At 41.6% G+C, this 72089-nt stretch overlaps 1 protein-coding gene across 4 annotated transcripts; it reads left to right on the top strand.

The window, feature by feature from the left end:
• The first annotated feature begins 15870 nt into the window (after nucleotides 1-15870).
• On the top strand, nucleotides 15871-70006 carry COG2 (component of oligomeric golgi complex 2). Of its 4 annotated transcripts, XM_038396859.2 has the most exons (19): nucleotides 15919-16037; nucleotides 19962-20199; nucleotides 21629-21790; nucleotides 22675-22740; nucleotides 25044-25124; nucleotides 27113-27216; nucleotides 28623-28731; nucleotides 31074-31253; nucleotides 41555-41679; nucleotides 43995-44121; nucleotides 51272-51411; nucleotides 52920-52981; nucleotides 54376-54527; nucleotides 58503-58700; nucleotides 59634-59706; nucleotides 60402-60544; nucleotides 64158-64297; nucleotides 64970-65150; nucleotides 69564-70006. In XM_038396859.2, the coding sequence occupies exons 3-19, from the start codon at nucleotides 21734-21736 to the stop codon at nucleotides 69663-69665; spliced, it is 2040 nt and encodes a 679-aa protein (XP_038252787.1). In that variant the 5' UTR covers nucleotides 15919-16037; nucleotides 19962-20199; nucleotides 21629-21733; the 3' UTR covers nucleotides 69666-70006. The 4 variants fall into 4 exon arrangements, with proteins under 4 accessions (XP_038252786.2, XP_043367279.1, XP_043367280.1 ...); XM_038396858.2 differs by lacking the exon at nucleotides 19962-20199 and having other exon boundaries at nucleotides 15871-16037; XM_043511344.1 differs by lacking the exons at nucleotides 19962-20199; nucleotides 31074-31253 and having other exon boundaries at nucleotides 15871-16037.
• Nucleotides 70007-72089: the final 2083 nt, after the last annotated feature.

Here is a 72089-nt window from a genome sequence, read left to right as displayed (position 1 = left end):
CTTCTAAGACAATGAAGTAAGGGGGCAGTGAATCATATTGTAGGAAGATGACTCAAAGTTTATTCACAGCTGATGTTACAATCCTTGCAAAGCTGTTACAGTTTAGTGCCTGTGAGCAGTTCAAAACCTTGAGCATCTCCAGCATTACAACTGTCCATCCTCCTTCTCTTCTGACTATCCCTTCCCTGCCGTATATACCACTTATGATGTTCCCCAATGATGTTCCCCATTTGTGATTGGGAAATATCAAAAGGTTTGCTCTAGATAAGCTCCAGAAAGTTTCTATCTACCCCAAATTTACCTGAGCTTTTGAAAGTCTCCCTACTTCTATGTTCTTCTTTCTTTTCTTTTAATTATTATTATTGTTGTTTGTTTGTGTACAGTAGGGCCTGGAGTCCCTAATCAGGGATGAGATACCCATTGTGGTAGGTACTGTACTCACACATAATGAAAAGACAGTCACTGCCCAAAAGTGCTTATAATCTAACTATGAGAAGCTTCAGGTGGAGTTTGGGGAGGGGATGGAGCACATGGTAATGAGGAGCCAAGTTATGAATAGTGTAATAAGCAGCAGTCACAGAACACCAAATGACTCAGCATTGTCAAGCAATTTGTGGGCATCATTGGCACAGGCTTTAAGGGGAGGTTTGAAGGAGGATAATAATACCTGTGGATTTTTAGCTCTTCCTATGAATAAGGGACAGTGTGGAGGCCTTTCCTTTCTTTGAACGCCATCCCTCGCTTCAGTCTTCACAACTGCCCCATAATCTTTCCAGCTTCCTCTCTATGACCTCCTAACAGATCCTAGACTTCAAGATCCCACACCCAACCCTACCAGTATCTTTAGTGCTATTCCATTGGAGCTGACCTCAGAGCTTGCTAGCTCACTCTCTCTCTGTTGGCTCTAGCTGGATGTTCTATGCTTCTGGGTTCCCCACCCTTATTGGAAAGTCCTTTGGAATTTAAAAGTAATTAACCCCAATAGGGTTCTATAGAAATTATTCTGAAAACCTAAAGAACTAGATTCTCTGCTGTACCCAGTATCCATTGGGGTATGGCACAGAGGGAACTGATTGTGGCTCCCTGATTCTGGAATCAGTAGTATGGGGGTTTGGGCTCCATAGTTCTCTAAAGTACATCTACTCTACAGTATGTCTTCTGGCTATAATGCCTGAGGAGCCATCTGTTGCTGGGGAGTAGCCATACACACTCCCACCACCACCATTTCCCTTTGCTGGGGCAAAGTGAAACCAACCCTGGTATAGGTGGTTCTAGGCCAGGGGACTCCCCAGTGTTAGAGGAATCCAAATCCAAGGAGGTCTGGTGGCTTTCTGGCAACTTTGGGCAACTAGAGCAACACAAAGGGGCCAAAATAAATAAGATAATCTTACACATAGAATTTACTAGAGAATACAAATCTTTCTATGGGTCTGTTGAGCCATCTCATAGAATCCTGTAGCAGGGATATCATTTTCTGTTATGCTCTATCTGACATTTCCATAAGGAGACAAGAGGGTCCTCTCAGTATACACTGCCCTGTCTAACTCTGGGAAAGTTCTGGAACTTATGAGACTTGTAAAATCATCTCACTTATACAGGGATGCTAGAGGTGCTGCTGAGAGAGATTTCAGCAAGATGATTGCAGTATAGCAGGAGATCTGACACTGAGAGAGTTTTCAAACACTGAAAGGCTCATTTGATTTCATTTGAAATGTGGGTTATAAATTCAACCATCTCTAGATGCTACGGGCCTGATCTTCAGCTATGGCCAACATAAGTGTCTTGATAAAATCCATTAATTACATGTAGATTGAAGAAGACAAGCAGAAAAAGATGGAATAGACAGAAAATGTGAGTTTGTGTCTGACCATTTATTATCACAGTGTAAATTAACTGGTAGACCTGATTGAAAACCTGACAAAGCTGGTACACTGACAGAATGGGGACTGCAAATCATAACCTCGTACATTCTCTTTCAGCTTCTAGAATACTGTGTTAGGTGATGAATGCCATGCACAGCATGCATACGATAAGCACCAAAGCCACCAATTTGCTGGATTAACCACTAAACCCTTAACTCAGTCCCTGTGGCATGGTGGTGGTTTGAAGTTTACAAGAGGAGAGGCAGCTTGCTGTGTCCAGTAAATGCAGCAGGTCAACAGAGATAACACTGAACACACTGATGTGCATTTCCTTCTTGTTTTCATGTGCTGGCAAGCCCCAGGGACACAGTTAAGTTTATGTGGTTGTGCTGTGTATGAAGCAGCAATCTGTGCATTTTCAGAACTTTGAATGCAGGGATTTATGTGTGTTTATGTGGAGGAAGGATCATCTTAATTGTGTATTTCCTGAGTTTTGTACATTTGTTGGGCGTTTGTTTTTTTTGTTTGTTTTTTTACCCTAACTTATTTTCTGAAGGTCTAACATTTCAGTTTGTGGTTTGTTTGCTTGGATTTTTCAAGTCCAACATTCTGGAAGGGCATAAGTACAAAAAGAATGTGTTTTGTGCTCACAACCTTAACTGCCTGTTAACAAATTTATTGCAAGTGACTGATGTTTTATTTAGAACATAAGAAAAGGAATGTTGTAAGTAGCATAAATGCTGTACAGTAATCCTAAAGGATATATCAGTCAGTCACTAGTCTAACAAATGTGAGGTACTGGCTTTTCAAAATACTCCAGCTTCATCTGTTTCTTTCTATGTAAGTGAAGAAAGCATCCTCCATGGTTTACACTCTTCCAGCATTAGACCACCTCTTTCCCCAGGGTACCATGGCAGATGTGATCAGCTGACATAAGCATGGATAGTTAATGAATTGCTCTCCACAACTATTGGCATTTCACAATTTGTGGAGTGTGATTGATCACATGGTATTGTTTCTGCTCCCTGACTGGATTCATTTAGTGGATGCAGTAGAGAGCCACTAAAATCATCTGATCACATAAGAACTTTGTTTTCCCATTATTGATCATGCCAGGGCACTGACTGGAAACTTTTTAAACAGGAGAATGACAAATGGGAAATGGGGAATGCAAATAAAGTACTTCCAATAGGAATTCTTGAAACTTTCAAGATTTGTGATTATTTTCATGAATGCTGACTATTTTGAGTAAAGAATAGTATGACACTTCCTATGGCAATGGATCAAATCCAAGTCCTTTGTTTACATTTTAAAAAAGAAAAGGAGCATTTGTGGCACCTTAGAGACTAACAAATTTATTAGAGCATAAGCTTTCGTGAGCTACAGCTCACTTCATCAGATGCATTTAAGCATAAGCTTTCGTAAGCTACAGCTCACTTCATTGGATGCATTCAGTGGAAAATACAGTGGGGAGATGTATATACACAGAGAACATGAAACAATGTGTGTTACCATACACACTGTAACGAGTGATCAGGTAAGGTGAGCTATTACCAGCAGGAGAGCTGGGGGGGAAAACCTTTTGTAGTGATAATCAAGATGGGCCATTTCCAGCAGTTGACAAGAATGTCTGAGGAACAGCTGGGGGTGGGGGCAATAAACATGGGGAAATAGTTTTACTTTGTGTAATGACCCATCCACTCCCAGTCTTTATTCAAGCCTAAGTTAATTGTATCCAGTTTGCAAAATAATTCCAATTCAGCAGTCTCTCCTTGGAGTCTGTTTTTGAAGTTTTTTTGTTGAAGAATTGCCACTTTTAGGTCTGTAATCGAGTGATATATTTTTATATGTAATATATTTTAATGTTTTCAGGGCAGAGATCATGTCTTTCTACGTTTATATAGTACCTAGCACAATGGTTATTCGATCATGATCAGGACACTTGGACATTACTGCAATAGAAATAATAATTAATGATCCACCAGCTCTACTTTTGGCCCTTTACACAAATAGAGGAAATATACCTGTTTCTTCTGGAATATCACCTTGCCTTTGTCCAGCAGTCAAAGCTTTGCATTAGAAGATTCTATACTGTGTCTGTTCAGACGCCTGCTGCTCTAAACTATTTGACACATTGTAATCATCAGGCAATAATGAAACATGAAGGAAAAAGTCGGTAGCTGGCTGGTGAAGAAAATTGCACCCACAGGGAAGCTGCACAAGCTGGAATATTCACTGCTGAGGGAGATCAGGTAGTGAATGGAGTGCAATGCTGCTCTGCCACAAAGGTTCTGTTAGGGGCAGACAATTTTAATTTACAGCTCATCTTACGTTGACATCTCTCCTGCTGATTATACTTCCTCTCTGGGCTGGCTCCCAGCACCTCCCAGCAGAGAATGGTTGCAAGCACTTTGGGATGTTGCTCTTGTCCCTCTGAGATGACTTTGTGCCATGGGGCCTGCAATTCAGATGCACCAGCAGAATTTGAGTGCTGAATATAACCTATTGTTTGGCTGAATATAACCTATTGTTTGCTGCTATTTTTGGCAATGGGAAGAGTAAAAAGATTTCAGAACCTTTATGCTGGTCTCAAGACTGTGGTCACTGCAACACTACCAATCCCTGAGCTAACAGAAATTGCTCTCAGCACATTTCTCTCTTCCACTTCATTTCTGATCACTCACTCTGTTGTGGACTGAGCTGCCAGTGGGTACGGGTTGAACAGTAGCCTGATCTAACAGGTTGCTAAGAGAGTAACCTAATTTACAACAGATGGTGTTTGTTATTACTTTCCATCCATATCAGAAGGAAAAACTCTTCTTGGAAGAAAACTGCATGCAACCTTTCAGTTTTCTTGTAGGCAGAATTTATTCAGATAAAATATGATTATACACAAAATAAGAACTGCCCCAAAAGTCCAGACACAGCTTTAACCAAACCTATGTTGAGTTTGAATAATTCTTTTTCCCCACATCTTTTTACACTTTTGGCTATGCCAATCTGTATTACTGGGTCCAGATAGGTTTCAGAGTAGCAGCCGTGTTAGTCTGTATTCGCAAAAAGAAAAGGAGGACTTGTGGCACCTTAGAGACTAACAAATTTATTTGAGCATAAACTTGCATCCGATGAAGTGAGCTGTAATTCACGAAAGCTTATGCTAAAATAAATTTGTTAGTCTCTAAGGTGCCACAAGTCCTCCTTTTCTTTTTGGGTCCAGATAGAAACAGAAGTGGGTGTGATAAAATACCACTAAAAAATTGGCATGCCCATGAGCTTTAGTCTAGTTTCAAAGACTCCAAAAGTGGGTTAGTTTGGGGTTCTTATCCAAACTAACTAAATAATAATAATCCTTTGTAACTTATTTAAAACTTTCAATCTTCATTTATTATTACCATAGCCCCTAGGAGCCCTAGTCATGGGACGGGACCCCATTGTGATAGGTAGTGTACAAACACAGAACAAAAAGTCAGTCCCTGGCCCAAAGACCTTGCAACCTAATCTTCAAAGTGTTTATAATCTTTGCAATTCACAAGAAATGTTTGAGATTGGTAAATTTCATTATTGCCATTTTATAGATGGGGAAACAGAGACAGGTAGACGTTAAGTAAATTGCCTCAGGCCACAGCCATAGAGGAAATTAGTGTCAGAGTTGGGATTAAAGCTTCAGAACTCCAAGTTCCTAGGCCTGTACTCAAACCACTATGGAGTTCCCTGGTAGTTGTGACATCATCAGCATAGCACATGCTTGGTGATTGCTTGAAGCAAGAGCCAACAATCTGCAATGGTCAAGAACCTGAAAAAGAAACAAATGGCAACACTAATATTCCCAGTGTGGCCAATGACTCCTCTTTGTCATGCTGTGTTGCCAACTCTGGAGATATTATCATGAATATCACAATATATGTTGTGTTTCTTGACGCACCAGTTCCTGGAGTCATGTGATTTAAATGAGAATCTCAAGTATTTTTTGTAAGTTTCTTACCCTCATGATTTTGAAGAAAAAAATGAAAAAGGCTCGTAAAGCAGAAGGCAAATAAAAATAACCCAAAATGTATTATTTTAAAATCTCATGATTTTTAAGCCAAGGTCATGATTTTTTGGAGCTTAACTCAAGATTGTTCAGTGGTTGGTGCTGGCAATACTGCATTCAGCATATTTTGCAATGGTTTTGTTTTTTTATATTTCGTATTTGCAGATCTCTTTAATATATAAGTCTCACTGTGCTCAGAGGATAACAGATCTCATACACGTATTTGCTTTTTAGCCTAAATACTGAATAACATAAAATTATAGTATGATGCCTGCCAATGTTTAGGTCTTTAAATCTAAAAATATTTCTCTCTCCACTTGGATACCTTTGATTCAGTTGTTACCCATTATATTCAAGGAGTACTTGTGGCACCTTAGAGACTAACAAATTTATTTGAGCATAAGCTTTCGTGAACTACAGCTCACTGAGTTGTAGCTCACGAAAGCTTATACTCAAATAAATTTGTTAGTCTCTAAGGTGCCACAAGTACTCCTTTTTCTTTTTGCGAATACAGACTAACACGGCTGCTACTCTGAAACCTTTCCCCAATTCTTTATTTGTCTTTTGTTATAGATTATAATGTCTTTGGAGCAGACTCTCTCTTTCTTTATGCCTATAGAACTCTTACCACATTTTGAGTGCTACTGTAACAGAAATAGATAATAATTAATATAGATCACACATTACCATTTACTAGTAATATCGCCTTGAACCTTACCTCACAGACATAAAGACAGTTCATTATACTCCCTCCCAGGAATAGTTTGATGAGTACATTGCCCTTTTATGCTACAACCATTGTTAAAAGCCCAAAGTGTGCATTTCTCCTTTGAACCAGTTTACACGATGGCACATTTGAGTCATTTCCATAACTTCCTCATGTGCTGATGGTATATATATAGATTTATGTGATGTATATATTATGCATACAACTCAACTAGTGGTTATTGTTATCAAATGCATTCATTTATTCACACCCTGCACACTACTGTAATAATCTTTGTACAAAATATGTTTTGTGAGGTATCATATATCACGATACAGTGTGTGTAGCAACATTATCTGTAAAGTTATGAACATACGCTGAAATCATGATTGAAGTGTGTTTGCAAGATAAGTGTGGGGAGTGGGTCAACCTGTTTCTCAAAGACAAATCACAAGCTGACACCTTTAGCCAAGTGTCGTCAAAGTTGATGAGCAATCACCTATTAAGTGACCATTTTTGGCAAATAGGGAGGCAGGAACAAACAGATTGACATCTTAGCAAACAATAGCATGAAACCTCTTTCACCATGAAACTGCATAACTCCTCCCTCACAGACAGAATCAACTTTATCTAGGGATAATCCTCAGGAAAGGGCATTTCAAAGGGGGACTGGACTATAAAGTGCGTGGCAAAACCACCCCAAGCTCTCTCTCCCTATCCATCTCTCTCTTTCATCTAAGAAGGCTGAAGAAACAGCCCTTGGACTTTGGGAACAGCCTCAGAGTTTGGTCAACAATATTACTGAAAACATGTGATAAGGGACTTCACCTTGAACCAAGTCTAGTTTGTTAAGTTTTAGTACTAGGAAGTGTGTTATCTTTATTTCTCTTGTAAACATTTCTGACTTTAATGCCTCATTACTTCTATTCACTTAAAACTTATCTCCTTGTAGCTAAATACATTTGTTTTATTCTTTAGCCAAAACTAATCCAGTGCTGTAAACTGTGTGGGTATCTCCATTTAGGGTAGTAAGCTGTTGTATATTGATCCCCTTATGGGGGGCAATGGACCTAATATATCTGGACTGTCTAGGAGAAGGCGGGACTGTGCAGAACTCACGTTTTGAGGGGAAATCTGGGGCTGGGCATATGTTGGGGACACCCGGAAAATGGTAACCAAAGCTGGTGGAAACCAGAGTGTGACTGATGTGTGGCTGGCATGCTGCAGCTATACACAGACACTCTGGGTGTTACCTGCCTGCTGGCAGGCTATTTGTGAACGTCCCAGCTGGGATCTACAGCAGCAAGACATTGTGAGGCACCCAAGGTTGCAGGCCAGGGGTGACACAACCCCTCACTGGTCTGGATTGCACTCCGGAATGAGATAGTTATTAAATCCCATAGGAAGTTTATCTTTCAGCTTGGTTATGTACATGCCTTGTGACCTTCTGAAATTCCACAAGGGATAATTGCAGGCTTAGCACTAGGAAGAGCCCCCCTTACCTGTTTAATGGAGTGCCTGTTCTCCTCTCCTCGTGTATCAGAATTCAAAATAACTCACTGGTCCCAATTTGGTCCATGTTTACATTGCTATTACCTGCTCCTCTTGGAGTCATACTAAACACATAACTACTTCTCTTTTAGACCTGTTCTTGAGTCACATTATTTACAGCCACAAAAATGTGCATGTTTCAGAGTAGCAGCTGTGTTAGTCTGTATTTGCAAAAAGAAAAGGAGTACTTGTGGCACCTTAGAGACTAACAAATTTATTTGAGCATAAGCTTTCGTGAGCATCCAATGAAGTGAGCTGTAGCTCATGAGAGCTTATGCTCAAATAAATTTGTTAGTCTCTAAGGTGCCACAAGTACTTCTTTCCTTGATGAAAAGAGGCCCAATTTTGCAACATTTTAATGTGTTTTACACATAAAACATATTTTAAAAATTGCAAAACTTTTACATAAATCAAATATGTAATAAATTATTAAAAAAAACAAAAATGAAAACCAGCCACCACCACCACCACCAAAACAACAGACCAAACCAATGTCAGTGCAATTCTATGGTCCAGATTTAAATTGCACATCAGTTGGGGAATTCAGCAACCTTAATTCTTCATCTGGCTCATATGGGCCCTGATTCATCAAGATGCTAAAGCACATACTAACTTTAAGCATGAGTGGAATCTCACTGGCCCCAGTGGAACTGCTCATGTGTCTAAAGTTAGGTACGGATGCTTAAGATTCTTGCTGAACCAGGGTCTTGGGCCTTATCCTGCTGTAACTGAAGTCAGTGGAAAAATCCCCATTGACCTCAATGTGCAGGATTGGACTCACAGAACTAACTCCTGCTCACTTTACTCACATGAGTAGTCCCACTGCCTTGCGCTTTGCAGTCAACAGAAAACAATGGATGCAAGTGACGTATTAGTCAGAAACATCTTCCTTTGCTTTGAACTTCAGTTTCTTAATTAGAGTTCAGTCTGAAACATCTACAGGAAGTAGCCAAAATAGAATTTGTCTTTAACAATGTGGGCAGACAGCCAAGTATTGCAGTGGCAGAAATGCCATTTTATTAAAGGAATGCGCTCAAAGCAATGCATCAGCACCAAGTACATCATTTTGTTTAATGTTATCTACATTTCCTGGAGGTTCTTGGTAGCCCGCGCATCTCCCGTGAATTAATTTTAGTAGCTCTATCTCTGCATGCAGCATGCTGTTGTACTTCTACCCTTTATCCTAAATTGTATGCAATGTCCCTGGCAAGCAATGCTTTTTAGTAAAAATAACACCCAGAGAAACCTTAAGACTGAGACAGGAGGTTACATGGTTTCTTTACTTCCTCATTTAACTAATGTACACTGGAAGGGAAACATTTCCAAGATAGCAGATTAGTCATTGGCAGCCCTCAGGAAAGTGATGATTCAGTTATACTAAACATTATTTATCATATCAATGTGCGTCCCTTTAAGTGTCCTCTGCTCAGGGATGTGAAGTGACACTGGGATCTTTAAAAGCTATCAGCCTCCATGCAGTCTGTAAGTACCTCTTTTTCCCCCCCAATCTTCCTACTTTGGCAACTGTGTTACCCGCACAAAATTCTGTTACTTTCACACTCTAGGGGCATTCCTAAGGCTCAGGCGTAACCCTGCGAGTGTGCAGGACCTTTTACTAGTGAAAGTGCCTAACACAGTAATATCCTTATCCTCTATTTATTAACAATTACCAAAAACAGAGTGCACACGTTACATGTACAGTGCTCACCACTCCCACTAAAACAGATTAACTTTTCCCTGCTGGCCAGTCAGGATCAGGTCCACCTGGGGGACTCCAGTTTCTGCACGGTGTCATTGACAGATTGTTGAGGTCTGGCAGCTCTGATCTTTGGGCCTGTGTCCTGGATTTGGTTCCCAAAGAACTTCCTTTTGGACCCCAGTTTATATAGTGAAATTTGAGTCCTTTTTAGCTCTACCTTAACCAATCATTATACTAAAATTTTACTAACCAATCCTAACACATTGTAACAAAATTCTCTAGCCAATCCTACCCCACCACCTTAATTTACACCTAGCAAAATTAATTATGTAACAGATAGAAACAATTAAAGAACCAGAGACCATACAGATAAACAATAGGGAAGTGAGGACCATAATGACAAAACAATAAAGAAATGAGGATTTCACAACTACAACTATTGATAAGTGATTTCTTGACAGACAGAATGCTACTAAATTAAATTTTCTTTAACCATCTTAAGATCTTTTTCTTTATCTGGTGATAGAGTGGGTGCCATTAGGACAAGGTCTCCTTCTAAACAGCCTGATATTACATTGTTTTAATGTAATTTAGATGGAATGTGACTTCCTGCTTCTCAGCTAATGGCTACTGTTCGGCTGTTCTTTTAATCTGGCTGCAGATGAAGGCCTTAGGCTTTACAATATGGCTGCAGACAAAGGTCTTATCCTTGCAACTGTGCTGATTCTGAAGTGTTATTTAAATGACTTTCAGATGCCTTATCTTCAGTCTCTCCAACGGTCCCGTGAAAGAGAGGCATATATATATCCTTTGTCACCAAGGCCTGCAGATTAAACAGAGTTGAAAGGTTCCCACAGGAGTTTATTAAAAGCACCATTTCCCTACTATTTGGAATGGGTGGTGTGAAATGGCATTTTAAAAAAAGCCCAGCATGCCTGCAGCTGATTGAAAATCAAAGAATGAGAACAGCAACACAAGTAAAGGAAGGGAAAAAGGAAGAGGGATGGACCAGAGGCTTATAACAGAAATGTACTGTAGTCGTGGTTAAAAAATTCGTGGCAGAAAAGATACCTTTAGACAACTCATTGTAATGTCTGATTCACCCACCTCTATGGTAGGACTGTCTATCCTCACCATTTTTCTACATTTTTGTAATACCTCCACTCCATCGCACCACTCCCATTGACTAGCATCACTTTGGGTGTCTATTGTCTAGTTTAGTGGACTAGGGCAGAATCAGCATCAGTACTTATGAGTTCTGAAATCAGCTCACTATGACTCTCTTAACTATTTTACCTCAGTTCTCATCGGTAAATTGTGAGGTTCCCATGGAGTGTTTATTATTGTATATTTATATTATACTAGCACCCAGAGACCTCAGTCAGGATCAAGGCCCTCGCCAATGTACAAACACACACAAAAAAATACATTTCTTATCCACATAGCATTTTAATGAGAAATGAGGATGCAAATACAGAACACATCTTTTGGTTTGAATTCCAATCTGGTAAAGCCACTGTATAATTGGACTGTGCCTTGAGTATGTTACACAGACTGAATAGTCTGGAATTAGACCCAATTTTTATGGGAGATAGGTATCCAGAGTCATATGTTAAAGGCTAAACAGATGGCTCCTGTAATAAGGAGCAGGTTCCAGTGAACTTGGACTAATTATCTGCTGCCCAATTGGTCTTGAGGGAAGGCACCTGTGTTTTTATAAAGGAACAAGCATCAGCCAACAACCAGCTGCAGCGGTCTCCATCTTTATAAGGCTCAGGTGCCTTTCCTAGGGGCCCGTTGGGCAGTGAACCTGCTCTCTCTTAAAGCGGCCAATCTAACACCAACCTTAGAGCCCCCTATATAACAGAAATGCACATATACCTTTAACATATGACTCTAGATACCCATCTCCTATGAAAGTTGGGTCTAACTGGGATGCATGGAAACCTTGTGCCTCTTAAAGGGACCAGTCACCCTCTGACACTTAGAAAATCTTGTCACATTCAGAAGCTGAGGCAAAGCCTGTCTATCTTTGCCCTAGTAGAATATGGTCAAAATCTCTGCCCTAAATTGTCTAGGACCAGAAACCTCATGTACGTTAGAGAATTGAACCCGAGTCAGGGCACCAGGCTAAATACCAGGGGTGGGCAGTGCTTAATTTGTGCCAGGGCTGAACCCTGGCACCTCTAGGCTTGGCAGTCCATAGCCCTGGCACCTCTGGGCTTGCTGCATCAGTTATTAAAGTAAAAAAAAATTATTGAGCCCCAGTCACCTCTTTCATAGAATCATAGAATATCAGGGTTGGAAGGGACCTCAGGAGGTCATCTAGTCCAACCCCCTGCTCAAAGCAGGACCAATCCCCACTAAATTATCCCAGCCAGGGCTTTGTCAAGCCTGACCTTAAAAACTTCGAAGGAAGGAGATTCCACCACCTCCCTAGGTAACACATTCCAGTGTTTCACCACCCTCCTTGTGAAAAAGTTTTTCCTAATATCCAGCCTAAACCTCTCCCACTGCAACTTGAGACCATTACTCCTTGTTCTGTCATGGGCTACCACTGAGAACATTCTACATCCATCCTCTTTGGAACCCCCTTTCAGGTAGTTGAAAGCAGCTATCAAATCCCCCCCCATTCTTCTCTTCCGCAGACTAAACAATCCCAGTTCCCTCAGCCTCTCCTCATAAGTCATGTGTTCCAGTCCCCTAATCATTTCTGTTGCCCTCCGCTGGATTCTTTCCAATTTTTCCACATCCTTCTTGTAGTGTGGGACCCAAAACTGGACACAGTACTCCAGATGAGGACTCACCAATATCGAATAGAGGGGAACAATCACGTCCCTCGATCTGCTGGCAATGCCCCTACTTATACATCCCAAAATGCCATTGGCCTTCTTGGCAACAAGGGCATACTGTTGACTCATGTCCAGCTTCTCGTCCACTGTAACTCCTAGCTCCTTTTCCGCAGAACTGCTGCCGAGCCATTTGGTCCCTAGTCTGTAGCGGTGCATGGGATTCTTCCGTCCTAAGTGCAGGACTCTGCCCTTGTCCTCGTTGAACCTCATCAGATTTCTTTTGGCCCAATCCTCTAATTTGTCTAGGTCCCTCTGTATCCTATCCCTACCCTCCAGCGTATCTACCTCTCCTCCCAGTTTAGTGTCATCTGCAAACTTGCTGAGGGTGCAATCCACCCCATCCTCCAGATCATTTATGAAGATATTGAACAAAACTGGCCCGAGGACCGACCCTTGGGGCACTCCACTTGATACCGGCTGCCAACTAGACATGGAGCCATTGATCACTACCCGTTGAGCCCGACAATCTAGCCAACTTTCTATCCACCTTATAGTCCATTCATCCAGCCCATACTTCTTTAACTTGCTGGCAAGAACAGTGTGGGAGACCGTGTCAAAAGCTTTGCAAAAGTCAAGGAACAACACATCCACGGCTTTCCCCTCATCCACAGAGCCAGTTATCTCGTCATAGAAGGCAATTAGATTAGTCAGGCATGACTTGCCTTTAGTGAATCCATGCTGACTGTTCCGGATCACTTTCCTCTCCTCTAAGTGCTTCAGAATTGATTCCTTGAGGACCTGCTCCATGATCTTTCCCAGGGACTGAGGTGAGGCTGACTGGCCTGTAGTTCTCAGGATCCTCCTTCTTCCCTTTTTTAAAGATGGGCAATACATTAGCCTTTTTCCAGTTGTCCGGGACTTTCCCCCGATCACCATGACTTGGGGATCCTGCCCATCAGTTCCCTGAGGGAGTCAAAGTCTGCTTTTCTGAAGTCCAGGGTCCGTATTCTGCTGCTCTTGCCTCCCATCCACTTTTGCTTCCCCTACTAATTCTTCCCAGTTTGTAAGCAGCAGGTCAAGAAGAGCTCTGCCCTAGTTGGTTCCTCCAGCACTTGCACCAGGAAATTGTCCCCTACACTTTCCAAAAACTTCTTGCATTGTCTGTGCACCGATGTATTGCTCTCCCTGCAGATATCAGAGTGATTGAAGTCTCCCATGAGAACCAGGGCCTGTGATCTAGTAACTTCCGTGAGTTGCCGGAAGAAAGCCTCGTCCACCTCATCCCCCTGGTCCAGTGGTCTATAGCAGACTCTCACCACGACATCACCCTCGTTGCTCACACTTCTAAACTTAATCCAGAGACTCTCAGGTTTTTCTGCAGTTTCATACTTGAGCTCTGAGCAGTCATACTGCTCCCTTACATACAATGCAACTCCCCCACCTTTTCTGCCCTGCCTGTCCTTCCTGAACAGTTTATATCCATCCATGACAGTACTCCAGTCATGTGAGTTATCCCACCAAGTCTCTGTTATTCCAACCACATCATAATTCCTTGGCTGTGCCAGGACTTCCAGTTCTCCCAGCTTGTTTCCCAGGCTTCTTGCATTGGTGTACAGGCACTTGAGATAACTTGCTGATCGTCCCTCTTTCTCAGGATGAGGCAGGAGCCCTCTCCTCTCATGTCCTCCTGCTTGTGCTTCCTCCCGGTATCCCACTTCTCTACTTACCTCAGGGCTTTGGTCTCCTTCCCCCGGTGAACCTAGTTTAAAGTCCTCCTCACTAGGTTAGCCAGCCTGCTTGCAAAGGTGCTCTTCCCTCTCTTTGTTAGGTGGAGCCCATCTCTGCCTAGCACTCCTCCTTCTTGGAACACCATCCCATGGTCAAAGAATCCAAAGCCTTCTCTCCAACACCACTTGCGTAGCCATTCATTGACTTCCACGGCTCGACGGTCTCTACCCAGGGCTTTTCCTTCCACGGGGAGGATGGACGAGAAGACCATTTGCACCTCAGACTCCTTTATCCTTCTTCCCAGAGCCACGTAGTCTGCAGCGATCCTCTCAAGGTCATTCTTGGCAGTATCATTGGTGCCCACGTGGAGAAGCAGGAAAGGGTAGCGAGCCGAGGGCTTGATGAGTCTCGGCAGTCTCTCCGTCACATCGTGAATCCTAGCTCCTGGCAAGCAGCAGACTTCTCGGCTTTCCCGGTCAGGGCGGCAGAGAGATGACTCAGTCCCCCTGAGGAGAGAGTCCCCGACCACCACCACGCGCCTCCTTCTCTTGGGAGCGGTGGTCGTGGAGCCCCCATCCCTAGGACAGTGCGTCTCATGCCTTCCAATCGGCAGAGTGGCCTTCTGTTCCCTTCCCTCAGATGTATCATCTAGTCCACTCCCCCCATTAGTACCGGTGGAGAGAACATGAAAACGGTTACTTTACCTCTTAAGCACGGCAGGCGTGGGTGTGGGGCGGGGAGGGGGATGTTCACACCAGCCACGCTATTCTGAGTTCAGATGTGTTGCAGTTTCGCCCTGTCATGTCTGCACTAGCGCTGCCCTCACACGTCTCATTAGCATCTGCCCCGCCGCGCTCACTGCAACTCCCTGAGGCAGTAGCTCCTGGGGGGAGCGTTTGAACGGCACAGCAGCCGCCCCAGCACCGCCGAGGAGGAGACGGGTGTGGGGCAGGGCCGCAGGGTGGTTAATCTGCCGTGTGTGGAGGAAGCCTGGCTGCCACATCCCAGCTCGGGGCTCCTCCTGGGGCCTCTTGACTGTATGGACACGTAGCTTCTGCTTGCAAAGGGAAAACAAGATGCAGTAAATGTGAGGGAGTGTCCCTCTGAAAATTGTACAGAAGTAACAGAGGTCAAATGTAGTTCTGACCTTCAAATGATGATATCAGCAAAAAAAGAAAAGCCAAAGAAGGAAATAAAACAAAATGTTATAACTGTAAGATCACTAGTCAAAGTAACATGATTAAGTGATGTTAACCCTATGAAAATAACAGACTGGATTAAAAAAGCATAGGGGAATATAGTAAGAGCCATGAAGCAGGCCTTCAGGGAACGGTGCAGGATGCTCCTCGGTTTCCTCAAGTTTCGCCGAATTCGGATTACGAACGTGTAGACGCAGCGGTGGGGGCGGTGCAGTGACGCCTGGAGCCGCTAGGGGCCGCGTTCGCCGCTGGCGGCTGCTCCCGGCTCGGCGGCGGCGACTCGTCGGTGTCGCGCCCGCCGCGTTGCCATGTTGGCGGAAGAGCCGCCGCCTGCCGCTCGGGGAGCCGGGAGCCGGCGCGGAGAGGAGGGGCCCGGGGCCGGCCCGCGCGCGGGGATGGAGGCGAGGGGGGGCATGTGCCTGCCTCGCGGGCCCGAAAACCTCTGCTTCGACAAGGACGAGTTCATGAAGGTGCGGGGGGCGACCGGACCGGACCGGACCGGACGGGACGGGACGGGGGGGAGGCGCTGGACCAGGCGGAGTAGGGATTGGGGGAGGCGCTGTCTGTCCCTGCGCGTTCCGGGCTTGAGCGGCGGCTGCTGCTCGACTCCCCAGCGGAGCAGGGACGACGTGTGGGGCGGGTTCATCTCGGCTGGGGCCCTTGGGGCAGTTGGCAGAGGGGACAGGGCCACACTCCTTTCCTCGGGCCGAGCGGGGGACGCTTGTTATTAAGGCGCGGATTGCCATCCCTTTGGGCTATGCACTAGCTCACCAGGCTCGAACTGTAGCCTGGCTTCGGTGTCCTTGCCTTGGGTGCCCTTCTGTAACCCGCCATGGGGCAAGGCCTGCTTCAAACCCTGATCATCATAGCAGCCCAAACTGCATGGTGGCTTTGAGCACCCCCAACTGAGCGATAAGCTGGGGGTATGGTGATGGTGGTGGCTCAGTTAGGTAGACAGTGGAAGCCTAGAGCACTAACCCCAAAAGCTGAAGTCTGAGTACTGAGATAGGCATCGGGTGTCCTTCTATTCTGATTAGGTTTTTGTACCATCACCTGAGTGCTTTTCATTAGTCCCTTAAGCAGCAGGACTAATGTTTGTCACATGTTTGTTCTCTCATCCTCTCCCCTGGGGCGGAAATGTGTGTTTTGAAATTCATGTTTACATATATATGCACACTGACAACACCCATGTTGCTATATGTTTATATTAGAGAATGCACGTTAAAATAAGTACACTTTGCACATGGAGCAGAAGCTGGAAATGGGTGATGGGGAGGGATCTTTTGATGATTTCTTGTTCTGTTCATTCCCTCTGGGGCGCCTGGCATTGGCCACTGTTGGAAGACAGGATACTGGGCTAGAGGGACCATTGGCATGACTCAGTATGGACATTTTTATGTTACGTTAAAGTGGTGAGGTTTATGGTGATCCTTAGTTCCTGTGGGAGTTCATGCCACAGTCTTGGGCTGGCCCCTGGGAAAGCTTTGTCTCCTGGACACAAACTTCCCCTTTATCATAGAAGGTTCCACTGTTCAGAGGAGCGAAGTTGCTGACCACGATCTTGTTGATAGTGGACCAAGCCCATTGAGTGTTTTGAAGATAAAGATTGAGCCCTTGATTTTGTATTATTTGGGAGGTTAGAAACGATTGTTTTTCTCAATAGTTGCGGCTTGGTTTTCTTTGGGACAACTTATTCTTCACCTTTGCTGTGGCGATGGGCGGTGGGGGGACACGCGTTGTTGAGAGGTGATAGGTAGCAGAACTTTTGAAAATCTTGAAATTGGTTTTCAGGATAACTTGGATAACTGAGATGTCCTCTCTGGGCTTTGCTCTCTGAATACAGGCCCCTGGAATCACCCATGATGATAGAATCATAGAATATCAGAGTTGGAAGGGACCTCAGGAGATCATCTAGTCCAACCGCCTGCTCAAAGCAGGCACAATCCCCAGTTTTTTTTGCCCCAGATCTCTAAATGGCCCCCTCAAGGATTGAACTCACAACCCTGGGTTTAGCAGGCCAATGCTCAAACCACCGAGCTATCCCTCCCCCCAAACACTGAAACACTGATAGCTGAAACACTTTTTGTTGGGGGGCTTGTTTGCGGTGTTGCCAGTGTTTGCAATTGTATTTCCAGTCTTTCAGTATTTGATGGTTTTTATTAAAAACTCCAGCTCTGGGGGGCACATGATTATGTGAGAATCTTAGCTTCCATTTAAAAAACTGAAAGGAAGTTTCTAGCCCTAATTTTTGCAGAGACAAACTTGAAAATGTGAACTTGGGTGTACCTTAATGACACAGAAGACAAATTAAAAGAACCCAAAATTTATAATTTATTTTCACATCTTTGGCTTAAAAGTATATCAAATGATTTTTGAATCCTTGAGGTTGGCAATATTGTTAAGTTTAAAAAAAAAAAAAAAGCTATCTGTATTAATTATAGTATAGATCACTGGTGGTTTTCTGCTTCTGTGTTGACTAAAGGCCTTGGGTAGTCCAAAAATATTAACATGTTGAGCCCCAAGAAATGAATGGTCAATGAGATTGGTGTGTGTAGGGCTCTTCTCTGAAGTGGTGTGCAGAATGAAAAAGCTTGTAAGCCACTAGAACAAGTAGATTTGAAATATATAAATTATTGACAATTTTTGTCTAACCTGTTTTAAAATGAGTGTGTCAAGGAAAGACTAAGCTGAATCTACTATTTTGTTTGGTAAGCTTTGACTATATTAGGGACTTTTACAACAAAACTTCTAGAGTGCTACCACCATTTCAGCTCTGTTCGTTTTAGAGTGACAGTAACAGACTTTCACTTTGGGAAGAGGGAGTTTTGGTTGGCTTTTCTATCAGATTTGATGATGGAACTTAACTGCTATTGAAAAATTAATAAAAAGAGAGGAAATTGAGTTTCTAGGGCTTAAATGAAAGTGATTGTTATAATGGATGGCTTAGTCTGGTCAAAAGAAGCGAAACATGGGTTTAACAGCCCACTGTCTCAGGTGATAAATTCATTATTTTATTGTAATAATTAGGAGAGAGTAAAGCACCAGTCTGCTTTGTATATATTGACTTTTGTCCTGAAAGACACTTCTAGCATAGCTCTGTTCAGATCTGAAGTCTCTAGATTAGATGCAATTTTTTTCTTTTGATTTCTATTTATGTATTGTTTTCTGTTTCCAATTGTGCCTGTCAGTTGTCTAGGAGTGGCTGAAAGACTTTGCAGTAAACACACAGGCACAGCACTTAATTGCTTAGGGTGGAAGGGAGGGAGGATGGTGCAGTACATGATTGTTGGAAAGTATGCAAAAAATTTAATAGGGCTAGTCTCTGAGCAGATTTTTCTGTTTCTGTGACTGAGGTAGGCCTGTGTATTAGAGTCATGGCTCATTACAGTTCCTTATATCCATCTCAGATGGGTACATCGGCCAGAGTGTTTGCAGCTGTGCAACTGAATGTCAGAAAATCCTTTTACTCTTTACACTGTGATGGTTTGGAATATGTGCACTACTCCTGACTGCTTGTATTTGGTTATTCTTTGGATAAAGGTATGTAAGGTATTAATATCCTTCTTAGGATGACTGCAAAATGACACTTAGAAATATACTTCTAGGAGAAATACATGGGAAGATGAGAAGAAATCACAGATTTTCAGGTAGATGTTAGATTTGGGGTTGTTACTGTAAATAAATAGCGTAGTGTAAGAAATACAAACTAGGGTTTAAGAAAAAGCTTTAACTTTTCATCTGTAATAGAGGAAACTTGAAACATAAATCTGTTTTAATGATTTTCCTTTTCTTGTCCATCTGATTGTTGTCTGTTTTTGATGCTTGTGCTTGTAACTGCTTCCAAATGACATTCCTGCAGTGCTGTTTCCTCATACATTATTCTTATCGACTTCAGTACCTCTCTTTCTTTCAGGATGGATTGATTAAATAATTGATTTTAGTCATGTTTTGCATATTTACTTTTTAGTGATTTTTTTTTTCCCCAAAGAAAGATTGATTCTCATTGGTTGATAAACATTAAAACATGTTGATTCGCAGCTAAATATAGTCTTTACACTAAATTTGGTGCTGCTTTTTGCTAACCAGGAGAATACGCTATCTCTGTACACATTTATTTAAGCAATTATATAGTTTAACTTTTTACTAGATGATTAATTTTTTATTTGTGCCTTGGACCAAGCTTTATTTGAATGGAAATCCAAATGTAATAAAAATACACAAAAATAGCATTTTATTTTTTATTAAATAAAACTACCTTAAACTCCTTTTGATTATATATTGAGCACATTTATCAAAACATCTTTTGTATTTAGAACTGATTGCTTTATTAAACCAAGGAAATAATGTCTGTACTAATGAACTAACTTGATTATTTCTGGTCACCATTATTTCAGGATTTTAGAACTAGAAGATGTCAGTCTCTTGCGCCCAGTTTTTATTCATAGATTGGAAGAAGAAAACAAGTTCTCCTGTTTTTGCAACTCCCAGTTGATTTCTGAACTTTGATACAGTCATTGAATTGAACTACAGTAGATGAATAAATTGAAATGAAGAAAATATTCTCTCTTCAGCTGCAGAAGAGGCTACTGCTTTCAAAAGCTGGTTGAGCACTTCCACAAACTCTGGTTCCAGGTGCTTAGCCAATGATTTCCACCAGTTCAGTCGTCTGACTTTCTTTAAAACTTGGCAGCAAACATACGGACTGCTTAATATTATGTTTTGTCTTTTAATTTAAATAAGTTTAGGCATTATTACAGAGTCTCAGTTTCAAATTTAATTTTAAATAGGTTTGTTTTAAATAAATAAACCTGTATTTAATTTACATTTTTAAATTTTAAAAATCCATTTTCAATAGAATATGTTTGCAGTGTTAGGTTGACCTAACTATGTTGCTCAGGATACAAAATTTTTCACAGCCCTGAGTTATGTAGTTAGGTCAGTCTAATTTTTAGGCTTAGATTAGGCCTGTATGTTGAATCACTACATTCTTGTTGATTCTATACAGAATCAAGAAGTCTGAAGAGAACACAATCAACATCAATAATTAACATTTTGTAGAATGTTGATTTGTGTCCTCTTTTGTCTGTGTGCACAGGTTTGTGTGTCCATTTTAATCATTTGTTTTTTCTAGACTGTGAGTGAGAATACATTTGACTCTGGGTGGAATGAACGTGAAAGGCAGATTCCTATTTCCATGACATTTCCCTAGAGATTTCGTAATCTACTGTGAAAAAACAGCTTCAGCTTCTTTTCCATTGTCCTCTCTCACCTTCCACTGAAACGTCTTAATTTGATATTGATTTTTTTTCCTGGTCATCAATCTGATTTCTCAGTGTTGTCCTAGTAGTCTTGAGTGTTCTTGAAAATTGTCATATGTTGGTTGATCTACATAGCTTCGTTTTTTCCTTTTCACCTCCTGCAATCTTAACCTTGCATAATGACCCGTTTCAGAGTAGCAGCCGTGTTAGTCTGTATTCACAAAAAGAAAAGGAGTACTTGTGGCACCTTAGAGACTAACAAATTTATTTGAACATAAGCTTTCGTGAGCTATAGCTTACTTCATCGGATGCATTCACGAAAGCTTATGCTCAAATAAATTTGTTAGTCTCTAAGGTGCCACAGGTACTCCTTTTCTTTTTGCAATCTTAACAGAAGCTTTGAACTTCTCCACTCCAGCATGACTAAAATCAAACATTTAACAATGCCTGCTGAATGCTTAGCTACAAAGTGCAATGTGGCTTTATAAAAAAAAGCTTGTATATACTTGTAACATATTTTCAGATAAATCCATGGGCCGTTTAAAGCAGCTGTAAAGGGGTTTGGATAATGCAGTACTGCAATACACATTACAAGACAATATCGTCTGTCCCAATGAGTCTACGATCCCAGAAAGCTAAAATCTGTCTTTAGAGTATGGTTTGTCAATTATCTGCAAACTTTTTTTGCTTCAGGTAGGCTTGGCAGTTTAGTTGCATGTAGAATGCTTTATAGCAGGAAAGATCCTTTTCTTTTATATGTTTTTTATTTACATCCCTGTATCTTTTTGCTCGTTCATTTTCAGCCAGACTTCGATGTCGATCACTTTGTGTCTGACTGCAGAAAGCGTGTCCAGTTGGAAGAGCTCAGAGATGATCTGGAGCTCTATTACAAACTCCTTAAAACTTCTATGGTAGAACTCATAAACAAGGACTATGCAGATTTTGTTAATCTTTCAACAAATCTGGTAAGTCTTCCGGTTGAATTATATGTGTGTGTGTTTTAGTGTGATATTTAATTACATCACAAAATAGTGAATGTCTTTCTTTCCTGGCGTGTTAGGTAAAGAAGCCTTGAATTGTTGCCCCTCAAATTGAGAGATACTGGAAAACACTTATGTACACTACCTGTACTTTCTATATAACTGCTGTTTGTCTGCAGAAAGAAAGCAATAACTGCAATTTCTTATAGATAATGGATTTAGTATGAAGGTAGTAAATAAATGTTGAGAATTCTCCAACCCCCTTAAAATGTGAAAAGCCCCGAATACATGTAAAGCTCCAGATATCTGAATTATTAAAACTGAGTGACACAGATCTGAGATTCCCATAAGAATCCTTCAGAAATGGCCTTACCTATAAGTATGCAGACTATGTAACAAGTCGGTACTGTTCAATCCCAGTTGACCAAGTACCACAATTCATTTTTCAAATGGAAATGTCTCTAATGCTACCTTTCTACACCAATTTACATGATTTTGCTGATTGAAAAATAAATTACATTTTGTGTAGTTATGCACATTTTTGGTCATTGCATTTCTGTATGGTGTTCATTGGAATGCATAGTACAAATATCTATCTTACATAGTTTTTCATTTTTCTTCCTGTTCTGCACCACTGAGACAAATAGTGCTGATTTATTTGTGCCTTCCTTGTAGTATTAAATGACCATACTCGCACATCACTAATAAGTATGAATCAAGATGAAATGACTTTTTTGTGAGGATTGTATAGGTCTATAAAACAATGTTGTATCTAATGGATACAGTCAATAATGAATTCACATGTTAAGTGAAACAAACATTATTATAATCAAATAGCTTCCCAACTGTATATTTGATCATTTCTGTAGGTTGGCATGGATAAGGCCCTCAATCAGCTTTCAGTGCCTTTGGGACAGCTACGAGAAGAAGTCATGGTATGTTTGAAATAATCCATATATACCTCAAAATAGCTCGGTAAACTTACATCTCCTGCTATATCTTATGAAAATTAATTGCCTTTTAAATTCCTCGAATTGATAATGGTTTATCAGAATCTTCTCTTTGAAAATGAGAAATGAAAGACATCATTTCCTGTTCATTGTTTTAGAGTGCGGTGTGATAAAACTCTTATTTTGCATTTTCTGTAATGCCTTCCATCCAAGGACCTCAAGTGATCTAAGGACATAAATGAATAAGCCTCCTGAAACCACTGTGTAGTGAAGAATTAGCACTATTTTACACCCGAAGTTGAGGCACAGAGCCCTTAAGGATGTCTACAGCAGAACCAGGAATAGAGGATGCATCTCCTCCTTCCCAGTTGTATTCATTATTCACAAAGACATCTTTCCTCCCCTTCTCCTTTGAGACCTTTGTTACAGTAGTTCACCTAGCATGAATTGCTTTTAGCAGCTGAAATACATTGGTAAAAATCTTCTTCACAGATGTTCCTAGAGGATTTTTGTTGAAAACTTGACTTATAACCTCATCTCTTTGAGGTGGAAAATGCCCATGTGCTAGTACCTTATCTTTCCTCCATGGTGGAAAAATGTTTAAATCCACATATTACCTTCAGTTCCAGAAAACAAAATCACATTAGGGTACTTGTGTACTGCTCGCAAGTTAGTACATTTAACTCATTTTCTTTTTTAAATAAAGCATAAGTTAAAGGGACACAGTCAACTTAAAAAAATCACACTCCTGTCTGAAAACTTACTATTTGTTTCAAGTAACACTTAGGTAAATTTAAGAGAGGTAAGCAAAGATCTGTACTGGACCTGTGCTGTTCAACGTATTCATTAATGAGCTGGAAAAGGGAGCAAACAGTGAAGTGGCAAAGTTTGCAGATAACAAATTATTCAAGATAGTCAAGTCCAAAGCTGACTTCATGAGGTACAAAGGAATCTCTCAAAACTGAGCAACAAAATGGCAGATGAAATTCAGTGTTAAGTGTAAAATAATGCACTTTGGGAAAAATAATCCCAACTACACATGTATAATGATGGGGTCTAAATTAGCTGTTACCACTCAAGAAAGATCTTGGAGTCACCCTGGATAGTTCTCTGAAAACTTCCACTCAGTGCACAGTAGCAGTCAAAAAGGCAAACAGAATGTTAGGAACTATTAGGAAACGGATAGAAAATAAGACAGAAAATATCATATCACTATATAAATCCATGATGCGCCCACATCTTGAATACTGTATTCAGTTCTGGTTGCCCCATCTCAAAAAGATATAATAGAACTGGAAAAGGTTCAGAGAAGGGCAACAGAAATGATCAAGGATATGGGACAGCTTCCATGTGAAGAGAGACTAAAAACGGTAGGGTTGTTCGGCTTAGGGAAGAGACCACTAAGGGGGGGATCTAATAGGTCTGTAATATCGTGACTGGTGTGGAAAAAGTGACTAGAGAAGTGTTCGCAAAAAGAAAAGGAGTACTTGTGGCACCTTAGAGACTAACAAATTTATTTGAGCGTAAGCTTTTTGTGAGCTACAGCTCACTTTTACCCTTTCCTGCAGAGGTCACCCAGTGAAATTAACAGGCAGCAGATTAAATACAAACAAGAGAAAGTATATTTTCACATGTCGCACAATTAGCCTGTGGAACCTTTTGCCATGGGATGTTGTGAGGGCCAAAAGTATAACTGGGTTAAAAAAAGAACTAGATTAATTCATGGAGAATAGGCCCATCAATGGCTATGAGCCAAGATGGTCAGGGATGCACCCCTATGCTCAGGATGACCCTAAACCTCTGATTGCCATATGTTGGGAGGGGAAAGACAGGATGGGTCACTCCAGCTGCCCTGTTCTGTACACTCCCCGTGAAGCTCTGGTACTGGCTACTATTGTAGACCAAATACTGGGCTAAATGGACAATTGGCCTGACCCAGTATGGCAGTTCTTAGGTTCTTAAATATAATTGAAAATATTATTCCTCTATTTTCAGTTTTATTTACTTTGTGCATTTGACAGCAGTTCACGTACTGTATATTTCAACTTGTTTCCTCTGTATATCAGTTAATCAGTTTTCCCTATTGTTTGTTTGTCTCTTACATCATAACAGGAGAGAGAAGTGTTTTTTTTAAAATACGAAAATGATTGCAATCCCATAAAAATTAACAGTTCTTAAGGACAGCCAAACCCTTCTTTTTTTAATTGACACAAGTTGGTGTGTTCTTAGGCTTAAATTTTTCCGTATCACTAAGCCAGATTTTCCAAATTAATTCATGTCTCTTTCAGAGCCTTAAGTCGTGTGTGAGTGAAGGAATTCGGGCAATAGATGAACGTATGTCTAAACAAGAGGATATCAGAAGAAAAAAGGTACAACAAACAAATAGCTGGGGGAAGAAAATACACTAATTAGAGTTATGTATCTCCCCCCACCCCCCCTCAAATAACTGTATTAAAAAAAGAAATTCAGAGAGATGGCTGTGTCTGTCAATATCGTACTGTGCACTGCTTTTATAAATGTAAAAGTTAGATATCCATTGTTTGGAGACCCCTGGTAGTATAAGGTGAGTGGTGGTCAATCAATCAGAATCCCAAATTTCCTTTTATCATTAGGTCAAGCCATTCTTACTATTAACACTTACTTTACTTTTCACTCTGTAAAAAAGACTGCACTACGATTTCCATTTCATACTGGTGTGTAAAGTTCCACATAATTTAAATATAGTATAATAAATGTGGAGAGAAAAATGTTTAATTTTTGACTTACACAAAATACATCTAATTTATTTTGAGGTGGGAGAACAAGAATTATTTGGACATGTACTAAAATGTAATGTAGTTCCTATTGTGCTTAACACCATTATATCTAATTAGAATCATAGAAATGTAAGGCTGGAAGGGACCTCAAAATGATCAAGTCCAGCCCCTCCACTGAGGCAGGACTAATAAGCCTAGAGTCCTAGACCATCCCTGACAGGTATTTTTCTAACTTGTTCTTAAAACCTCCAGTGATGGGTATTCCACAATCTCCCTTGGAATCCTATTCCAGATCTTTTCTACCCTTAGAGTTAAAGTTTTTCCTAATATCTAAACTAAATCTCCTTTGCTGCAGAGTAATCCCATAACTTCTTGTCCTACCTTCAGTGGACGTGGAAAATAGTTGATCGTGGTCCTCTTTATGACAGCTGTTAACACATCTCAAGACTGTTCTCATGTCGCCCTTCAGTCGTCTTTTCTCAAGACTAAACATGCCCATTTTTTAAAATCTTCCTCATAGATCAGGTTTTCTAAACCATTTATAATTTTTGTTGCTTTCCTGTGGACTCTTTCCAATTTGTCCAAGTCTGTCTTAGTGTGGCACTCAGAACTGGACAAAGTACTCCAGCTGAGGCCTCACCAGTACCAAGCAGAGCGGGAAAATTACCTTCTGTGTCTTACATACAACACTCCTGTTAATACACCCCAGAATATTAGCCTTTTTTTCCACTGCATCACATTGTTAACTTGTATTCAGTTTGTGATCCACTATCCGCCCCAATCTTCGGCAGTAGTACTACTACCTAGCCAGTTATTCCCCATTTTGTAGTTGGGCATTTGATTTTTCCTTCTTTATTGAATATTATCTTGTTGATTTCAGACCAATACTTGAGTATGTCAAGGTTCTTTTGAATTTTAATGCTATCCTCCAAAGTGTTTCCAACCCTTCCCAGCTTGGTATCATCTGCAGATTTTTATAAGCATGCTCTCCACTCCATTATCCAAGTAATTAATACAAATATTAAGTAGTACCAGAAGTAGGATTGACCCTGGAAGGACCAAATTAGATAACCCTCCTAGGTTGTCAGCGAACCATTAATAGGTACTCTTTGAGTATGATCTTTCAACCAGTTTTGATCCACTTTATAGTAATTTCATTTTTACCACATTTCCCTAGTTTGCTTATGAGACTGTCATGTGGGGCTGCATGAAAAGCTTACTAAAATCAAGATATATCCAGTCTGTTGCTTCCCCTCTATCCACCAGAACAATCAGAGAAGGAAATTTGGTTGGTTTGGCATGATTTGTTCTTGACAAATCCATGGTGGCTATTCCTTGTCACCTTAGTATCCTCTAGGTGCTTACAAATTGATTATTTAATAATTTGATCCAGTATCTTTCAAAGTATCGAAGTTAGGCTGAACTGATGTATAATTTCCTGGGTCCTCTTTTTTTTCTCCTAAACCAATTCAGTTTCTTAAGAAACTTTCAAACAAAAATGTGAAGAGTGGCCCCAATACCATTCTCAGAGTTGTTAATTAGAAAATGGAGACTGAAACAAGAGATGAACATGATGATGATAAATAATGCTTTATTTACAGATGTGTGTCTTGAGACTTATTCAGGTTATTCAATCAGTTGAAAAAATTGAGAAAATTCTACACTCCCAAAGCTCTAAAGAATTGTCCTTATTAGAAGCAAACAGGTAAGGAATGTGCAAACATTCAAGATATAGTCCTAACCAACAAGTGCAGTTTCACTGTTGTACTGTACCAGAATTTACAAATACCCTTACACATGTTTAGAATTTTAAATATGGTGGAATGACAGCAAGGCCACAGTTAAGATAGTGCCATAGTTTGAGATTTTAAGAATCCTGTAAAATTTAGGTTATTGTTCTGCAAAGTGGCAGTAAATTAAATATAGAACTTAACATTTTCATAAACACTGTATTTTTGAAAGTGTTTTTTTGAGTAAAAGTAGATTGTTGCATGCTCATTAATCAATTTTTAAAAAAGTACATTTCAAAATGTTTCAAAATGTTTGTTCAAAGTGTTGTTTTTTTCAGAATCCATTTGCCAATAATCTGTAATACCTTTAGCTCTGAAATCCCTCCTATTTTTCTGCAAATATATCATTCACTCCAGTACTGTTGGGAGTAAAACAAAAAGTAGCTTCTCCTGTTTCCTCAACCTTTTCATATAATTGAAAAGAAAATTGCCAACAGCAAGATATGTGTATGTGATGATATTGTATTTGTGGTGGAGGGAGCTTCATGAAGAGCCAGACTGGTACTTGGACTTCTCAGATAACTTCAGGGACAAGTTCCCTTCTCTCTTCCTCTAAGGAAAGATGCGGGGGGACTTCTCTCTCTAGCTGCCTTGGAGCTGAAGTACCAGATGTGATCCTCACATACCTCATCTTGCCTGCAAACTAGCTGTAGTTCATAGGCAGGGGAAATGCTAGTCTTGTGCGCCTCTTGGTGCATGAGATCAGCTCCGCTGCTCTTCAGTTGTCGTACGGGGGGCATGTTTGGGGGACACGGTCAGTATGGGAGGTTTAGGAGGGAGAATGAATGTAGGAGCCCTGGATACACCCTCTCCTACTGTATAAAGAGGGGACACAGTGAAAACTGAGACTGGGTGCAGGGGTAGCAGTTCAATTGTAGGGAATGGGGAAGTTTAGCGGAGCCATGCTGGGATCAAGAAGGCATGGCCATTTCCTCAGAGATGGCCTTCATTAATGCTGCCATGCCACAGGGGATGGACAAAGAAGGGGTTTCCTTCATTAATCAGATTTGTTCCTTTCCAGAGCTGTTGAGTTCTGTAAAACTGGCTTCCCCTGTGACCACAAGCAGAATCGTCATTGCATGGACCAATGTTCTGGGCCGCTGAGGCAGGATCTTGTGCCCACTATGCCTGCCTCTTACCATTATTCACAGGGAAAACATTGTAACTCTGACCTCATACCCTCCCTCTCCCATGTTAGAGCTGAGAGTTGGGCAGGGAGCTGTGTGCCTCTGACCATTAGGTGGACATGATTTTGTTTGTGGAGACCTTATTGTGTATTGAACTGCTAGTTCTAACCTAACAAACACACGCTCTTTTTTAGCCCACTTTTGTCTGGACAGATTTTAGAGAGAATTGCCACAGAATTTAACCAATTACAATTTCATGCAGTACAAAGCAAAGGAATGCCTCTTTTGGACAAAGTCAGACCAGTAAGTACCACTGTTACCCTACTTAACCTCCATGAAATCTAACATATGCAGTAGGTACAGAACATTACATCAACAGTAATGTTTTAATTAGTTTGTTCTGAGCAAAACAGGTTCCTAGTTTAAAACAATCCTTTACCAACGGTATCTTCTGTGGGTGTTCATGCTGTTATTTTTCAACATCTTTCAGATGAACAGCTGAGAATAGGAATAGAAAATAAGAAATTATATTAAATGTTTGTCAGCATAACATCTTATCCTTAGTCTAAATCTAGGCCTTGGTACTCAGGGGATTTAATAACTGATTACCTTATACAGACTGAAGAATAAACAATTGAGTGTGTCCAGAGTAACTACCCTGAATTGATTAAAGGTTTGCCTTTGTGTCCATAGCAATGCTTCCTTAAACTAATTGAGGTGTAGTGGCTATTATCTTTGATGGCTTCCTCAGCCAGTGAGCCACCTCTTAGGGTATGTCTACATTGCATTTAGGCAACCTGTGGCCTCCTGCAGATGGTCAATGTAAACAAACTGTCTCGTGGCCTTCCAGCGGATTACCCTGATGGGCCACAGGTTGCCCAACACTGAGTTAGACTCTTACAGCTGGCCCGTGCTAGCTGGCTTGGGCTGTGGTGCTGTTTGATTGAGGTGTAGATGTTCAGGCTCAATCTGCAGTTCGAGCTCTGAGACCCTCCCACCTCACAGGGTCCCTCATCTCGGGCTCAGGCTTGAGCTCAGATGCGTACATGCAGTTAAACAGACCCATGGCCTGAGCTCCATAAGCCCGAGTCAGCTGATGTGGGCCAGCCACTGGTTTTTAATTGCTGTGTAGACAACTGCAGTATAAGCCCAGGGTTCGAACTCAGCCTCAAGCTTAACGCCTTTGCATCTAGACACAAATTGCACTAATCCAGAGCTCAGACCCAGGACCCCATGAGCTTGAGTCAAACCAGGACCCAGGGTTCAAACTCCAGTTCATTGCAGTGTAGACACAGTTCCCCCTGGACTCATGCTCTGGGAGTCCTAGGAAAGTGTATCACTGGGGGACTTTTAGCTTTCTGGACAGCCAGATGTATTGGACAGTCACGTTTTCATACTGCACCACAAACAAATGTAGTCACTCTAGCCCTTTTGGGAGGTCTCTAGGAAGTCTGGGTTATGGATGGTTGGACTTGGGTCCTCATAATGCCGTGTATATGATAGAGCTCAGGTTGGGATCCAGGGTTCAACAATTCCTAACCTGGGGTTACAAATGAGCGTAGATGCTCAAGCCCTAGGTTAACAAACCCAGGGTCTGCTAACTCGTGTTCTAACAACTCTGGGCTTACATTGCTTGCAGCTGGCAGTTGAATTACCAGCTGAGAATACTGCAGGGGGAAAAGTGGGAACATTAGTGGAATATTTCAAGAGCAGCAAAACTGTGGGGTGCCTTCCCTGTAAATGCTCTCAACCAATGACCCAGCTGTGTGTTTTCAAATGATTACTTGCAGCTGGTGACCTACATTTGATTGCCATTTTAGGATGTTCAGGATGGATTCTGGGAGCATTTCCAAGGAGATTATTTTTTAGGGGGATACTTTGAGAGGGGGCATAAAAGGGACTAGACTGGGGATCAACAGTTGAATCATCAGCTTCATATTGGGAGACATTAGCTGTACAGTGGGACACTTACTGGGGGAATCTCCTGGAAAGGCATGGCAAAGGGGGTATTTCTGGGGAGAGTGTTGGGAATGAGTGGGGCTTACGTGGAGGAGATGTTGCCAAAGGGAGACCCTCCTCCAACAAACTTAAAGGAAGTTTGCTGGCTGAAGCAGCTGCTAGGCCTGGCAGTTGCCTACCATGACAGTCCTTCATTTGTGCTAATAGGATGCAGTCATATTGGCTCTCAGTTCTTTGACCTGAAATGTTTGGGACTTAGTCACTGCTTTTCTCATAAAATCCAGGGGGTAAATGTTACAATTGATTCAAATGGGTTAGTTTGTTGACACAAGGTGTAGGTTAGTTAATTGGGGAGGAACAATTGTTGACTTATCATTTCTCCCATGTCAGTCAGATCCTAGACAGTTTAACAGATTGATTTTTCAATACATGAAAGAAAATAGTTGACCTTTTCTCTAGTTTAACAGTTAAATTGAGTAATTTCATGATATGGAGTTAAATATACAGTGATAATCCATAGGTTTATTTTAATCATTGGATTTAAATGTTAAATTGATAGTTACTACAATTCTCAATGTACACATTTTAATTTTAAAAGTGTGTGTTGAAGTTGGTAAATCTTGTTGCACACAAGTCCTGTAAAGAGGGCAGTGCTCTGTTTTTATTATCTCTCTTCTTTTTTGTAGCGTATAGCTGGAATAACAGCTATGTTGCAGCAGTCTCTGGAAGGGCTGCTCTTGGAAGGCCTTCAAACGTCCAATGTTGACATAGTACGTCATTGCTTGCGGACCTATGCAACAATTGACAAAACACGAGATGCAGAGGCATTAGTTGGTCAGGTTCTTGTAAAACCGTACGTAGATGAGGTAAGATAAGAGCTAGAGAAAAGTAACTTGCTTGGGAAAATAATTTGTTTACCTGTGAACATGCCTAGCTTCCCTCATGCTCCCTCTGAGTGTAGTTAGTACCTTCAAAGCTCCTATTTCCAGCTTCAGGTTGCTCGGTAGTATCCCCTAATATCAGTATCCATTTTCAGTTGTCTTACATATATTTGGCATGGGCAATAGAAAATCAAAATAAAACAGAAGTGAAGCAAAATATAATCATAATGTTGGACTACAATACTGTAATTAGTAAGGCAGACCTCTTAATTACAGAATATTGGTTAAACAAGTTGAATATCTCAGATTTCAGAAATTCTGCTCTTGACAATGCATTCTGTTTCAATCTCACCATCTTTCTCCAGGGTCAGGAAGTAGCTGATCTCTCTGGTCTTATCTGTACTGTCAGTTCTGGTGGAAGGCTTCCACCACTGCACGAGCGTTGATGCAGTTCTACTGGCAATGGTGGAAGTAGTGTTAGTGTAAACTAGCGGTGCCAGGGTTTTTTCCACAGTGTCGAGACATGTTCTGGCCTGGATTATTCAATTTGGGAGTTAAAAATGCTGGTGAATAATCTGCACTACTGTTCCCACTGTTTCTAGCACTGGTGCTGCTGCACTGTTGGTTATGTAGTGGTGGAAGGCTTCCCTAAAATTGCCAGTGTGGATAAAGCCTTTGTTAGCTGCCCAGATGTGTTTGTAGACTTTTTCTACACTGGAAACTTCCCCTCCCCCACAAAACAAATCTGTATTAGTAATAGCAATAGTCAGAACACTAATGTATACTTGGCATCAGCTGGTCACTGGCACTTCTACCAGCTTATCAACACTAGCACTCCCACCATCACTATGGCTGCTTCAACTTAAGGGCAAATTTAGTTGGCCATGGTAAACAAGGCCTCAAGCTCTCCCTGGGGCATCATGCTAAGGGATGTGTAATAGTTGCATCACAGTCATTTCAGTCATGCTGGCGGATGATGCCATAGACACAGGATTGTGAGGTCACCCCCTGACTCCAGCAGAGGAGCCATGCGTTGACCGGTCAGGACTACGTCTCTGTGGAGATTAGAAATGAGGAGACAGAACCAGAAACCTGCACCTGAACACCCCTCAGAGACAGAGGAGTTTTGCTCTGGAGTTAGGCCAGATCTCTGAGACTCAGGCCTATCTCTTAGGCAGAGGCAGACATAATCAGCAGCAATTGGTGGGGAGGGCAAGGGGGAATACAAAAACTGTCACTCGGCTTAGTTTAAGAGGTGTCCTGCTGAGCAATGGATTGAAATCCCCACTACAGTGCATTGTTTCTGCCATGTCTGCCCTGCACCGCAGGAGATGCCTTTCAACAGGTGATCCTATGTGCATTGTGTTTTCTTTGAGTATCTCATATGGAGGGGATCTTCATTGCCTATTCCTCTCCAACCCTATGGGGTCTCCAGTGCCTCTTTCTGCCATGCTCCAGATGGCCCATTGATACCTGTCTGACTGCAGGCTGGAGGGGGTATCTCCCTGCCCCTGCGGCTGAATGTGCTCCTGGCCCAGCACACCTTGGTCCCCAATAGCCCTCTAGGCCAGCTCAGGTACCTGAGAGGCTCATGGCTCTGAGGCCAGCCTCTCTTCTCTGGCTCCCAGTGCATGACGGAGGTGCTTTAAGGTGTCCGGGCGACCAGGCTGCTGCTCCTCCTGAGGAGCTGAAAGGGAAGTGAGCAAAGTAACCTCTAAGCTCTCAGCCCCATGTGCTCAGCTCATACTTCTCTGTACGCAGCCCTTCTCAGCTGCTGGGGAGGGAAGTCATAGAATCATAGAATATCAGGGTTGGAAGGGACCCCAGAAGGTCATCTAGTCCAACCCCCTGCTCAAAGCAGGACCAAGTCCCAGTTAAATCATCCCAGCTAGGGCTTTGTCAAGCCTGACCTTAAAAACCTCTAAGGAAGGAGATTCTACCACCTCCCTAGGTAACGCATTCCAGTGTTTCACCACCCTCTTAGTGAAAAAGTTTTTCCTAATATCCAATCTAAACCTCCCCCATTGCAACTTGAGACCATTACTCCTCGTTCTGTCATCTGCTACCATTGAGAACAGTCTAGAGCCATCCTCTTTGAAACCCCCTTTCAGGTAGTTGAAAGCAGCTATCAAATCCCCCCTCATTCTTCTCTTCTGCAGACTAAACAATCCCAGCTCCCTCAGCCTCTCCTCATAAGTCATGTGCTCTAGACCCCTAATCATTTTCGTTGCCCTTCGTTGTACTCTTTCCAATTTATCCACATCCTTCCTGTAGTGTGGGGCCCAAAACTGGACACAGTACTCCAGATGAGGCCTCACCAGTGTCGAATAGAGGGGAACGATCACGTCCCTCGATCTGCTCGCTATGCCCCTACTTATACATCCCAAAATGCCATTGGCCTTCTTGGCAACAAGGGCACACTGCTGACTCATATCCAGCTTCTCGTCCACTGTCACCCCTAGGTCCTTTTCCGCAGAACTGCTGCCGAGCCATTCGGTCCCTAGTCTGTAGCGGTGCATTGGATTCTTCCATCCTAAGTGCAGGACCCTGCACTTATCCTTATTGAACCTCATTAGATTTCTTTTGGCCCAATCCTCCAATTTGTCTAGGTCCTTCTGTATCCTATCCCTCCCCTCCAGCGTATCTACCACTCCTCCCAGTTTAGTATCATCCGCAAATTTGCTGAGAGTGCAATCCACACCATCCTCCAGATCATTTATGAAGATATTGAACAAAACGGGCCCCAGGACCGACCCCTGGGGCACTCCACTTGACACCGGCTGCCAACTAGACATGGAGCCATTGATCACTACCCGTTGAGCCCGACAATCTAGCCAGCTTTCTACCCACCTTATAGTGCATTCATCCAGCCCATACTTCCTTAACTTGCTGACAAGAATGCTGTGGGAGACCGTGTCAAAAGCTTTGCTAAAGTCAAGAAACAATACATCCACTGCTTTCCCTTCATCCACAGAACCAGTAATCTCATCATAAAAGGCAATTAGATTAGTCAGGCATGACCTTCCCTTGGTGAATCCATGCTGACTGTTCCTGATCACTTTCCTCTCCTCTAAGTGCTTCAGGATTGATTCTTTGAGGACCTGCTCCATGATTTTTCCAGGGACTGAGGTGAGGCTGACTGGCCTGTAGTTCCCAGGATCCTCCTTCTTCCCTTTTTTAAAGATGGGCACTACATTAGCCTTTTTCCAGTCATCCGGGACTTCCCCCGTTCGCCACGAGTTTTCAAAGATAATGGCCAAGGGCTCTGCAATCACAGCCGCCAATTCCTTCAGCACTCTCGGATGCAATTCGTCCGGCCCCATGGACTTGTGCACGTCCAGCTTTTCTAAATAGTCCCTAACCACCTCTATCTCTACAGAGGGCTGGCCATCTCTTCCCCATTTTGTGTTGCCCAGCACAGCAGTCTGGGAGCTGACCTTGTTAGTGAAAACAGAGGCAAAAAAAGCATTGAGTACATTAGCTTTTTCCACATCCTCTGTCACTAGCTTGCCTCCCTCATTCAGTAAGGGGCCCACACTTTCCTTGGCTTTCTTCTTGTTGCCAACATACCTGAAGAAACCCTTCTGGTTACTCTTGACATCTCTTGCTAGCTGCAGCTCCAGGTGCGATTTGGCCCTCCTGATATCTTTCCTACATGCCCGAGCAATATTTTTATACTCTTCCCTGGTCATATGTCCAACCTTCCACTTCTTGTAAGCTTCTTTTTTATGTTTAAGATCCGCTAGGATTTCACCATTAAGCCAAGCTGGTCGCCTGCCATATTTACTATTCTTTCGACTCATCGGGATGGTTTGTCCCTGTAACCTCAACAGGGATTCCTTGAAATACAGCCAGCTCTCCTGGACTCCCCTCCCTTTCATGTTAGTCCCCCAGGGGATCCTGGCCATCTGTTCCCTGAGGGAGTCAAAGTCTGCTTTCCTGAAGTCCAGGGTCCGTATCCTGCTGCTTACCTTTCTTCCCTGCGTCAGGATCCTGAACTCAACCAACTCATGGTCACTGCCTCCCAGATTCCCATCCACTTTTGCTTCCCCCACTAATTCTACCCGGTTTGTGAGCAGCAGGTCGAGAAAAGCGCTCCCCCTAGTTGGCTCCCCTAGCACTTGCACCAGGAAATTGTCCCCTACGCTTTCCAAAAACTTCCTGGATTGTCTATGCACCGCTGTATTGCTCTCCCAGCAGATATCAGGAAAATTAAAGTGACCCATGAGAATCAGGGCATGCGATCTAGTAGCTTCCGTGAGTTGCCGGAAGAAAGCCTCATCCACCTCATCCCCCTGGTCCGGTGGTCTATAGCAGACTCCCACCATGACATCACTCTTGTTGCACACACTTCTAAACTTAATCCAGAGACACTCAGGTTTTTCCACAGTTTCGTACCGGAGCTCTGAGCAGTCATACTGCTCCCTTACATACAGTGCTACTCCCCCACCTTTTCTGCCCTGCCTGTCCTTCCTGAACAGTTTATAACCATCCATGACTGTACTCCAGTCATGTGAGTTATCCCACCAAGTCTCTGTTATTCCAATCACGTCATAATTCCTTGACATCACCAGGACCTCCAGTTCTCCCTGCTTGTTTCCAAGGCTTTGTGCATTTGTATATAAGCACTTGAGATAACCTGTTGATCGCCCCTCATTCCCAGTATGAGGCAGGAGCCCTCCCCTCTCAGACATTCCTGCCTGTGCTTCCTCCCGGTATCCCGCTTTCCCACTTACCTCAGGGCTTTGGTCTCCTTCCCCCGGTGAACCTAGTTTAAAGCCCTCCTCACTAGGTTAGCCAGCCTGCTGGCAAAGATGTTCTTCCCTCTCTTCGTAAGATGGAGCCCGTCTCTGCCCAGCACTCCTCCTTCATGGAACACCATCCCATGGTCAAAGAATCCAAAGCCTTCTCTCCGACACCACCTGCGTAGCCATTCGTTGACCTCCACGATTCGACGGTCCCTACCCAGGCCTTTTCCTTCCACGGGGAGGATGGACGAGAACACCACTTGCGCCTCCAACTCCTTTATCCTTCTTCCCAGAGCCACGTAGTCCGCAGTGATCCGCTCAAGGTCATTCTTGGCAGTATCATTGGTGCCCACGTGGAGAAGCAGGAAGGGGTAGCGATCCGAGGGCTTGATGAGTCTCGGCAGTCTCTCCGTCACATCACGAATCTTAGCCCCTGGCAAGCAGCAGTCCCCCCAAAAGGATCTATAAGAAAGACCTGTGGTGCGTGGGGATGGGAGCTCCTGGCTGAGAGACACAGTGGGATGGTGTTGGGGCTCTGGGAGTAGCTATGGAGGGGAGGGCCCCATGTTTAACTTGGCACAGAAAGAGGAGCTTGGGGAAGGCTAAGACATGTGAGTTTGCCCCGGCAGAGTTTGTGAGCCATCTGCTGGAGGGTGAGGGGTGGGGTTCGCCGGCCCTGGGAGTGAGCAGAGGGTGTGACGGACAGCCCAGGATCCATGGGGGAAGTCCAAGGACATCTCCAGTGGGCTAGGAATTCTCATGGAGAATAGGCCCTTCTGCACTGCTTCCTGTGCCCTCCATCCCCTACCTGCCAGCCCACACATGGCCTCTGCCTCCCCAGTTTCTCAGGAATGGGGGATTAACAAGCACAGGGTCAGCCTGTGTTTCTAGAGCACAAGGCAGCACAAGGCAGCTGCCTCCAGCCAGGACTCCCATAAATCTATGGAACCCCAAAACCGAGAGGCTTCCTTGGGGCTGGAGGGAAGTGGGATTGGGCCGCTGAGGCCCAGCTCCCATCTGTCAGGTTCTGTAGTGGGGTTTTGGCTCCTTCCACCCCTGCATGTACAAACCAGGGCCGGTTGTGTGTGATCCTGCCCCATGGACTTATGCTGCTCCCTACATCATTGTATCTGCTGGGCCCAGTCTGAATTGCGTTTGGAAAGAGGGACAGAAGCAAGGAGGGAATCTCTCTAATGCTCTCCCCACTTTCCTATGCTCCTCTCCCTTCTTGAGTGTCCTGTCTCCTTCTTGCTTCCTCCATTACCCCCCCTTCCCACCACCTTCTGCCTCCATCTTTAACTAGCTTCAGTGATTGTGAAATGCTCTTACTGCTAGTGCTGCCCCTGCTGTCTGCCAGCCATGTCCTGATACTCAAAGAAAACACAATGCACATAGGATCACCTGTTGAAAGGCATCTCCTGCGGTGCAGGGCAGACATGGCAGAAACAATGCACTGTAGTGGGGTTTCAATCCATTGCTCAGCAGGACACCTCTTAAACTAACTCCCTTCATGGTCTACTCCAGGAGTTCCCAGTCAGGTCTTAGGTCTCTGATTGTCACTTGTCCCAATTTCTTCTGACCAGGAAAGTTCTAAGACTGCACAGCTTCCTGCCATGCCCTGTGATATTCCCAGCAAGCTAGTCTGCCTAATGGCCAGTGCTTGTGCTTTTCTTTCTCCCTGAGGGCTATGAACAGTGTTACACCAGCAGTTACTACACCACCCTTTATAAGCAAGCCCAGTTATTCCTAAAGTAAAAGGATTCCAGAGAAAACATAAAAAACAACAAAAGGTCCTAGACACATGCTACAAGCTTGTCCGAGATCACCCATCAGTCTTAGAGGTCCCGGTAGGCCAAAGTCTTTCCAACCCTCCTGCAGGGGTTGAGGCCCCCTTTGATGGAAGGTGATCCTGTTTGTTGCTGGAACAGAAAAAAGGCCTGCAATCAGTTTACATGCAGCCTTTCTATACCAAACCCACCTTTTTTTGGTCTTTCTAGTCTCTGGAAACCCAGTTTGAACCAGAATGCAAGAACCTTCAAAGGGGGTACTCCTTCTCTGGAGGTGTGAGTAATTCACCTTAATCATACCCCACTCTTCAGTTCCTGAAGGATCTGTGGTGGTAACCCTCCCAAGTGGAGTAGACCGCAATCATGAATCCAATACCTGGCCCACAGTGATGCCTAAACTTAATCCAATGTGTTTCCCCCATTGATACTGCATGCGGTTTCAATATCTGTCATGGTAATAAAAACCCATTGTTAGCATATCTGGCATTGGGTCATTCCTCATTTTCAAATAGACATAGAAAATAAGTTTACAGTAGTTTTAATGAAGTTTCTGATGCTCAAACTGATGCAGCTTCCTCTCGGTTTGCATTGGGGATATATCAAGTGAAATTGGCATATCACTCAGGTTTGAGTTATGTTTCTCTTCTAGGCTTTTAAAAAATATTAGAAGAATAATTATCTGTTAATTATTATTCTGAGATTCTGCACATTGTTCTAGCATGTGTGTCAGTTTTTCCTGTCACTTCCACAGATTAGTCTGATTTATATGCACTCAAGCAGTTGTTACTGCCAATTAATCATGTACATAAATACATATATACACACACCTCTACCCCAATATAGCGCGACCCGATATAACACGAATTCAGATATAACGTGGTAAAGCAGCGCTCGGGGAGGGCAGGGCTGTGCGCTCCGGTGGATCAAAGCAAGCTTGATATAACGTGGTTTCACCTATAAAGCGGTAAGATTTTTTTGGCTCCCGAGGACAGAGTTATATCGGGGTAGAGGTGTATATAAATCATTTAACAAGTTGTTAGGAAGTGCTATTCTACATGTTCTCATATTTAAAATTAGGTTTTTTTTCTATTGAAACTTAATATAGAGCGTTTAGCTCTTCAAGTTTTATACACTTTTCTTCACAGCCAATTAGGAATTCTTTCCAGGAACAGGTAACACCTCCATATTGTTTCGGAGGACACCCACTTCCTGCTGGGATTTGAGTAAACCCCTATTTTAGATTATATTCAGCAAGGCTGTTAATTGACTGTCTTGCTTTGGGTGTTTTCATTGTTTTTTTGATTTAATTATAAAATTGCTATACTAAAATTAGTATCTTAAAGCTTTCAACACTGCTAATGGTTCTGAAAGATCTGGCCCATTCATACAATGTCTGTTTAGGGGAAAAGCCTATATAATACCCGAGTCATCTCAATAATACCTGATGACACATGTAAATTTTTCTATTAAAGAACAAAATATTCATAATGTATGCTCCTCCTGTGCATTATTGTGAACAGTAAGGGATCTCTCCAACTCTCACATGTTGGTCTCTGAATTGCATAATTTTCCTCTTTATCTGGTGGCTTTGGGTTGTGGGTCAATTTAATTGTTCATTCTCACGCTACTTTACCCTTAAGACACTGTTATGGCCACCATTCTCTTAGTTGAGAGAGACTTAATAAAGCTCTTCTCAGTTGAAGAGGCTGCTATTGAGCAGTGTGAGGTGCTGAGTGGTACTGCATTTTCTCTCCCTACTCCTAGGATAGAACAGGCTGTTCTTGTAATAGTCCTATTTACGCTCTGCTGTGACTGGCTTATTGATAAAAAGCACAAATATTTAAGGTGCAGAACAACATCTCTTTATCAAAATCAGTAACAAAGGGATTTTATTTCTCAGATACTTGAGCACATTTCCATATTGTGCTCTCTTATTCCTGGGGCTGTACAGTAGCCTTTCCTCAGCTAGCCTGCCTCCTTGAAGATCCAGGCAGATGTGTCCTTAAACTACTACTTCAGGTGGTTCTGCTTCAGTTCCTTTTAGCTGATGATTGCCACACCTGTGATTCTTTACGTTAGTCCCAGGGGCTGATCTGTGTAGCAGTTGTTTACAGGGTGGCTGACTCTATGGATCATATTAGGGAGATTTCTTCATTATGTAATGAGAGATGCCTTTGCATCTGGAGGCTAATAGCTGGCTTTGTTTCCCCTTTAAGCTATAGTTCTTTCATTCTTGTTGTTGAAGAGTAGTCTCTTCTTCTGATGTGTAATGTGGCCACAGCTCCACTGACAACAGTGAATATGTTCTTTTTTTCTGCTCAGAGAGAGGGACAGAACCTGTAACAGTTTTGGAATAAATGAGAAAACTGTTATGAACCATTCCGACTCATCTCTCACCCATGTACGCAAAAATTTACAGGGAAGAGCCACTAAAAATTAAGGAACAACCTTTGCGTCTTGAAAGAGGAAAAGAATAGAGCCCTCACCCTGTTCATTAGGAGTACTGCTCTCAGATCCTTAGTTAAACCAAAACAACCACAGGAAAGGCAAGAAATTCTGTCAGTTGTTATGTTAGGTTCCCAAGATCCCTTCTTTCTCTCACATACTATCCTAAAGAACTAAAAGGGGAAATATACAATATCCTGATATATGGATGGGGAATACAAGGAATCAGTGGGACACCATTGAAAACAGACAAAATTGCATCTATCTGTTTTGTATTGTTTTGTACTTAGTCCTTGCCCTAAAGAGTTTACAATCTATCTTTTAGTTCTGTGTTTGTACAGTGGGGTTCTGGTCCATGACTAGGGCGCCTATGTGCTACGCTAATACAAGTAATTAATAATGATAATTCACTTAAAAGGGTAAAATACCCTGTAACAAAAGTTCACTGTTGCTTGGGTTGATTTTGAAAACTGACAATAAAAGGCTATTTGAAAGGGACTGTGGACCCAATCCTGTGTCCATTAAAGGCAGTGGAAAGACTCCAGTTGACTTCAGTAGGCTTTTGATCAGGCCCAATGAAGACCAAATTGTAGGTTTTGGAAAGTTTGTTCTTACAAAAACTAAAACCAGTAGAAAATTTTCTGTGACTTTTTTTTTTTTTTTTTTTAAGTCCAAGGAAAAGTTTATAAGAAATAATCCACTGTGGTGTTTGCAATCCAGCTATTGTGGCAGTGTATGCAAACCTGAAAGTACAGTTAATTAGAAACTGACTGTTTAACAATGTTGAGAGCTGCAAAAAAGTTACAGAAAGTAGAAAACTATAAATTCAATTTTAAAGTTCTTAGATTTTAATAATCTCAGATGTTTTTGGTAAATTTACGTAAAACAATGTCTTTAAACAAAATTTTTAATCTAACATTGTCCCTTAGAATAACTCCATTCCTATGCATCTTATGTGGGAGAAATTGCTACAATAAATAAGTAAGAGTAGGTTAATAGACTAGGACACCTGAAACATGAGCTTTCTGTGTATTGCTACATTCCTATTCTAGTCCACTTATTAAAGTTTTGTTTTTGAAGTACCTAAATACCATGATGCTAATCACATTTGAATGATTCCAGAGGCTGGTTAAACCAACCAGAGTGCTACATAAGATAAAGAAAATATATAACTCAAAATAGGCATTACATTGTAGCAGTTGTAATATTTATTGAATTCAGCGTGTGTATGTTTTACATCTGATTGTTTGTTTTTTTCGCTGCATGTTCTCCTGTCTGATGTTTCACATTAAAATCTTCCTGGCAGGTGATTGTGGAACAGTATGTTCAATCTCATCCCAATGGCCTGCAGGCCATGTACAATAAACTGCTGGAGTTTGTTCCTCACCATTGCCGTCTCTTGCGTGAAGTAACAGGGGGAGCTATGTCAAGGTAACTGGTTGTCAGCTATCGTTGTGACAGTGGTTGATTATCCAATACTTCTGAATGACCTGTATGATATTTAACTACAATACACAAAGGATTTGCCTGTCCTTTCCTAAAGATTAAAATCAATACTGTTTCTCTTTTATATCTGCACATTTAAAAAAAAAAGTGAACAAGATTTCCTGATGCTGTAGCACTGGGCATGAGAAGGGGGAGAAACTGTATACTACAATAATGAAACTGAATACCGTTACAATAGTCCATCAGCTTGGCCTGACCCTGCAGCAGCCCTGGCCTTCTGCAGCCAGTCTGTCTGGGACCTTCCCTACTGTTATCAATTGGGCCCAGCCACCTCAAAGAGTAGAGGGAAAGCCCTCAGATCAGGGCACTAGGCCTCCGGGAAGCCAGGGGCTAGAGTCGCCAAGAAGCCCAGTTGTGTTGGAAAGTGACATTGTTCAGAGAAGCCAGTGAGAGGTTTTGATTGCTCTTTGCTCCCATTATACAGGCAATGTGTCTGGGTCAGGGTTCTGAAGCACCCTGACCCTAGGGTGGCTTCCCCCAGTCTGTAGGGTGCCTGGAAATGACACCTTATACATTTAAGGAGAAGAAGGAAGAGCAGGTCATCCGCTTGGAACCTCAGGTTGCTGAAGGTGTCTATTATATCTTCATTCCCTTCAATGACACTTTTGTCCATGTGACTGATATCTCTGGCAAGGAAACAATCTGCTGAGTGCCTGATACGATGAGTCCTTTCCCTATGCTGGAAGTCTAGGAGGTTGTCCAGAGGTGCAAGTAGCTGGGCAATCACTGCCTTTCACAAGAAGCTACAAACAGGTGGAAATATGACCAGAACTCCTGGATCTAGTGCCCAGTCAGCCCTTGGAGCATTGGTTCATTCCAAAATGAAGACTGGGCCTACTGACGATGTAACCCCCATCCCCCTCTGATAGTACTTCCAGAAGGAGTGGTTGCCATGGGTCATTATCTGTAAACCAATGGTTGGGTTAGATTTTTCTTTGATGCGAGGGAATTTGACTGTGTACTCCATCCAAGGAGAGGGGCCCAAGGAAGTTATTAGAAAATTCAGTTTTCAAAGTTACTGGATTGTCTGCATAACAGAAAAGAAAAGAATTATTAGTTTTCACCCATAGTTTTGACTAATTCATTATATGTAATGGAATTACAGATTTGATTGATCTGTATACCTCTTTTTGCTGTCTACTCAAAAACGCTTAATTTCTGTAGCAATTAAACTGCCTGTTTTGAAGCCTACAGAATTCAAGTCTACTAAACTTTATCCATTTATTTATCTGTTCAGAGGCTGGTTAATGTAGTAGACTGCTACAATTAGCAGTGCTTAGAATTTAGTCTCTAGAGATTGCAGAATTACTTTTCTATTTAGTCATCTATTGCTGTGCTTTTTACAGGTTTCAGAGTAGCAGCCGTGTTAGTTTGTATTCGCAAAAAGAAAAGGAGTACCCGTGGCACCTTAGAGACTAACAAATTTATTAGAGCATAAGCTTTTGTGAGCTACAGCTCACTTCATCGGATGCAATGCAATGCATCCGATGAAGTGAGCTGTAGCTCACGAAAGCTTATGCTCTAATAAATTTGTTAGTCTCTAAGGTGCCACGGGTACTCCTTTTCTTTTTGTGCTTTTTACATGTCTTTAGATTTTACTAACATCTCAATTCTGTTAATCCCTCAACATTTTTAATCCTCCTTTTAATAGGAGGATGTTTTTAGTATTTACTTTGATGTACCCTACTAGAATTATAAATGCTTCTTTCTTTTTCTGCTCTGTCAGCTTTTGAATTTGGAAATTCAAGATAAACTTTTAATCTTCCACTTGGAAGCACAGCACCAATTGCTGCATATAGAAATGAGACTCTGAGGAAGCAAAGAGGGAATTCCCTTTCTTCCCAACATCCTATTTCCATTTGGCATCTGATTGATGAGGGACCTGTTGAAACTTTAAAACATACATGTTAGAGTAGGAATTTTTTTTACTGATAAATGTTTTTTTTAGAATTTACTAAAAATGTGCTTCTACATAAAACTATTGTTTTTCTAGAAAATGTATTAAATTGGAACAAATCTGGTTGTCTCAAATACGGTGCTCCAACGTAAACATAATGGATATGAAAATTGTGAAAAACACAGAAAGAAAGAAAACTAGTTTAGCTGAGTTAACATGTCTATGTAGTGCAGTGCCTGAGTTTTGGTTAACATTATTGCCAAATTTGAACTTTCATGAGTTAAACTTACCTTTTTATGAAAATTTTTTTTTTGCAATAATTGAAATATTTATCCTCTTGCAGTGAAAAAGCAAATATTGTTCCTGGATATGATTTTTTAGTGAATTCAGTGTGGCCAGAAATAGTACATGGCTTAGAAGAAAAATTACAATCACTTTTTAACCCTGGAAACCCAGATGTATTTCATGAGGTAATTTTACGTGTTTTGCTATAACTTTGATGTGGGGAAGAACTTGTGTGTCGTGTTCTCTAGCTTGTTTTTTCAGATTCTCTTGTGAAAATTATGTTGCTGCATGCCTCCGAATAAGATAGTTTAAATTCTATTTTAACTTTCTTAGGAGCAAATTCTGCCTTCCGCATACGTTCTGCCCATGCATTTGAAGTTAGTGGGACTTGTATGGTCATGTGAATTTGGTCTTAACCTTTGCAAGACAGCAGATATCTCTAGTTTATAGAAAAACACAATGTAAATGAAGGAGGGAAAGGGAGAACTGAATGTTTAAGGCTGGAACTGTAGAAAAAGATAGTTGTTGTGTTAGTTAAACATCTGGGAAGCAACTTGGCATTTGAATGTGACTTGCCCTTTTCTGTGGAAAGGTTCAAAAAAAAAAACAACCCCTCCTCCTTTGGCATCCCATCTTTATCTCTCGACCTTTAGCCTTTTTCATCACTAACAATGCTGTGACTAAAGGTGTTTCAGAGGGCAGCTTGAATAATTCAAGTATTTTGAGGGATTGTGGATGTAAATAAGACTTTGGAGAAATGGTCTCTTGAAAGAACTGCTTTATAATGTCATAAATATTTACTGTGTGTTCAAAAATGGATTATGAAGTGTATGGAAATACTTGTCACTACAGTTTTTCCATAATTGTGAACAATGTTACTGTATATCTGTGAGAGATGACATTTTACTGATACTTGTCAGCTAGAAGCTCAATGTGATGTAGAGTAGGGCATAGAGACTGCAGCTTGCCATCTGAACAGCTGACAAACTAGGAAATGGTAAGCCTTCCGCTTTGTCATGTGTTCAGATGGTGAGATGCCTGTGTCCTTATCTAAACCAGAATGTCAAAATAGATTTATTTTGGGTTTATTTTTCTTACTTGTACTCTCTTAATTGATAGAATCCTCTTTGTAACTAGCTCTATTGAAAAGAATTCTTGCATTATTCCTTTTAAGATGGTGGGGTGACTATTTGTAACAAATGATCTCAAGGTGGGAGAGGGAGGAGACATACCAGGTACATCAGTGCAAATGAACTGTTTAAGAAAATGTTGAACTTTTTGCATATGTAGGTGTATCTGTCAGATAGTTTTGCATGAAAATAGGGAGAACCATCTGTAATAAAAACAGATCAATTTCTCTTAGAATTTAAGGTCTCCTTCCTGTAAACACACAATGTAATTACTCACATGCCTAAAGTTAAGCACGTGTGCTTGCGGGTTCAGGGCTTAAATAAGGGACAAGCATCAGAAGGAGGTTAAAGAAAGAGATTCTGTTTTCATATAGCTGTCTCGGATAAGGAAATACAGCAAGTGTGTGTGTGTTTCTAAAGAGAATGCTTTTCAATTTTCCATAAAGCATCAGCTGCTCTTCAATGTTCCATTGAATGCCCTGTGTATGACAGTGTATCAGTTGCATAGTGCTTTTGTTCTTCATGCTGCTCAGGTTAAATTGGAATCTTTGTATCTTTATTGAAAGCTTATCTACATGTAAAAAAAAATAACTTTTAAAAGCTTGCCTTTTAAAATTAATCTGATATTGATCCATAATCCAGATTAAAAGAATTTGACCTTCAGTTATACCATGCAATCAAAATAGAGTACTTCTCCGACTGACTTAGATTCAGAATTGCTAAATTCTCATTTGAGTCATTAAAATATTTTAACCTAAAATCAATAAGAAATTAAAATTTCAAGTTTTAAAATGCTGTGAAGTCCATTGTTGTTAAAAGACCAATAGAAATGTTTCCAGGAATTAAAATAAATTCCATAGACACTTTTAAAATCCTGCATTATTTGTAACCCAGATATTGGAATACAGAATCTCAAATTAAATTGACCTTGTTGACTTTTGTATTCCAAAGATTCAGGAAATAAACTTTCTCCAGCTTTTAAAGTTCATTTACATTGTGCATTTGACAGCAATTTGTATATAGTAAGCTTCACACTAAGGATATCGCTGTACACAGTATTGCCTCCTTATGTGGCTTTTGCACACAGCTAAAAAGGAAGGAAAAACACTTTAAGAAAAGAAACTGTTTCTAAACTGACAAAAATTGGCACAGTGTCTCAGAAGCAGGTTCAATAACAGAAGCTCCTTTCAACTTATTTTTTAGATTGACTAAGGCAGAGCATCTACAGCTCCCATTTACTTCAGTGAGCTTAGTGGCTGCTCAACACTTCTAAATATTAGGACATTTTTATGCTTAGGGGCCTAAATGTGGATTGAGGAGTCTAATTTTAGGCACCGAGGTTTGAAAATTTTGGCCTTGCTTTTGTGTTTAGTCTCCTGAAGTAAGTTGTCCAAGGTAGACAAACAAGTTTAGTAAGAAGGCTGGGGCTAGAACTCCCAGGCCCCTGCTCTGACTGTTACACACAGTCATTATTAAGAACCAGAGAAATGTTTTTAAGCTCTTTCCTGTGCTGTAACTGAAAGAGGTCTGTTCTGAATATATAGTTAGTATTTGTGATTAATATACTTTATTAGCTTAAATGTTACGGTCCTGTTATCCTTCTGTGGAGTGCTAAGTTTATTACCATCTTAAGAAAGAAGATCTGAAGGGGCATTCCCTAAATTGTCATTAAGTCTGTTTTTTATTCCTATGGCTGTTGTGGCTCCATCATGCTGCAGATACAGCCAAATTGGGGGATAGACCCAGCCAGACCAAGACTTGTGGGTTAAGAATTGTGCTGATCTTCTCCACATGCCAAAATGGAACTGTGCTTTAACCATCTCAGAGGCAAACCATGCTGTAATTGTATCCCCGGTACAGATGAGTTGCCAGTGAAGACTAGTTCTAATAGTTTCTTCAGTTTCAAGGCTGCCCAGGAGCTTAATTTCCCCGTTGTAGATCCTAAGACCAATGAGAATTTAAAAAGGCAAGCTACCTAACAGCAGCTTTAGGCCTTCTTTTTGTAGATGTTTAAGTGCTTCATAAGAGATTTTTGCACACCACTGCACACAATGCTGCAGTATGTGGTAAAGGTCCTACCATTACAAATGCACTGCAGCAGAGATGCTCTGTTCAAATCAGAAATGTGGTGTGATTCATTGATACTTATTCCAGAATGCCAATGACTGCTTTTTAGACAGATCTGGGTCAATGGCCAGCCCCAGGGATTGGTTAAGGCAGGGGTTGGCAACCTTTCAGAAGTGATGTGCCGAGTCTTCATTTATTCACTTTAATTAAAAGTTTCACGTGCCAGTAATACATTTTCACGTTTTTTAGGTCTCTAAGTCTGTATATTATATAACTAAACTATTGTCGTATGTAAAGTAAACAAGGTTTTCAAAATGTTTAAAAAGCTTCATTTAAAATTAAATTAAAATGCTGATCTTACACCACCGGCCCGCTCAGCCCGCTGCCAGCCTGGGGTTCTGTTCACTTAGGCCAGCAGCAGGCTGAGCAGGGCCTGCAGCCGGGACCCTGGCTGGCAAGGGGCTGGCAGCCAGAACTCCAGACCGGCAGCGGGCTGAGTGGGGCTGGCAGCTTGGACCCCAGACTGGCAGCGGGCTGAGCAGTTCTGTCCGCTGCCACTTAGCCCGCTGCCGGTCTGGGGTTCAGTCTGCAAGCTCTTGTCAGCCAGGGTTCCGGCTGCCGGCCCCGCTCAGCCCGTTGCCGGCCCGGGATCCCAGCCCTGCCCACATAGAGTGGGTACCTACCTTCTCCCTGGTTATAGCCCATTCTTTTCCCCTCTCTCTCTCTCTGCGCTGAGCTGAGGGTGGGAGTGCACTGAGCACAAGACTGGGGATGAAGGAGCAAGCTCGGGGTTGGGGTGTAGGGTCTGGCTAGGAGCTAGAGTGAGGGAGGGGGCTCAGGGTTGGGGTTTGAGTGTGGAGTGCTTACCTGGGCAGCTCCCATTTGGTGCGGGGGGTGCAGGAGCTCCCGTTTGGTGCTCAGGGTGGGGGTGGGAATATGGGGGGTGCAAGAGTCAGGACATGGGGTGTGAGGGGGCTGGGTATGTGTGAGGGTACTGGAGTCGGGGCTGAGATATGTGGGGGGGTGCAGGAGTCGGGGCAGGAGGCTGGGGTGTGTGTGAGGGGGGTGCAGGAGTTGGGGCAGGAGGCTGGGTGTGTGTGAGGGGGGTGCAGGAGTTGGGGCAGGAGGCTGGGTGTGTGTGAGGGGGTGCAGGTGTTGGGGCAGGAGGCTGGGTGTGTGTGAGGGGGTGCAAGAGTTGGGGCAGAGGGCTGGGGCAAAGAGCTGGGGTCGTGGGGTTGCTCCCAGCCCCCTGCCCAGAGCGGCTCACAGCAGGGGGCTGGAGGGGATATGCCCTGATTCCACCCCCCTCCCCCACTTCTTCTCCACCTCCTCCCCGGAGCAGTGAGCGCGCTGCGACTCCGCTTCTCCCCTTCCCTTGCAAGGACCATCAGGTGATCGGTGGCGGGGAGGGAGAGGAGGAGGGGCAGGAACCCAACATGCTGGGGGAAGAGGCGGGGGAGGGGGGAGCTTGCCTGCATTGTAGGGGCAGCTGGCGAGGTGGGGCGGGATGGGATGGAGAAGAGCGGGACGGGGCGGGCAGGATTTTTAATGGCACGCTGCTGCCTGCCGGGGTCCCGGCGTGGTTTCGGCAGCGGGCTGAGCAGTGCTGGGACTCGGCAGGCAGCAGCGTGCCATTAAAAATTGGCTCGCATGCTGTCTTTGGCACATGTGCCATAGGTTGCCGACCCCTGGGTTAAGGACATACAGGAGTTTCACTATCAGAAGCGGTGAGGGCGTGTATGGTGTTACTTGCACAGTGGTGGTTATTATAAAGGCAACATTTTTCAGTAGCGATCAGTAGTATCCAAGAGTTTCCTTTTTAAGGGAAATACTGCAGTATCTCAGATTCCACTGTGGCACATTAACTCTGTGTATGTTGACTGTTTTATGGCACTGCTGTGCATTGCCCTACGGTTAGCCTAAGAAATGGCATTTAAGCTATGTCTCCACTGCAATGAAAAATGACCCGTGCCAGCTGGCTAGCACTAAGGGGCTGTTTAATTGTGGTGTAGATGTTTGGTCTTGGGCTGCAACCTGAGCTCTGGGACCCTCCCACCAGTAGCGTAGGCGGGGGGAGCGGCCGCTCCCCCTCTGAGCACAAGTGGCGCCTTTTAATTTATAGGCTCCTTTTTTAATTTTTACTCACCTGGAGGTGCTCCAGGTCCTTGGTGGTGGGGGCCTTCACTCACTCTGGGTCCTCGGCGGCATATTGGCAGCGGGGGCCTTCAGTGCTGCCGAGGACCCAGAGCGCCACCTGGTGAGTACAAGCGGGGGGTACCTTTTTTTATGTCCGCTGCCCCTGTTCACTCCACCTAGCTACGCCACAGCCTCCAACCTCACTGGGGCCTGAAGGACAGGCTGCAGCCCAAACCCACATGTCTACACCACAATTAAATAGCCTTTTAGCCCTAGCCCCACGAGCTTGAGTCAGCTGGCTTGGGCCAGCTGCAGGTTTTTAATTGCAGTGTGGACATACCCCTTATGTCTTGTAGTCTTTAACTCATGTTAGTTTTATTCTGTCTAACGCAAAACCAGCCAAGTTCATATATATTTGGTTCAGTATTTTAAGTTACATTTAAGTTTGTTCAGGTTTTTTTAGATGGCTTCAAAGCTAGTGTGGCTTAGAATGTTATACCAATTCAACTTTAACCATCATAGAACTGCTGAAGCAGTTTTCGTCAGCTCTGATTTTAATAATCTCAGTGAGATGTGTAAATTAGATCCAGTCTCAGACTATGTGTTGTACTTTAACTTATTATATATAAGGTTGTTAAGAAACTCAGATTTGTCTTCTGTTACATATTTATTGGCAAACGGTATGGTATGGTATGGAGACCATATTTTAAAGAATGAGCAAGGAGGACAGATTTTAACCTTAACTCTGCATTTCCTAATTTCTGTTAGATATCTCACACTTAACATTACATTAATGTCACTCTTTTTGAATGAAATAGTGCATAAATGTTGTATAGTAACAAAGAGCTACTCCGAATGCATCTCCTTTTCCTCAGGTGGTTCTTAGCTTTGTGCCTTGCAAAACACAGAATGTATGTCTTGATGAATCACATACTTTATTCCCTTTGAGTCCATTAACAATAGTTTATTTTTGAGAATGGATGCAGAATGGCTTTGAGGTACTTGTAAACATCCCACTTGAGGTACACAACTCTGAAAGGAAGTAGTCTAGATGGTTATTCTGAATTACTTATTTGTAAAACATCTGTATACAGCCAAAAACATCTAAGATAGCTTCCTAAAATAAGGGCCTAATTTATTACACCTATAGTGCAAATTAAACCTCATACTATCAATTGGTTTCAAATTCTCTCCTCCTTCCCTTCCCACACCAGTTCATTCCGTTCCTACTTCACAGCTTTATCCCTACATGCCTGGCACTGACACTGTCCCACAATCACCACCTGCTCCCACCTTCCTCTTCTCCTAACACTGAGCAACGTGGGAGCTTCTCTTCTTCCATTTCCAGACCCTGAGTCAGCTCACAAGTCCTGGAGCACCTCTGAGTTGTTAGTTCAGTGTACTTGGACAAGTACGGAGCGCCAATGAAAGGGAGGTGTAGCTGTGGAGCTTGCACACTCATAGCATAATTCATGGTGAAGGGGTCAGTCTCATTTCCCTTCACCATAGAATAAACTGTATGATTGCTTCAGTTCCATTGCAACCCAGGCTCTGGCCTTATGTGGTATGTCTACACTACAAAATAAATCCTGTGGCAGTGTGTCTCTGAGCCAGGATTTATAGACTCAGACTCATGGGGCTCATGCTATGGTGCTAAGAATGGCCATGTAGATGTTCCTGCTTGTGTTCTGAAACCCACCCCCTCCCTGGGTTTCAGAGCCCAAGCTCCAGCCTAAGTGGTAACATCTACATGGCTGTTTTTAGAACTGAAGCTTCAGCTCAAGTCTGTAGTCTCAGGCTCTGAGATCACTGCCATGAGTGGTGTTTTTGCAGTGTAGACATACCTATGGAGATTAGAAAGTTGGGGTAGTGTCAACTGACTTTGAGAAATGAGTACAACTATAATCTTTATAGACCACACAATAGAATCAGCATACAGTCTTGACTATTTAATAGGAAACTCTGAATTATAGTAGTCAGAATATGTTTTTTCTTCATACAGAGATACACTATAAGCATGGATTTTATACAGAGATTTGAACGACAGTGTGGATCGCAGGCAAGCGTGAAAAGATTAAGATTGCATCCTGCCTACCTCAGCTTTAACAATAAGTGGAATTTGCCTGTTTATTTCCAAATAAGGTCAGTATTTGATTTATTTACTTGGAAGGAAGGAAGCAAAAGCGAAGTTTAGCCATGGTAAAAGAATGTAGCCCACAACCAAAGCTCCTCCATCCCTGGGAGCTGTACTTGTCACGTAAAAGCAGCTTTCTTAAAATGTAGAAGCCAAAATGTAAATAAATCTGAAGAAAAAGCATGGATACTGCAACTGGTTACCAGGGCATGTAATTATTTTATACTACTTTCACTGAGTTAGAGAAGCCAGAAAAACAGTTAGAGTTATGGTGAAGTTGGTACAGAGTCTCACTGCTGATGAGACTGCCAGGGACTGGTCTAGACTAGTTTTCAAACCTTGTGCATTTTCTATAGTTCAGTCTCTGCTTACCTTCTTCCTGGAATTAGAAAGAATGTAGATTTAATAGAATTTTTGCAAGACTGGTGGAATGCTTAATAAACTTGTTATCATGGTAAAGTTCTGTTTTTTAAAAGCTCTAAGATAAAAATAAATAGTTGTGTAATCTTAACAGTAAGAATGAAGTATAGCATAAGAAATAAGGAATTTGTAAAATAAAGGTCTACACACATCTGTCTTACCTAGAGGCTTGTCATCCCTTGGCAGAGAACCTGGGAACGTCTCTCTTACTGTCTCCCAACAAACAGTGTCCCCTCCCTGAGAGTGTCAGTTTCATCCCACCAGAAGCTCTTTGTCTCAGATTGTCTCCTATATTTACAACCTGGTATACTTCTCTTCTCTCTCTCTCTCTCTCTCTCCTACCCCCCCTCCCCCATTGAGCTCAGATGGTAAGAGGTGTGAATTGCCCTTGCATAATCTCTTAAATATCCATCTATGGGTGCCTGTCCAAAGCCTTTGTTGTATGCCGTGTTGTGTAGCTATTGAACAGATACGTATCTTTGGGCTGTGTACTCTGTTTAGGTAATGTATGTTGAAATGAGAATTGAAAGTTTTCAGTACTAACCCCCAAAGTTTTTGTAGTTTAAAAAAAAAAAAATGAGGTCAGGGTATCCAAATCAAGGGAGGAACTATTGATTTTTATCAGGTACAGAACTGTTTGCAGGACCTTGTGCCACTCACTGTTCATTAGCAAACATGCAGAAAGTTACAGGCACCATGATCATGTGACCTACCTGAAGGTTAACTAAAGCAAATGTAAGAAGTGAGACAATGTGTTGACTTTTTCAGTGTGAAAGCAATAAAGTAAACAAGTTAGTGTTTCTTCTTATAGACACTGAATCGTCCTCAAACTTGCTGCTTTTTACAGGATGTTTAAGATTATAACTTGAATCTCTTTCCCACTTGCCCCACTTCATTTCTGCTTGGAAAATTCCATTATTTCTCTTTTTAAATGCTTTCCAGTTAGGGATCAAACTAAGTAAAAACCAAAATAAATCTCCCCAAACAAAATCCACACCTTCTTTCTTTATATAGCTTATAGCATAAGGCATGTTTAGACACCAATTTAAATAATCGTAACTTGTAATACTGAACAATATTTGTTTCTTTCTGTCAGATTTAGAGAGGTAGCAGGAGCCTTAGAAGCTGCACTTTCAGATAGCCTAGAAGAGGCACCAGGTAAACTTCCTTTACTAAAACTTGTAAAACTTTTTATTGTGTAAATAAAACTGTTTCCAGGTAGTGATGGTGACTGTTAGAGTAATCAGTCACACAAAGCTTTAGATCTTAAAATCATGTCAGTCTTTTTCCTGGTAAGTCAATTAAGGGGCTAGACCAACTCATTAATAGAAATAGTGGTACCTGATTTATACAAATGAGATGAGGGATCTAAATTGCTGTAGGTCTCCTAGAAGATGCAATTAAAAATTATGCCATGCTATTGGAGCGAACATCTTTCCTATTCAGAACACTACAGTTATGAAAGTGAGGACGAAATGACCATTTCTAAGCAGCAAATGCACTTACTAATCTCAGCAGTATAGGCATCAACTCTAGGAGTCATTTGTCTGCTACACTGGCCAGAAATTAGACAGGAGCAATGAATTCATATCTATTTAGTGAATTAGGAGACTGGAAAAGTGAATTTATAATCTATTGAGTGAATTAGAAGGCAGAACATATTAAATAGGAATGGAGGAAAAGGACTGGTGCTGTTGGAAGAGCCAGGAGAGAAACGTACAGGGCCTTTTAAAAGAAACATTAAAGGCAGTGAAAGTGGTTTTTTTGTTTTGTTTTTTTAATGGAATTAGTCTCTATAATCTGTATAAAACAACAAATTTTCTAAGCATAGGACTAAAGATTATGAGAAAATAGGACAGCAGAGTTGGAGATATGGGGCATGTTGCCTTTGTTTCTAGGATTTATGCATTATCTTAGAAACTAAATGAAAAGCATGTACAGATTGAGAGCTAAGTACTATTCATTTGCAAACTGTATAACTATTGCCAAAACTGCTTTAAAAGTATTCATGTAATTATAGCTGTTACTTATTGAACTTAACACTCCTTTAGTACCAAACAGTGATAACAGCTGCTGTTTATTGCATTGTGTTGTCAGGACATAGAACAGTTGCTGCTCTGATTGGCAACTTTCATGCACTCAGTCAACTTAATTTTTTTAATGTACCTTGTGAAACCTGATAAGATAACATTTTCAGAACTAGTTTTAGTTATCCTATTAGGTGGATAGTCAGTAAATATAGAAACAATGTAGTTGAACGAAGGGCAAGATTCTTATGTCACCTTTGTGTTGCACATTTATTCAATGTTAATGGACACTTGATCCAGGGGAAAGTAGGTCTGATACTAAAAATTTGGCTTTAAACAATTTTGGTAAATTATCTTGGTGATGATGAAAACCATTTTGAAGTCATTTTTAAAGTTCAAAGTATTTTGATTTAAAAAAATTAACAGTAAAAGTACAGTTCCATAAGCTTTGAAAAATAAATTTTCAAAACAAGATGTTAAATCATGATTAGTAATATAAGCATTATCCCCTAATTATTTTTTTAGCTGGAAGCTCATATTGCCTTTTGGCCACTCACCTGGTATGGGTGAGTCTTCTGAAGTGTTGGTCAGATCAGATGTTTTTACCATTATTAGCACACCGCCTATGGAAATTTACACTGCAAATTTTAGCACGCTACTCTGTGTTCATTAATGAGGTAAGAGAACTACATGCTTATGCAGTTGATACTTATTGATGGCATATACATAACAAATGAAATGTGTTCAGTTTAAATCGATAATTTCTAATATATTAGTACCTTTTAGACTAAGAAATGTGTATCAAGTGCAGTTTAAATAGAGCCTTAAAACTAAAAAAGATATTGCAAAAGAATGTTAATGGTCACTGTCAGGAACTATCTTGAATCATTACTTATATGAAAAAGTGCTATAAAGACAGGTTTCAGAGTAGCAGCCATGTTAGTCTGTATTCACAAAAAGAAAAGGAGTACTTGTGGCACCTTAGAGACTAACAAGTTTATTTGAGCATAAGCTTTCGTGAGCTACAGCTCACTTCATCAGAGGCATTCAGTGGAAAATACAGTGGGGAGATTTATATACACAGAGAACATGAAACAATGGGTGTTACCATACACACTGTAAGGAGAGTGATCACTTAAGATGAGCTATTACCACCGGGTGAGCGGGGTGGGGGGGGAGGGGAGGAAGAAAACCTTTTGTCGTGACAATCAAGGTGGGCCATTTCCAGCAGTTGACAAGAACGTCTGAGGAACAGTGGGGGGGGGTCAGGGGGAGGGAGTGAATAACATGGGGAAATAGTTTTACTTTGTGTAATGACCCATCCACTCCCAGTCTCTATTCAAGCCTAAGTTAATCGTATCCAGTTTGTAAATTAATTCGAATTCAGTCTCTTGTTGGAGTCTGTTTTTGAAGTTTTTTTGTTGAAGAATAGCCACTTTTAGGTCTGTAATCGAGTGACCAGGGAGACTGAAATGTTCTCCGACTGGTTTTTGAATGTTATAATTCTTGATGTCTGATTTGTGTCCATTTATTCTTTTACATAGAGACTGTCCAGTTTGACCAATGTACATGGCAGAGGGGCACTGCTGGCACATGATGGCATGTATCACATTGGTAGATGCGCAGGTGAATGAGCCTCTGATAGTGTGGCTGATGTGATTAGGCCCTATGAATGTGTCCCCTGAATAGGTATGTGGACACAGTTGGCAACGGGCATTGTTGCAGGGATAGGTTCCTGGGTTAGTGGTTCTGTTGTGTGGTGTGTGGTTGCTGGTGAGTATTTGTTTCAGGTTGGAGGGCTGTCTGTAAGCAAGGACTGGCCTGTCTCCCAAGATCTGAGAGAGCGATGGGTCGTCCTTCAGGATAGGTTGTAGATCCTTGATGATGCGTTGGAGAGGTTTTAGTTGGGGGCTGAAGGTGATGGCTAGTGGCGTTCTGTTATTTTCTTTGTTGGGCATGTCCCGTAGTAGGTGACTTGTGGGTACTCTTCTGGCTCTGTCCATCTGTTTCTTCACTTCAGCAGGTGGGTATTGTAGTTGTAAGAATGCTTGATAGCGATCTTGTAGGTGTTTGCTCTGTCTGAGGGGTTGGAGCAAATGCGGTTGTTTCGTAGAGCTTGGCTGTAGACAATGGATCGTGTGGTGTGATCTGGGTGAAAGCTGGAGGCATGTAGGTAGGAATAGCGGTCAGTAGGTTTCCGGTATAGGGTGCTGTTTATGTGACCATCGCTTATTAGCACCATAGTGTCCAGGAAGTGGGTCTCTTGTGTGGTCTGGTCCAGGCTGAGGTTGATGGTGGGATGGAAATTGTTGAAATCATGGTGGAATTCCTCAAGGGCTTCTTTTCCATGGGTCCAGATGATGATGTCATGAATGTAGACCAAGTAGAGCAGGGGCATTAGGGGACGAGAGCTGAGGAAGCATTGTTCTAAGTCAGCCATAAAAATGTTGGCATACTCTGAGGCCATGTGGGTACCCATCGCAGTGCTGCTGATTTGAAGGTATACATTGTCCCCAAATGTGAAATAGTTATGGGTGAGGACAAAGTCACAAAGTTCAGCTGCCAGGTTAGCCGTGACGTTATCGGGGATACTGTTCCTGACGGCTTGTAGTCCATCTTTGCGTGGAATGTTGGTGTAGAGAGCTTCTACATCCATAGTGGCCAGGATGGTGTTTTCAGGAAGATCACCGATGGATTGTAGTTTCCTCAGGAAGTCAGTGGTGTCTCGAAGATAGCTGGGAGTGCTTGTAGCGTAGGGCCTGAGGTGGGAGTCTATATAGCCAGACAATCCTGCTGTCAAGGTGCCAATGCCTGAGATGATGGGGCATCCAGGATTTCTAGGTTTATGGATCTTGGGTAGCAGATAGATCCTACTGAGGGTTACGAAAAGAAACTACAACATTTTCTCAAGAAACTCCCTGAAAAAGCACAAGAACAAATCCGCACAGACACACCCCCTGGAACCCTGACCTGGGGTTCTTACAACTACAGTACCCACCTGCTGAAGTGAAGAAACACATTGACAGAGCCAGAAGAGTACCCAGAAGTCACCTACTACAGGACAGGCCAAACAAAGAAAATAGAACGCCACTAGCCATCACCTTCAGCCCCCAACTAAAACCTCTCCAACGCATCATCAAGGATCTACAACCTATCCTGAAGGACGACCCATCACTCTCTCAGATCTTGGGAGACAGGCCAGTCCTTGCTTACAGACAGCCCTCCAACCTGAAGCAAATACTCACCAGCAACCACACAACAGAACCACTAACCCAGGAACCTATCCCTGCAACAAAGCCCATTGCCAGCTGTGCCCACATATCTATTCAGGGGACATCATCATAGGGCCTAATCACATCAGCCACACTATCAGAGGCTCGTTCACCTGCGCATCTACCAATGTGATATATGCCATCATGTGCCAGCAGTGCTCCTCTGCCATGTACATTGGTCAAACTGGACAGTCTCTATGTAAAAGAATAAATGGACACAAATCAGACATCAAGAATTATAACATTCAAAAACCATTCGGAGAACACTTCAGTCTCTCTGGTCACTGGAATACAGACCTAAGAGTGGCTATTCTTCAACAAAAAAACTGCAAAAACAGACTCCAATGAGAGACTGCTGAATTGGAATTAATTTGCAAACTGGATACAATTAGCTTAGGCTTGAATAGAGACTGGGAGTGGATGACTCGTTACACAAAGTAAAACTATTTCCCCATGTTATTCACCTCCCCCCACCCTCTCCCACTGTTCCTCAGACATTCTTGTCAACTGCTGGAAATGGCCCACCTTGATTATCACTACCAAAGGTTTTCTTCCCTGCCCCGCCCCGCTCCGCTCTCCTGTGGTAATAGCTCATCTTAAGTGATCATTCTCCTTACAGTGTGTATGGTAATACCCATTGTTTCATGTTCTCTGTGTATATAAATCTTCCCACTGTATTTTCCGCTGAATGCATCCAATGAAGTTAGCTGTAGCTCACGAAAGCTTATGCTCAAATAAATTTGTTAGTCTCTAAGGTGCTATAAAGAGACAACCCATTCACAGAGTTATCTCCTCTCAAGTCATTATAATGAGACTGATACTCATGCTTCAATTCTTCTATGTTGCAACTGAAAAATGGCAGTATTGTTTACAGTGTCACTATACTGCTGGGGAAATCAGCCAGTGGAACCCCTAATGTTCACAGGAATAACATTTTTAGGAGTGAAAATTGCAACATCCTTTGTGAAATGAAAAAGCATAGTCAAGTTTTCAATTTTTATTCTTCTCCCAGTCTCTGCAATCTAAACCAGACACAGTGGTTTGATTGTCATCACCTCATTTTATGGACTTTGGCCCAAAGAACAGATTCTGTTACATAGATCTCTTTAAGGACATTGATTTTTACACACCAGGGTCTTGAGATGATGCTGTAAAATGTTAGATATTCTGCGGCCTTTTGTTAATATTAAAAAAAAAAAAACACCACCCTATGTAAACCAAGTACAACAAGGCAGAATAGAAACTTAGATGCTTAACATTCTGCAAATGTTGTACTGTGTTGGGGAAAAATTTGCGGAAGACTTTATACATTGCAATTTTGAGCTCAGCTGTAACTATCTTCTCAAAGACTGAAGTTCATTTCTTATTTGGCTACTACAGCTTTTGCTCAGGCCCATCTCCAATGAAAGTACAAAGGACAACAAAAAACCTGTGGCAACCAGTAGCAAGGAATCCTCTGTAAACCCAAATCCCAGTGAGGACCAGGGAAATGGCACTCCAGAAACACAGCGTTTACCTTCTATATCCAATACTCAGTTGGTGTATATTGCTGCAGATTTGGATAGACTTAAGGAGCAGGTTAGTACATACTACTATACATACAAGAACATTTTCATTTACCACATGTCAATACTGTTTGGCATATTGCTCACAACATCTTAAATATTTACCAGTGCTGAAACTAGCATAGTCGAAGTATGGGAGGCATCACAAGCAACAAAGCTTTAGGGAGGCTGTGTTGTTTTTATTCAGATATGATTGGTTACAGAGATACCAGTCCAGGTACAGGTAATTAAGGAGTCTAGTTTTTCAGTAAAATGAATTTTTAGCAGCTATTGCACTGGCTGCTGAAACCAGATTTTTCCGTCCACTTTTGGCACCAGTTAGCTCAAAACATGAAGCCTGATTTTGCACTGTGCCCCTGAACACCAGGTCCTTGCTGTTCATCATTCACACAAGGAGAGGTGCAAGACTGGGGCAGTGCTATTTCTGATCTAAACAAATATTTACTGTTTTAACCTTTGAGCCTCAGCAAGATTTTACTGGTAACAATGAGTTTAAAGCAAAATTCTAAATCTCACAGGTGGTTGGGTTGTACAGATCTGCTTGAAGGGTCTCCTGTGCTCTTGATTAAACTGAACTTCCTAAAACCTTTGAAGGAGCCAGCTTGTTATCTGAGTAATATGGTGTTTCGTTAATTCTAATGTTTTGCCTTGAAGGGCCATGGTGGGGGGAGGGCACCAAATGCTTAATGCCATTTTCTTGGGTATGTAATGTATTCTGGTCTTGTTGATTCCCATTTAATAGTCAGTAAAAATATACCCAGTATTTAAACATAACACAGTCTCTCCTTTTAATGTATGGGAGACTTCCAGACCTTGAGAGAATTAACCCATATATGTTCATAGCAGGGGGTTGGACTAGATGATCTCCTGAGGTCCCTTCCAATCCTGATATTCTATGATTCTCTATGAAATAACAATGGTTGTATGCATATCTGTTTTTGTTTAGCTTCCTAAACTCTTGGAAATTATCAAACCAAAACTTGAAATGATTGGCTTCAAGAATATATCCTGCATCACAGGTAAAGCTGGGAATTTGATTTTAGACATTTGGGGAAACAAAGGGAAAACATTTTTTTTATATATATAATATATTCTTGTAATATTTACAAGTAAGAGTTTTAAAAAAAAAAAAACCTGTACTACCGTTTGACAGTTCTTTAAAATCTAATTGGGACTAGAACAGTTAATTAGAAATAGTCCTGAGTGGGAGCTTCAGAGCTGGAAAAAAATTCTGCTGAACTTCGGGAGAGTTTGTATCTGATTCTGAACTTTGTGACACGTTTCAGAGTAGCAGCCATGTTAGTCTGTATTCGCAAAAAGAAAAGGAGGACTTGTGGCACTTTAGAGACTAACAAATTTATTTGAGCATAAGCTTTCGTGAGCTACAGCTCACTTCATCGGTTGCATTCAGCAGAAAATAGTGTGTCTCATCTCTACTATTACCAACACTAGAAAGCAATTAATCTGATGAACATCTCCCTCACCCCTCACTTTTTTCTTCTGGCTGTGAAATGGACTTTTAGTAACTATTTCCTAAGCTGTGTAATGTTAAATATAGGATTTGATTGCCGAAATAATATCAGAAATGTCTGTTACAATACATCATGTTCTAGGATATGTATGGAGTGGGGATGGGAAGGGTTGCACAAATTTGCTTATGTCTGAGGCTTGGCAGTGTAGCTTAGTTTCAGCTTCCACATTTGTAATTCAACAGGAGCCTTGGAAGACTCTCAGGCTTCTTTATCAGCCTCCATGCCTACCTTGAATAATAAGATTATTCAGGATTTGAGTGAGTCCTGCTTCAGTTATCTGAAAAGCGCACTAGAAGTACCAAGACACTATAGAAGAACCAATAAGGTCAGTGCTGATCTCATGTGAAAAGAAGTGTTCTCATGAAAGGCTGGGAATACAACCAGCTGATGTATTCAAGGTTTCTACCACACCTATCTATAGCTGCTCACAAATATCCCTACTTTGTGACTGTTTAATTCCTGCCACCATTTCATTCTTGCCACACTCAAGAGAACTTTAATATGGTCTTTAAGAAAAAATACCATACTTGGCTCTTAAAGTGTGACAGTAGTTGCTAAAACCTGCTGTCACTCTTAAGTGTCCTAGAGAACAGTTGGTTTCAAGTAGCAAGTGCCCTTGAGGCAAAACACTACTGCAGCTGTTGGCACCATTGTCAGGGCAGATTGGAAACAATATGGAAATTGATCTGCCCTCTCATCCTTAGATTTGGTCCTGTTCTCCACAGACCCCTCACCTGTCTTGTCCTAAGTCCAAGTTGTAAGCATAATGGCTAGGTATGATTGTACCTGTTTTGTGGACAAATAGAGAGCTTTAGTAACTGATGCTGTCAAGCCTGTTCATTTCATGAATTTATTTTCTTTTGAGTGGGGGAAACCTTGATTTAAATCAATTTTAATCAATTTTTCCATTTGTACTTCAGTTATTTTCTAAAGAAAGGTGCATTCTCATTGGTTGATATAACCATTAAAACATAAGAATGGCCATACTGGGTTAGACCAAAGGTCCATCTATCCCAGTATCATGTGTTCTGACAGTGGCCAATGCCAGGTGCCCCAGAGGGAATGAACAGCACAAGTAATCATCAAGTGATCCATCCCCTGTTGCCATTCCCAGTTTCTGTCAAACAGAGGCTAGGGACACCATCCTATCCAGCATGGCTAATAGTCATTGATGGACCTATCTTCCATGAATGTATTTAGTTTTTTTTGGAACCCTGTTAGTGTCTTGGTCTTCATAACATCCTCTGTTGATTTACTACTGAATAGAGCCTTCACTATATTTGGTACATCTTTTTGCTATCTAGGATGGTACTCTATAACTATGTACATTTATTTAACCATTTATGTAGCTTATTATTTTCAGATTTTTTTAATTGTACATTTTTAGTATGTTAGAAAATGGTGAATCATATATTGCTTATTTTCCAGATAATTCAGTTTTTGCTCATGATTTCTGTCAAGCTGCATTAGGATGGTAACTGGAATTTAATTAAACATAAAACAGCATATACAATGTATTTTTATTAAAACGTTTATGTAAAATGTTTTGGATACATAAACTTCTTAACAAAACATTTAATGTACAAGTAAATAATTTATTACATAGAGGGGTTAACTACAATCAATGAATTACATTGATTATTTCAGGTCAGCCTAGGAAAAATTTTGAATATGCCTAAATGAAAATGAATGGAGTACAAGTTCCTACTCACTCTTGAAAATGAGACAGTCTCCTAAGTTACTTAATTGTCCTTCAATCTTTTAAAACTAGTAGATCTCATCCCCTCCCTCCTCATTTTTATTCATAGACTGAAAGGAAGAGACAAGTTTTCCTACTTTTTCAACTCCCAATTGATTTTTCAACTTTGAATGAATTTGCACAAATGAAGAAAATATTCTGTGTGTGCCTTCAGAAGCAGCTACTCTTGTCAATAGCTGGTTTAGCATTTCCAGGTGCTTAGCTAGTGACTTCCCCCAGTTCAGTGATGTGATTTTCTTTAAATTGAGAACTGAGCCACTCAGAGCTCAGGTAAGGAGAAGCTATAAAACATGCCTACGAGACCTCAGGTGGGCTCAGTGAATGATCCTAATGATCTTTGTTGGTGTCTCCTGGAGTCAGAGGCCTGGTCTCAATGCCAGTGATTATCTTGGCCAGTCTCTTGCATCCAGAAGCATAGCCCCTTGGTCCCCAACAGGATCAAGCCTTTAAAACAGTACATGGCCTGTTGTCATATTTCCAACGCTTAACCTCGAAAGTTAGATATTTTCCCCCCGATTCTGTCTTTATATAGAAATGCAGCCTTTAACTTAAAGCTGTTACTAGAGGCACATGGATTCAGCATACCTATGTTTTATTTTAGTGTTTTAAGAGGAGGTGATAATTTTAGGCCTTAACAGATTTTGTATTAAACCTGTTTAAAATGAAATCTGACATATATTTTTTTTAATTTTGATGTTTAAATTATAATAAGGTATTCTTTTTAAAAATCTGATTTAAATAAATCAGATTTAAAAAAAAATCAATTATTTGTATCCACCTTGCTAGCGGGAGATTCAGGAGACATGGTTTCATTTCCTGTGTGACCTTGGGCTAAACATTTAGTCAGTCTCAGTTGTCTCTCTGAAAAATAGGGGTTTGCCAGAGGTGGTGTAAGGATAAATACACGAAAAAGTGTCAGTCACTCAGATGCTATGGTAGTGGGGCGATATAAGTATCTAAGACTAGGGCTGGCTGGTCAAGGAGAGTAGGACTGGGATGAGGAGCCAAGGGTAGGGAAAAGATAAGACTGGGACAAGTTGGGGGCATGGGGCAGAAGGGGTCAAGCCTCGGGAAACTCTCAAAATTCTGTGCCCATTAGAGCACACAGCCCTCCAGAGCCTGGAATGGAACCAAAATTCCTGAGTCTCACCATTTCTGTGCTCTCAGCAAATATCTCTGAAATTCCCTGGCATTGTGTCTCATCCCCCTCTAGTCTGGTCCAGATAGCGGATGACTATCTACTACAGCTACCTGTCACTCCATTAGCTCAAATGGCAGAGGTCTGTGGTCAAGCCCGGTTGATCCATGTACATGTCAGTATGATACCACATGAGAGAATTTATTAAATGACTACTTCCTGATCTCAGGGCAGATTAATGTGGTGTTTCCAAAGACACGTAGTGGAACAGATACCTTGGCCAGTGAGGGAAAAGTGTTCTGTTAAATGTGTGGCAGTTTCTGGACAATTCCTGAGTCACAAGATTGCAGAAGTTGCACGGAGTACATCATCATGTGGGGATTGCTGACAATAGGCTGATTTGCCTCAATACGCAAATTGTGGGATATACATACAACTGCCTAGGTGACAACTGACTCCTGCCAGTTGCATCTTTTCCTGTTCTCAAAAGTAGGAGATTCAATGGCAAAAACTCTGTTAAGGCAAAGTGAGGCTTGCTTGGCAATGTGTCATTCCTTTGCAGAACACTGAGTTAAGCAAAATTCAAACTTCTGAAAATCAGGAAATGCAGAGTTAAGGTTGCCCATGCAGTCTGAACTCTGCCTCTTTCAGCAATGCCCCAGTTCTCCCCATTAACACACACGTTTATTCTGCCGCCCCACAGTTGCTGAAATGTACACACACTTCACCGCTCTTTACCAGCTATTCGCTCTCACCCACAAGATTCTGTCTAATGCTATTAAAGGACAAATAGGGGAAGGGAGGGAAAGATTGCCTATGCCACTTTCCCTTTGTTCTCCTAGAGCTGGTTTTCAGAAGTTTGAGTTTGGGTCAACTCAGTGTTCTGCAAAGAGATGACATATGCCCAAGCAGCATTAACATCCTTTTTGCCATTGACTATACTTTGCGTTTCATGTGTATGGTATATTTGACATGGAATTCTTAAATAACAAGATATTTATCTGCTCTGTTCTCCACCTTGCTTCCTACATGATTTACCAGGAGGTGCCAACTAAAGCATCACCTTACGTTGACAGTGCTCTTAAACCTTTCTACCGACTGCAGAATGAGTACAAGGATATGTTGACGCAACCCAGGATTCATCAATGGTTGGAAAGTGCCCTATCTGAAAGCACACAAAAGTAAGTGAAAAGACAGAACCATACAGAACAATCTCAGTGTTTGCCAAAACTGTAACCTTAACTCACCGGTCAGGTTTTTTTTTATTTACAAAAACAAAGCAGGCATATTCCATTGTTAGCAAGGTATGTTCGTAGGGAGGTAGTGTGGTCTTGTGTATACCAGATGCAGGACTGGGAGTCAGGAGACCCAAGTTCTGTTCACAGCTCTGCTACTGACGAACTGTGTGACCTAGGGTGAAGCGCTTAACCTCTGCTGCACTTTTCCCCTCTTTAAAATGCATGTAATAGGTTATCCATCTTTTTAAAAAGCTTTTGAGATCTATGAATCAGGTGCTCTGTATAGGAGTTAAGTATTTTTATTGTTTCAGTAATTACTCATAGTTGAAAATAAAAAGGCATTTATGTATTGGACACGTCAAAGTGTTTGAAATCTAGACATTACACTTATTCTGTGGGTGGGTAGAAAGACTGCAGGATAGTAAAGAGACGTGTCTTGTCTTTAACACTGAGCTCTTTTCTCCAATTCTGCCCCTATAAATATCCTGATGAGAGAGTGTCTCGTTCTTCAGAAGAGTACCATATTGTTTTGCCTTTTTCTTGGATCAAATGGCGTATTGCCTGAAATCCCTACTTACGTAAGAACTTAACTTCCATTAACCTCTCTTTACTCAGGTATTATGAAACTGTATCAGATGTTTTGAGCTCTGTAAAGAAAATGGAAGAGAGCCTGAAAAGACTCAAACAGGCCAGAAAAACTGTAATTCCAAACCATGTTAGTTCAAATGGGGGCATGAGTGATGATAACAAAATCAGGCTACAGTTGGCCCTGGATGTTGAGTACTTTGGAGACCAGGTAAGTTGGAAGAGAAAAGTGTACTTATTAAAGGGTTATCACTAGCTATTTCTTGTAGACCTGTCTTAGTTGTTTACAGTTTTGTTCAGGTTTGCTAGAAAAGGTTGCATGCAAATGCCTGTATGAGTCTGATTTCCATTAAAGCCTATCTCCTAAGCATAAAGCAATTCTCAATTACCACAAATAAAAACTAAAATAATATATTACACTTTTCTGCTTTATTCATGTAATTATATGAGTGGGAAGAAGTCTTGCGTTTTTGTTCAAATTCAATTCAATGATCTTCAGAACTTTCTGTTGTGAGAATGAAGCATAAGAAGAGATATAAGCCTCTTCTATGGTCAGAGTCTAGAGCAAGCATTTCCTTAATTCTAATTTTGGCTCTGACCCAGCAACTCTTGTGGCCCTGAGAACATTTAACACCCTCTGCCTTGATTTCCTCATGTGTTGGCAATCTTACCTGAGTTACTACGTGAGGAGTAGTTAATCTTTTTGAAGGGCTGTTAAAGTGCCAGCAAAGCAATAAGTATTACAATGCTTAAACTTGATTCACTTTTGAAATATCATAATGTCATATATAAAACAAAACTTTAACAAACACATACAAAGAGAAAAAATGCACAAGACATGCAGAATCACTAAGCTTTTTCATGTTTTTGTATTTGTAACCCTCTTTCCCCCATCCTCTTGTCTGTCTTCTCTTAACTTGTCACTTCCCTGCAGTGATTGTCTCTTTAATGTGTGGTGATATTTATTTGTATTATCTAGCATTCTTTAGGGTGCTCAAAGAATAACTGAAGTTTCCTCAAGGTAGGGTGTGTGTACACTCCTCGCTTCAAATTACACAAACTGAACGTTCATGCTGAACTATGGACATACTTAGTATATTTTTCAGAAGCAAAGCATAAATATTACCAGCTAAGTGCAGCTTCATAACATTAGTTATCAAATAATGTTGCTTTTTCCCTTGGTTATGGTTGTGGAAAAGCATTTAAGTGTGATGATAGATAAATAGATCCTCTAGTCCATCAAACTTCCTGTAAACACATGCTTCCCTGGTACTGGGGTTTAGCACAGGGGTTAAAGGAGAAGACTTTGTGAGAACCCCTTGTTAAAATAAAAGTAGCAAATATTGTTACTGCTCGGGCTGTCAAGCGATTAAAAAAGTTAATTGCAATTAATCGTGCTGTTGAACAATAATAGAACACCATTTATTTAAATATTTGTGGATGTTTTCTAAATTTTTCAAATATATTGATTTCAGTTACAACACAAAATATAAAGTGTACAGTGCTCACTTTATATTTTTATTACAAATATTTGCACTGTAAAAAAAATAGAAATAGTATTTTTCAATTCACCTAATACAAGTGTAACTTTAGCTCCCTCATGGCCAAGATGGAGTCTGCTTTGCAGGCAGTTCTGGCCAAGAGAAGGCGTGTGCAGGAATGCAGCAGGAAAAATCCCTTCCACCCCAGGGGCACCTGTTCCAAACCCCCCAGAGTGAACGCACAAACACACACACACAGGAAAAGTACAATGGATATAACAAAGGGAGATATTTATTTACAGAGGGATGAGAGGAGAAAAACAACCAGGGGAAGTATAGGGCGAGTAGTAGAACAGGGTTGCATCCAAACCAAGGCCCCACAGGCCCAGTGGGAGCACAGTCTGAAAGGGCAGACACCAAGCAATGTGTCTGCACACAGAGTACAGGAGGCCTGAGCAAAGTTCCAGTTCAGTGCCGAGTCTTGGGTGCTCCTGGTTGTCTTCAGCGCCAGTAAAATTCCCCCAACAAACCCATCTGGTGCCATCTTCGGCCGTTCTCTGCAAAGCCACCCAGAGCGACCACCTCCCCACTTAACTAGCTATAGCCTCCCTCCTTATTCCCAGTGCAGAGTCACAAGTCCCAGTACTCGCAGCCCCATGCAGCACCGGGCAGCAGTGATACTGGGTCCAGCTCCGGCCCGTCCTTCTCGGGTGATTCCTCCCTGGCACAGTGCTCCTCCTGGCTCCTGTCCTGAGGTGTCCCCACTCTGCCGCCCTATCCTTTCCACGCTTCAGGCAGGTTCCCTGCCGCTTCACTTTGCGAGGGCCTGCGGGCTGCAGCCCTTCTCTCTCTGTCACTCTCGCTCCAGAGCCCCACCTGGATTTTCCCTCCTTTCTCTCATTGCTCCCCCTCCCCCCCTTAGGAAAAAGATTTAAAGGGGCCATGCTCTCTAAACCCCAAGGAGTTACACAAGTACTGTAGTGCAATCTCTTTATCATGAAAGTTCAACTTACAAATGTAGAATTATGAACAAAAAATAACTGCATTCAAAAATAAAACAATGTAAAACTTTAGAGCCTACAAGTCCACTCAGTCCTACTTCTTCAGCCAATTGCTCAGACAAACAAGTTTGGTTACAATTTGCAGGAGATAATGCTGCCCTCTTCACTGTCACCTGAAAGTGAGAACAGGTGTTCACATGGCACTGTTGTAGCCAGGGTCTCAAGATATTTACGTGCCAGATGCACTAAAGATTCATATGCCCCTTCATGCTTCAGCCATCATTCCAGAGGACTTGCATCCATGCTGATGACTGGTTCTGCTCGATAACAATCCAGAGCAGAGGGGACCGACGCATTTTCATTTTCATCAACTGAATCGGATGTCACAAGCAGAAGGTTGATTTTCTTTTTTGGTGGTTCGGGTTCTGTAGTTCTGCATTAGGAGTGTTTCTCTTTTAAGACTTCTGAAAGCATGCTCCACATCTTGTCCCTCTCAGATTTTGGGTGGCACTTCAGATTCTTAAACCTTGGGTCAAGTGCTGTAGCTATTTTTAGAAATTTCACATTGGTACCTTCTTTGCATTTTGTCAAATCTGCTATGAAAGCATTCTTAAAACAAATATGTGCTGGGCCATCCTCCGAGACTGCTATAACATGAAATATATGGTAGAATGTGGGTAAAACAGAACAGGAGGTATACAATTCTCCCCCAAGGAGTTCAGTCACAAACTAAATTAATGCATTTTTTTTTTTTTTAACAAGCATCATCAACATGGAAGCATGTCCTCTGGAATGGTGGCCGAAGCATGAAGGAGCATACGAATGTTTAGCATATCTGACATGTAAATACCTTGCAGTGCCAGCTACAAAAGTGCCACGCAAACACCTGTTCTCACGTTCAGGTGACATTGTAAATAAGAAGCAGGCAGCAGTATCTCCTGTAAATGTAAACTTACTTGTTTGTCTTAGCGACTGGCTGAACAAGAAGTAAGACTGAGTGGACTTGTAGGCTCTAAAGCAGTGGTGGGCAACCTGCGGCCCACGGGCCGCATGCAGCCTATCAGGGTAATCCTCTGGTGGGCTGCGAGACAGTGAATGGTGAACCGCGGCCACTAGGAGCAGTGGGCGGCTGTGCCTGTGGATGGTCAGTGTAAACAAACTATCTCGCAGCCCGCCAGAGGATTACCCTGATGGGCCACATGCGTCCCGTGGGCCACAGGTTGCCCACCACCGCTCTAAAGTTTTACATATTTTTTTTTTGTTTTGTTACATAACTGCAGTCAAAAAATAATGTTTGTAAGTTACACTTTCATGATAAAGAGAATACACTACAGTACTTGTCTGAGGGGAATTGAAAAATATTATTTTATCATTTTTACAGTGCAAATATTAGTAATAAAAATAAAGTAAGCTCTATACACCCTGTATACTGTGTTGCAATAGAAGTCAATATATTTGAAAATGTAGAAGAACATCCAAAATATTTAATAAATTTCAATTGGTATTCTGTTTAACAGTGATTAATCGTGATTAATATTTTTGAGTTAATTGCGTGAGTTAACTTGCAATTAATCAACAGCCCTAGTTACTGCATTATCATCAGTTTTAACTCTGTCAGCACAGGCTGTCTTCAATTAGGAGTGTTCCATTCATGCATACATAGCATGTTTTAGATCAGATCCTCTATAATCGCTGAGAAGATCAATTTGAAAATTATCCATTGTTGCAGTAGAACAAAATAAACATCTTAGAATTATTTCAGTAGTTTATTTAAGCAATAGTTTCTTGTCACACAAGGCACATTTGTCAAAATATGTCCTAAGAGAGCTAATTCTCATAAGTTGTAAGTTTGCTAGATAAAGTTTATAGGGATCATTAGCAACAGGCACCCTGGAAAACTGCTAAATATTTGCCTGCAAAACATGTATTAAATGAAAAGTCTTAACAAAAACTGGATAGTCCTCTCTTTTCAGAGATGAACATGTATAATAATGGACTTTGGTTTGTCAGCACACAACAAAACATGATATGCTTCTTTTCTAGTTTTTTACAGTAGAATAATGCAAACAAATAAGGTGTCTACCTTATCCTACAAAAAATGTCAGACAACAATTTAACCCTGTCTTCCGTGGGTTTTTTTAGATGCAAAAGATGGGATTACAGACAAGCAACATAAAAAGCTTTTCAGCTCTTCTAGAGCTTGTTCTCGCTGCCAAGGATCAGACTACAGTGGAACAACCTTAAATATATTTGAAAACATGTGATGAGGATGAACCAGGTCTCCAAAAACGGGAGGGAATTATTTCCCTCTTCTTTCTTTTACCAAACACTATGTAGCAATGAAGTGCTTCCTAATGCGTCTCCAGCAACAAGTCAATGCATCTTCTGTCAAGATACCCAAAGTCTTGTTTCAATAATTACAAAAGAGCATTCAGTGTAGTTTTCCATTGTATGGAAGGCAGTTTAAAGCATTCTAAACTTTCTACTTTAGATTAAAAGTGCAGCAAATGTTTTTATTTTTATTGTAAATCCTTAGTGTGGAAAAACTGACTTAATGATTAAAATAAATTATATAATAAATTGTCTTCCTAACTGTGTCATTGAGTGGGGGAAGGAATGGTGCAGTGGAGTCCATGGGTTTAGGGGGTTTTCATCAAAATGTTTAAATCCTGAGTCATCATCAAATTTAATTTTCAAATGGTGATCCTATGTGCTGACATCTAGTGTATAAATGTGGCTACTTTCAGACCTCTAGAACTAATGAATACATATACAAGGGGAAAACTCTCCTGGAATATAGTGTTCACTGGAATGAGAATACTTTATTTCTTGTTATTGCAAAATTATCACAACTGTGTATTTTCCCCTCCGAGTTGGATCTTGCGGAGTCTTGTGAAAACTGAAAGCTTTTATTGTCCTGTTAGCTGAATTTTTCTGAGTTTATTTTATGACATTTCTCACCCGGAAGGATCCTGAAGCACTTCAGATGCTATGGATCATTTTATCCACCAATGAAATGTAACCACATCTGGGATGAAACTCAAATAGTGTTAACAGTGCTTAGCCAACACTACACTGCAAAATTTTAAAATAGGAGGTGAAGACTGGTTAGTTGCACAGATAGACCTTAGGTAGGCTGAAAGTAACTTACCCAGTCTGGAATTTAATCAGGCCACCAGAACGAAGGGTACTCACTGATTGTGAGTGAGTAGATGATCTTTAATTCTAAGCAACAGCATTTGCTTCAGCGTATTCAGTATGCAGATGGTGTTCTGCTCTATAATCCCAGCACATGAGACCTAGCTTCGTCAGTGGAACAAATATTACTGTACTTCTGTGAAATCAGGCTTAATATTGATGAGTTGGTTGAAGGAACTAGGAGAATTGCTGAGCATGTTTTGAGTGGCATTCAAGGTGCTGGCTTTGACCTATGAAGACCTGAATAGTTTGGGGCCTGGTTATATGAGGGACTGCATCTAATCAGGCTGGACTGCCATAGTTGAGATCAACAGCGGCACTCAAGTTAGAGCGCTCTCAATATAAATGAGGGGAAGATGGTTTCCCATTAGGGTCTTGACACTGGGATTCTCCTTTGTACAGAGCCTGCATTTATTAACCTTCCAGGAGCACTTACTTGGAAATGGTATTTATATTAAAAATATACTATGAAAAGCTTTCATTTTCTCAGGGTTTCTCAGGCTTTGGGTGTTTCCTGAAGTCCTAGCTAGGTCCAGTTGTTTTGCATGTAAAAGGTGATAAGAGAACGGGGCTTTGTATAGTAGTAGCAGCAGTGGTTTGTTTTGCAAAGATGTGATACACTGAATATTGTCAAAAGTGATAGCACTGTGTGGAACCTATGATGTGCTTGTCCTCACAAGCAGACTGATAACTTAAGTTAGTACCTTTACTGCCCTGGATTGAGGACTTGTAATGCCTTGAACAAAACTAACCCTGGATTTTGTGTGTAAGGTGGGCTGTGCATGACTGTTTGCTAGGCTTGTCACTTTTCTCAAATATAATTGAGTCCTCTTCCTATCTTTTTAATAAAATGCAGTTTGAATTTTGCTATTCTCAAGCTATAACTGTCAGCTTCCCACTGAGTTTCAAATACAGCATGTAACATCCTGGCTGAACAAAAGAATACATTGAAGCATATTTTGGCAGTGTGTTCAGTATACAGTTTGCAGTAAGAATTGTTCACCTGTTAAGAATCCATCTTTTAATTTAAATTTAATAGAATCTGGCCTCCATTTTCTAGATTTACAATATTACTGTCTCAATTTCTGTAAAATAGTGGAAAATCATGTCTGACTGGTAGCCATTGATTGTAATTTAAATTGCAGTCAGCATCTCTTCCTGAAAGCCAGGAATCATGCCTTCGTGAGTGCTGTGGAAGATGAACACATTTTTTTTTAAGATTCGTGGAACCACTTTTTACTTTGTGGAATGTGCATGGATTTAAATTCAACTATATTCCTGACATAATAGTGAATTCCAAAGCCTGCCACTAGGTGCAGATGGAATATTTTGTGTTTCATTTGCGAAACCTTTTTCTCTAAACCACAAGGTTCTTTCCTCCTTTCAGGACGCCCACGTCCTTTTGTGTATATAGTTCAATTTATTTTCTGCTCAAGACCAGCTTTAAATTGAGAAGAGGAAGCAACCACC

This window comes from Dermochelys coriacea, chromosome 3 (genome assembly GCF_009764565.3).
Source record: "Dermochelys coriacea isolate rDerCor1 chromosome 3, rDerCor1.pri.v4, whole genome shotgun sequence".
Taxonomy (NCBI): Eukaryota; Metazoa; Chordata; order Testudines; family Dermochelyidae; genus Dermochelys; species Dermochelys coriacea.
The sequence above is the reverse complement of the archived record's forward strand: the minus strand, read 5'-3'. Positions and strand labels throughout refer to the sequence as shown.

Coding starts and splice junctions, on each gene's coding strand:
- COG2 (XM_038396858.2), top strand. CDS start 15,876: ATGTTGGCGGAAGAGCCGCCGCCTGCCGCTCGGGGAGCCGGGAGCCGG. Junction 25,125..27,112: donor AGGATATCAGAAGAAAAAAG/GTACAACAAACA, acceptor CTTTATTTACAG/ATGTGTGTCTTGAGACTTAT. Junction 28,732..31,073: donor TTTTGGACAAAGTCAGACCA/GTAAGTACCACT, acceptor TCTTTTTTGTAG/CGTATAGCTGGAATAACAGC.